This window comes from Lagopus muta, chromosome 10, assembly GCF_023343835.1.
Source record: "Lagopus muta isolate bLagMut1 chromosome 10, bLagMut1 primary, whole genome shotgun sequence".
Classification (NCBI taxonomy): domain Eukaryota; kingdom Metazoa; phylum Chordata; class Aves; order Galliformes; family Phasianidae; genus Lagopus; species Lagopus muta.
The window spans coordinates 4,280,276-4,347,406 of record NC_064442.1 but is presented as its reverse complement, the minus strand read 5'-3'; the positions used below and the strand labels follow the sequence as shown (position 1 = coordinate 4,347,406).

The 67,131-nt window shown below is 38.7% G+C and overlaps 1 long non-coding RNA gene across 1 annotated transcript; it reads left to right on the top strand.

Annotated features, from left to right (window-relative positions):
• The first annotated feature begins 6,685 nt into the window (after positions 1–6,685).
• Positions 6,686–49,835, top strand: LOC125698250 (uncharacterized). The gene is made up of 3 exons (XR_007379139.1): positions 6,686–6,899; positions 7,112–7,233; positions 48,974–49,835. It is a non-coding gene; the product is annotated as an uncharacterized LOC125698250 (long non-coding RNA).
• Positions 49,836–67,131: the final 17,296 nt, after the last annotated feature.

Below are 67,131 nucleotides of genomic sequence, written 5' to 3'. Positions count from 1 at the left end.
CATCTTTTACTTCTTTGGTAGTTTACGTGAGGATTGCCTAGAAGTAATAATTGAAAAGCTGTATCAATGGAGTTCTACCTGTCAAAGAAACAGAGCTCAGGCATGTGAAATGTTCACATTTTGTCTAACTTAAGCTGCCTGGGTTGGCTGTTACAAATTCCAATCACATTCAAATGTCAAACCCAGAGCAGAAATGCAAGTAGATGTGAAATAAAGATGGAAAACAGAAAGAGCCTACACTAAAACAGTGGACTGACTGAATGACTGACTGTCCTTCTACCAGTCAGCTCCTCCAGTGCCCTCAGAATCAGGGATGAATCAGTTCCTGAAACTATTTCTTCAAAAAAGGTTTTTGTTGCCAAGTGTTCCTGTGCAGCTCGGAAGAAAATTCCAAAGGCAAATGAACAGCCACTGAGGAAAGGGGCGTGTTGAGCTTAGCAGCACAGCTACAGCTGTCAATATTTGATTATCTTTTGCACCATCTAAGGTATTCGGATTTTAATTTTTTGACAAGTAAACTTAAAACATTTAGAATATTTTCTCTGTTTGCGAGTTGTTTTGCATGCAATTTATATCAGCTTTGATGTTATTTCACTAGGGAGATAGTTGTCAATCCCTGAATATTGTTTATTTCATAACTTTTTATCTGATTTTCTTTTATGATGCTCTCTCAGATATAAAGCTACTGTACTTTTGGCTACTTAATTAATCCTCATTATAATTATACTCAGCATATTATAAACTCTGTATCACACTCAAAATTACTCACCCTTGGGGAATGATGCTAATAAGAATACGAAGCAGATCTCAGGCAAAACTCGTCTCTCATGTTTCTCACAGATTTAATTTCTGGAGGTCTATCTTTGTCACTTACAAAATAGAAGATACTGCATTCTGAAAACTCCTTTCTCACTCTTTCATATTTGCCTGCGATAAGTTCTACTCATCAGCTAATCCTCCCATGTGCTACGATAATGTAAGCAATAATAATTTTAGTATCACTGCAAGATTCTTTGGCCTCTGCCAGCAAAACTTGACTGTTACATAAAAGCTATATTACATGGGGACTCACTACATGAATTAAAGCAGTGAAAATGCAGCTGATACTTGAGTTCTATTTTCATCAGCATCTCAGTAAGCTTTAGCTTATGGACTGGCAAACTAAAATGGTATAGGGGGAAATCCTCACTGAATTCCTGGGCAAAATACACTCAGTTACCTGCTTGCAAAGTTTCCTAACAGTTACCTCAATGAAAGTTACAGAAGTTGAGTGTTTTTACTGCTATGCCTTCCAGTACCCCATTTCCCTGTAACAGATGTGGTAACTCCTTTCAATTAACATTTGGCCTTATATTGGTGTAAGGATCGGTGCTTTGTGTTGTGTCCCAAAGAGGGACACTGTGAACCAGGGCTTGTTTCACGTCATAGTAGATCTCTAAACATGACAGTTTGGTTCTGTTACTGGGTGTAGAGCCACAAAGTCCAGCTTGGGCCTCGTTCTGCCAATTTTGTTTCACATCCAGAAAAACACAAGCATCTGCCAGGACTGGGTTCACAGGGAATGATTCAGTCTTGGAATGTACTGAGTTTACTGGTGGCTTAATGACATGGCAGTAAGATCAATGCTTGAGCTTAAGTCAGACTTGAGAACGAGAAGAACATTTCTAGTGGAGACATACATTGTTAATGAAACTAAAAATTCCATGAGGGTGTGTTGCTTATCTTCTTAGGTCTAATAGTTATACAGATTTCTCACAGTGATGAGAGGACTGCTGATTATTATTTTCCAGTGAAACAGACTCCAGCCTGATTTTAAATCTAATCCCAACTGGTTTGACATTTTTATGTGACATATAGTTTTGAAGGATAAGCCTGCAGTTGTTGAAAATCATTTGTCTTCTTCAGAAAGGGTGGGAACAATACTATTCAATTTGCTTGATTACCACTGAAACGTACAGGTGTTTTTCTCATGGAACTGCTGCTAGGATGGGACAGACAAAATCTAAGGACAAAGTTGGTGGCCTGCTCTTATCTCAGAGTGCTTGGTTTCCTATACTGTGTCCTGCTTTCTCCAGCTGTCATAGCAACCCAAATAAAAACACCATTAGGAAGACATATATTCTCTCCTTGAGAGCGTTAGGCGTGACCTCTCAGCCTGGGTTTCTTAAGAATTGGGTTCTTGGTCCATACAGGGTAAGAGAACATCCACCTGAAATGTCTATGATCCATTTATTGGGGGAGGGGCTGAATATACAATGAGCCCCCTATTAATGAGGGTTGGTTTTTTTACGCCTAAATCTGTTTCTGAGAAGCAAAAGATGCAGCTACTGCACCATTCACCTGTGCTGAAGTGGCACCCTGAAACTCAGTGCTCATAATGAGAAGTATCTCCAACTCATACAGCTGAATCTGAGTCCAGGTCAAGGAAAGCTTGGCTTAGTTTCCTATCTGCTCAGGCTGGGTTATTTTTTAAAGCTGTGTTTATAGTTTCCATCACTTAAAACTTTCAGATCTGCTTTTTAATGAACAAAGATTCCAGCATATCAAGACTTGTACTTAAAATACATACTTAAAATCCTTTAACGTTATTTTATTTAACATAGTCAAAGTAAACCAGGCAAAAGAAAGGTGGTGTGATCACCATGTTTCCCAGGATCCCACATAGGAATAGGGCACTAACTATGCTCAGGTGTAACTGCTCACACCTGGGTTGTGCCGGAGTAGTGTTAAGAGAACATCCAGGGAGCGGTGGTGTGTTGTTAGATTTTGTGCTTCATATGTGGATATGTTATGTCACTACTGCTGTGTGAAGGCACCTTTCTGGTAATAGTTGTATTTTCTTTTCTCAAAGTTTAAGTGTTTCCTTCAGTATCTGCTTTCTTTTTAAGGAATGCTTTTATTTTTATAACAGCCATGAAACTAGAAGTTTTCTAAGATATTCTTTTTATTTGTGCCAGTTTCTCTTTGTTTTCTTGTAAATGATTTTTTTGTTTTGTTTGTTTGCTTTTAATGTTCTGTGCTAAAGAAAGGCAAAAGAAATGACCTGCTGGCTCTCTTTGCATTGCTGCTGGTTGCAGTGGAGCCTTATGCACCTGTGTGTGCTGGCAGTGGCAGTGAAGTGTGTATCTGGTGCCAGGTAGTTCTGCTCTGTGGTCTAGGCAGTTAGTGAAGACTGTAATTACAGTAAGCTGTTGCATCTCAATAAATATTAAGTAAGTTGTGAACTAATTAGTCTTAGATGTTGCATAGAGGGAGAAAGGTCCTTCTGTGCACTGTGAGCAGTGGTACCGGAGTGGTGATGGCTCCAGTGCCGGCAAGAGGAGAGTGCTGAGCTTCAGAATCTGCTTCCTTACTGCTGTTCCCTGCCTTAGTGTTGGACAGGAACGAGAACACGTCTTAGTTCATCCAGCTCGGATGTGGCCTGTCTGACCTAAGTAATGCTGATGGCACTGCATGAATTTCCACCTCTGGATTCTCTGTGTAAGCAGCCAATTTACGGTTCCTTCTTCTGCCGATGGGAGAAGCAGAATTTCTGCCCTTCATGCCCCATGCATAGAAGTCCAGACTTAATTTGGCCCGTGTGAATTAGGCCTGTACAAACAAAAGGCAGGTGATGTTTGCAACACTAGGCTTACTGAATAAATCAGCTTTTTTTTTTTTTTTTTTTTTAAATGTTAATGTGATACAGAGAGCCTAAAATGAAATCCTCATTAATGAAGAAAAAATAAAGCGCTTCATGAACTGTATGCCACAGCCAGGCATGTGACTCTCCTCCACTTTATTAGCCTGCTGCTGTATCTCACCAGTGATCTCAGCCTGCTGAGCTGGGCTGCCCATTTGTTCCCTGGGATGGGAGGGTAATTAGTTCTCCATGCTGGCTGTGTCCTGGGCCTCTCCTGAGCAGAAGCTGACAGCCATGCGTAGCATTGTGATGTGGAATACTGGTCATTAGGGACAGAGCTGAGATTACCTATCTTATTTCCTTCCTGACCTAAGGTCAGAAGTGAAGCACAGTCTCTGAGGTGAAGGGCTTTTGCTTCTACCTGATGGTTCCATGCTAACTGGTTCCCTATGAGCTGGCACCTTAGGGAAATAGCAAATCCAAAATAAACATCACAACTAATGTGAGTAACGTAAATGAAATGGCCCTTTATGTACAGAAAGGCACTTTGCTGCCCTGGTAACACTGACCATAAATGACAGTGAGAGACTTCAGTCTGTGTATTTTGACATGTTCTTGCATTAGTGAAGGGCAGTTTTAGTCTCAAGTCTGTATGCCTCATGCTGGTTTCATGGTTTCATTCCAATGGAAGAAAAACATCACGTGCTGTTGTCAAAAACAACTGCTTTTTTTTTTTGCTGTAAGAAGACTACAACAGAGAGAGATACCTTCTCACTACAGGAAATCCCAGAATGTTACTGAATTCTATGAGTGCTGAAAAAAGGTGTTATGGGCTGGGTTTCCTGGTGATCATATCACTGTGCTGTGGTCAGAGGCACTGATTCCAGCATGGAGAAGCCTTCTTCTGCCATGCAATTTTTGATAGGAAAGCTGTGAAAAGAGGGATGCGACCAGCAGTGCAATGAGATGGCATCAGGGATATGAGGAGATAGGAAGGCAAAGAAAAAGGGCAGTCAGGTGTCTGGAAATAGTGGCCCAGAGTAACACTGAGCACACTGTAGAGAGCAGGGTGAGAATGTTTCTCTACAATGGTGCTCTCCTGGCTTTCCCTAGAACTTGCAGGGTCCAAGACTTACCTACACTGTAATAAGAGACATGCATCATCTGTGAGATCCTCTAAGCAATGTGAAAAAAGAATATATATTGAGATTTAAAGAACGAAATGTAGAGCAATCATTCCTTTTTTCTATTTTTTTACTTACTTTCATATTGCTGATTCTACACAAGCATCATATCCCATATGATAGAAAGATACAAACAATATTATGATTTATGAGGCCTCTTCCTAAGACTGCCACAACTAACATTTAAACCACGCTTGTTCTCCTGAAATTTGCATTCAGCAACTCTTTATATACTTCCTGATTCTTATCCCTGTATCTATATAATTTATGTAATACAGCACACTTGATTAGCAAACATTAGTTTAAATTCTTCACGGTATTCACTGATTTCATAGCAGTGGCTGTTTTGTCACGATCCGGTCTGTTATTTTACAGCTGGCTTCTACCGCTGCTGGTAGGTAACTATGTGATATATAACTTGCAAGCAGCCCTGCTGTTTGTTACTGGCAATTAATTTCTCTGGTGCCTTTCTTCCATTCAGACCAAGCCTTTATGTTTTAAATCCAGCTATTCTAATACTCCCCACTTCTGCTGTGTAGAAAAGACTCAGACTGACAGATTATCGCAGGGCAGTTAAGCATGTAATTGCTCAAATGAGTTAAAATCCCTTCAAATATCTGTCTTTGTACCTCATCACACCACTTCATGGACTCAAATATTTGACAATTGATGAAGATAAACTAAAAGGATCTTCATTAGCTACCAACCACCGTGACAAGCTTCTTTCAGCTAAAGGCTGGGGAAGTTTGGGACTTATTATCTACTTAAAAACTGCAGGAAAGCAGAAAAATACTTCAGTGTACTTTAGACTAGAGAAAACGGGAAGCTTTCATGGTTGCTGGGGTCAAAGAAAGCCATGGTTTGCTCCTCTAGAGCTGTACTTGTCAAAATCGTGCACTAAAAATACATGTGGAATTCAAAGGATGAAAACATAATGTTTCAAATTTCTGATAACAACAGCAGCAAATACCCAACAAAACACCCCACCCCGTCAATGGTAAATGCAGTGATCATTTTCATTGCCTCATAAACGTGCATCAGAAATCCAGCTGTCAAACGACGTCCCCTTTTTTATTGCACCGCAGTTTTGCTGGTGGGAATGAAGGCACATCCACCCCAAGGGCAGAGCAGGCAGTGCAGGCAATGTGCTCACACTGTATGGCCGGGGGAGGTCTCGAGTTGGCCGACATTTTAGTGCCCAAGTTTACAACACCTAATGATTCTACAGGCGTCGTGTTGAAGGGAAGCGCTGGAGCTGTGCATGGGGCCAGCTGCATGGAGTCAGAGGGAACCAGTGTGTCGCTCCTAGTGGGGAAACTGTTACACAGGCATGGTTTTAACCAGACAAGTGTTTGGCACACATATGCTTCACTTATTTCCCTGTTTGCTGCAGGAAAGTTGGACTAGATGGCCCTTAAAGGGCCCTTCCAACTCACATGAGTTCTATGATTTGCTCATTTTCTGCATAGGAAGGAACAGGTTGTATAAGTGATAAACGCATCTGTGCCACCTGTATGAAGGGACACAGATCCCTGATCCAATGTTAGCTGAACTGACATGAACAGTTAAGACAACATTTAGCATGAAGCGTGGAGATGCAGCGGCACATTACGTTCTGTGAATGCATTTTAACGCATAGATTGCATTTGCAGTAGCTCAGTGTTTTGCACTGAGTGCCGTGCTTTTAACTACGCGGCGGTTCGCCACAGCCATGCCTTTTCCTCGTCTTTTGCTTTCCTCAAAACGCACCTCTTCCTCCAAGCCTTCCTGCCTTCACCCCTCCAATCACTGCAGCTTTCCCGCCTTCCTGCCTCCAATCGCTGCAGCCTTCTCTCCTTCCCTCTCCGTGCCGCATCCTTGCAGCCGCCCCTCGCTGCAACCTTCCCTCCCTCTGCTCTGATTGGCTGTGCCCGTCCCGAGGCGGTTTGCACCGCGGTTCCTCACAGCACCTGCTCCCCAAACCGCGCTGTTTATCCGCGGTAAAACTGCTGAGCTCTGTGAGATCGGGATTTGCAACGTTGTTTGTAGTGAGAAGACGTTACCTAAAATGTCACAGGAGAAAAGAAAACCTTACTGATGTTGCGTTTATCTCGGTGAGGGCTCTGTTTGTGTTTTAAATCTTTTAAACCCACGTCTGCTTGGGGCAAAAGAGTGCGGTGGGCTGGAAGGCTCTTTAGCTATCGCTTAGTGGACTTGTTGCACGTTGTAGTGCAAACTTAAAACGCACTGCTCCTCCTCCTCTAACGCGTTCCCATAAGTACGGTGCAAACCAAAAAGAAACCCCCCAACTCTTTATTTTTGCTAGGTCCCCCCCAGCTGCAGAGGGGCACGAGCAGCACGCAGCCCTCCTGCTGTGCTCCTCAGGCTGCGAGGAGAGACCTGCAGCGCTCTGCAGACTACAACCCCGCCTCACCGCCTCGGCTCATAGTAAGTTGAACCTTAAGCTTCCTATTGAAGTTAATCACACTTCCTCTCGTGAGCAAAAATGTTTTTAACGTCAAACAATACTCCGCGGAGGCTTGACAAACTATATTTTAATTGTAATTGATTTATACCAAAAGATAAAATGAGTTAATGAGGGCACGCTCTCAGAATTAGTGGCAAGGGAAATAGTGTGTGCAGCTGGCAGGTAGTGGGAAGGAGACAAGAGGCTTTTAAAGGCAGGAGGACGTTGGTGTTTTTTAACCTCTGAGTAATGGAAATACTGTTCTATGGCTTCTGCACTGATTAAAAGTGTGGATTTTCTGTGGTGTGGAGGTTGAAACCGGTCCAGAGAGACTTAATTGAAGCTGCCTTTCCTTTGTGTCATGCGGATATGATGTCTTGTTTTCTTTTTTGATATGTTTTTAATTATTGTTATTATAAAATTATTATTAAAAAGATAAAAATGTTTCTTTGATTTCATGGATTCCAGGTGGTGTAAAGGTAGGTTCTGGTTCTGCAAGGCTGCAGACTGAGCAGGTACTATGCAAGAGGAGCAAGCTTCAGGAAAACAGTGTTGTTGTTATTGGTAATGTTGCTGGTCATGTTGACAAGTTCCATTTCAGGCTATCGTAAGCAGGTGTCACTTTGTGCTGCTTGGCAGCGGTGTGCAGCGTGTCATCATTACGGCTATAATTTGGTCATGGAAAGCTTAGCAAAAATCCAGTTATCATGGTGGAAGCATTACAAGGGGTTATCTCGTTGTCATCAGATATGTCTTGTGCAGGTTTGTTATTGTGGAGAAATAAGTTGTGGGATGTGTTAAAAATCAGGCATGTGTTTGGCTTATATGTGCTCTGCGGCTGGATATTTGGTGGGGGTTGGACTATGTCAGCAATCTAAAGTAAAGCCTTTTTCCAATTTGAAGATAACAATTATTGCTCTTGTGTGAAGGAATATATAAGTATTTTACAAAAATATACTGAAATGTACCTGAAAAAACCCTTTTTTACAGATGATTTGCACAGATCTTCCTGGTGTAGTTGTGTGCTTGATGGTTTTATTTGGTTTAATATTGCTAGGTGAAAACTTGACACAAAAGAGCTTTCAAAGTTGTGTGTATTATTTCAGGGATGGTGATTGGCCTTATTGTCTGTATGAAACTCTATCAGAAATGCTTCCGTGCCAACCTTATACACGTGTTATTGTAGCCATGCATGATTTTGTTATTTCAGGTCCTGGTTTGGTAATATCTTAAAAAGAAAGGTAATTCTTTCCAAAAATCAGAACTAGTCTATTCTTGAAAATGGTGTGGAAGTATTTCCATATGGGCAAAGTTGCATTTTTAGGAAATGCTCAAAACTTAGTCTTGTTCATTTTGCAAGTGAATCCAGGCCATCTGCATGTTGCTGTTTGTTGGTTTTAGTCATCCCAGTGCCCTGTATTGCTAGGAGTACAAGTTAATTTGGGAAATTATTTAGGAAATCTCTTTAGAAACTACTGACTCCTCCTGATCACACAAGGTGAATCCAAGAAAATATGCAACGTGGTGACAAAAAAATTTTGGCAAAATGAAGTGCATTTCAACTTCTTGTCCTTTCCATCATTTTGTGGAATTCTTTCCGCTCTTACTGGTCCTCTGTCTGGTAGGTAAGGATGTGAGATGGTCGATAAAGGTTTCTCATGTATATTTTAAAGAACAGCAGTCAATTAACCTTGAGAGAGTTGGACATTCTTTGGTTTGTAACAATAGGCCAATATGCAAAATGCAGCCGGGCTGTGGGTATGCATGGGAAGGTAGTAATTCAAGTAAGTCGTACTGAGGTCCTCTTCCCTCTTTTAAAAAATCCTCAAAAAAATGCAGCATCTTCATGCTCCAGTTTCTCACCGTGAGAGAAATTCTGTTACAGTGTGTTATTACTGCTTCGATCAAGCATCATCGTGAACTCATCTTTTATGCACACAAAGATGGACAGGGTCACTGATCTGAGGAGTGTCTGAACTAAAATGTGTTGAAGGTGCAGCAAGAGAAGTTGGAAGGTTGAGGAGGATTGGTAGGGAAATCATCACAGACGTTAATTCTTTGAGTTCTGCAGCCAAATTTTGAGTCCTCAGGCTTTGTAATTGTAGATACCTCTAAGGTAGGTGGCAGCTCTGGGAGGAGTGCAGCACTCCTGAATTACCCCTCGGCAGTTTGTCCTTTCTGAGTCATCCTTAAGGGGCAGCTGTATAATCTAAAGAAGGGAACAGGCCATGGCTGGAATTTGCTTTTGAGGTTTGCTTTCGAGATTGTTGCATTCCAAAAAATAAGCAGCTACAAAAAAGAAGGGTCTGGAGGTACTGCTGACTTTCAATAAGTGAGAGAAGCCTAACAGCAGTAAGAGATGATCTGGTAGGACTGACTGAAGCACAACTCAGTTGACTTCAGCTGATGGATTTGCAATCGTACTGCTTCCTGTACCTGAAGTTTACCTTGCTGAAGTGAATTAGGCTCCTCGGCCTAATTAAGTGGTACAAGGATTTGGCCAAAAACCAGAATTTCTGGAAATGTTTCTACTGGATTGGAGACTATGTGATATTAGAATGGCATTTTCAGAACTCTGAGCAGTTTCATTGGGATTGTCCTTTGGAATCAAGTCATTTCAGAAGCCTCTCAGGAAATCTTTCAGTCTATGGGTGCCTACCATGCTCAAGTCAGAACTGTATCCATTTATTTTTTCCTTTCGTTGTAACTGTAGCATTAAAGTTTAAAAAAAAAAAAAAAAAAAAAAAGATGTAGAAGCAATTAATTATGCTTTTAAAGGAAAACAGTGGATATTCCTATGTATTGCCACCTAATTTTCCATTATCCCCAAAATACAGAGGATTTTGGGTTGTCTTTTAGGAAATATTTTCTTCAGGTGAGAAGCTGTGTGTGTGAGAGAAAGGCATTTCCTATGCAGAAAGGATCAGACGAAAGTAGCAGAATGGAAATTACTTTTTCATATCTGTTAGAAAGAAACCCCTGTAGACATTTATATCCTTGCAAGGCCTCATCTTCACCTTCTGTAAGGACTGCACTCATCTACTTATTTTAAATTGCTTGCAAAATACAGTTATACATAAAGAAACTCAGTAAAGAGCTCTATCAGATGCGCTAGAGCAGTAAATGCTGTTTTCAATAAAACATTAATCTGAAAGGTATTATTCCACTATCCAAGACCTTTCCAGATTTTTTGTCAACAACAATGATGTAATGACAGAATTACCAGATTTCATTTACTCGCTCTAAAAGTTTGTCCTTTTAACGAGGAAGTTCTTTTAAAATTGTTCACTGTGGTTGACTTGAGGAGGCCTCATCCCTGCATGTCTTTAAGCACACAACAAGCCCTCTGAAGGGTTCTTCTTCAACATGATCACACCTAAAGTTGCTGTGGTACTAAAAAACAAGTGGGGGTCAGAGTCTGATACTGGGCAAATCAGTGGATCTCTGTTCAATTAAATGAAGTTATGTTCATTTACTTCAAATGAAGCCTTGGACCAAAATTTTCATGTCTGAATATGAATATGACTGAAATATGTTGAAAGTGAAATATGTGAAAATGTATTCTTTTAGTTTTTGATCCATTATTATTGAACCAAATATGGATGGATGTAACTGCCTCATAGTGTATCTGTATTATTGCAGTGCTAATTACGCTGTATGTTTTAGAGTTGATTAAACAGTTACTCAGTAATGAGATCCAACTGTAAACTATCACAGAGAAAAACCAAGCAATTAGAACTGTGTTCTCACCTCAATTCAACAACAGGAGCAAACACCCCTTTTCTACAGGTCACTTTGGGATAGCACTAAACAACAGACCGTTACTGGTATATGTAATTTATGTGATGACAGTGAGCTGAGTGGATTTGCCATCCAAAGTAGCAGCTGCTTTTAATTTCCAGGAGGCTGAAGTACAGGTGTGTAGGATGGAAACAGAACAAGATATGCTTTAGTTGGTCTGGGGCATTTTGAATTCACATGATTGGCATTTGTATGGCAGGTAATCTATATACACCATGATTCTGTCAGTACTAAAAGGTAATCGATAATCACTCAGTTCAATAGTAATAGATAGCCTATGGGTCTGTGTAGTGGCAGAATGCAGTGTGGATTCCCTAGGAGAAGCTTTTTGTGTTCTCTGTTTTTCCTGAGCAAGAGATATTGATCAGCAGACAAGAATTTCTTATTCATACTAAAGCAGAGATATTTTTCCTTGGGTTGGTCAGGAATCAGGGCTGTTCTAATGATCCATTGGATCAAGGATAAATTTCTAACTTGTGATCACTGGAAAAAAGCTTACATATTCCTGGACTTCCACATGGGCGTTTTTAGATGAGGAACCAACTGTCCAAATCCAAATAACTGTGCCAGCCTTGTTCATGAAAGTTTGGGGCTTAGGGTGAAAATCAGGTGGGAGAGGCATTAGCTTAGCAGCAAACCATTACTCATACACATGAATGCAATTGCTTTCTTCATTTCTGAAATGGAACTGTGTTTGTCCTTGAAGCAGTTTTATCTTCTTGTTTATGTTTATTCTCAGTAGTGCTGGGTTTTATGAACAGCCCTGCAATAGATATCCTAATTCCATTAGGGTCAATAGCCTAAACCTCTTCCAGTGCCCCGAAAATCCCACTTGTAGGACACAGCATTTATCAGTGGTTAAACAGTTCAGAGCCACTTTGTGCATTTGTTAGAAGGACCCTTCATGTTTCTTTGATCTCTTCCTGAGAAGAATTTCCCGTTGTTCCTGAAGCTGTAACTGCTTGTTTAGGAGCCAGACAGGTGTGGTTTGTCTGTCCTTCCTGCTGTTTCCTCTCCTCACGCACATACATGCAGTTTCAACTCAACCACAACAGCGTGTCACTGTTGTGAAGAGGCAGTGTCAAAACCTCTAAGTGATGGTTGGAGTTCAGGTGGCACCTTTACTGTAATCCAACAACGTCCGGCCACTTTGCTTCTGTAATGATTTCTGTCTCAGCTCGTTTCATCGTCCAGGATTATGACCTCAGGAACACTGCTGCTCCACATAAAAGACTACCAGGGTAAAATTAAAACATGTAAGAAACTTGTTAAGTGTTGTCAGGGTTTATAATTTAAAATTGCTGTGTTATTAGATATTGGAGCAGCACAAAAGGTAACTCGTGCAAAGGTTTTAACCTCTGGCTGCTCCTATACCAATTAAAGTATAACTTATAATGAAATTTTAATCTCATGTAATTAAACACAATATTAATTTGGTAAAACTAGAAAGCCTTTTTAACCTGTATTAATCTTCCTTTCTGGACAAAATAAGTGTGTTTCTTGCAAGTTGCATTGTTGCTTTTTAATTAAAGGAAAGAATCAAATTTCTTTGTTTGTACAAGTTCATAAAATATTTTTTCTCTCTTTTCTCTTAAGTTAATATCAAAGGCAATCTTTTTTCTGTGTTGGAAAAAAAAACCCTACAAAACATTGTTGAATACCATCATTTCCTCAGGGTAGGGTAATATACTTTGCAGATTTAATTAATCAAGAATATACTTATACTGCAAAATATCTAATATATCCTTAAATCCTTTCCTTCTTTGTTTTATGGCATTAAGGTCTTCGTGTCTTACTGAGTCTTATGTCATTGGTTAATCTTTTAAAACAAAAATCTTATATCTTACGTATGTGTGTATGTGCACGTGTGTGTATGTTTCTTTTGAACATTTTAATTTTGCAAGATTTCCAACAAGTGATACCAGAATATGCCCTTAAAGGACAGAAACAGTTTTGTAACGTGAGGTTGCTGATACAATGTCTGAGTGTAAGGAAATGTCATAAAGAAAGCAATGAATTGTTTTCCTTAGAAGTGAAATGAAAAGAAAACGCAGCTGGAAGATTCCAGGGATTTTGATAAAACTGCACGTGGTATCTAATATTCAAAATGTATTAAAAGCTCTGGCATACGCAGTTTGAGTATAATGGGTAATTTGGGCTCATTACTGATGACATCTTAGTGAATCATCTCTGTGGCCTCGGTAGCATCAGCCTTACAGCAAACGAAGCGCGGTTCTGTCTTGTGCAGGTAAGTGTTGCATTATGCACTTGAGTGACAGTGCTAATTCAGTGTAACAGGCTGTGGGTGGACGGACTGCAGAGCATCTCAGCTCGCCTGCAGCAAACTACTGCCCTGGGTTTCTGCTACCAGTGCCTCCGTGAGAGCATGCGATAATAAAGCAAGCAGTGGAATATTTGTATCTGTTGCATTCTGACCCTCCTTTGCGCACGCTTCTACCAAGATAGGTGGCTGAATTAATGGCACAGCAATGAGATAGACAGTGTAGATATTTCTTTGAGACTAGGCCAGACTTCACCTGACGATAACTGGTGTAGTCAAACGCTATTATATCTTTTCTGTAACTTGACTCCAGAACTTTGAATTATGTGTTTTTCCTCAGAAAATCTGTAGATACTGTGCAGAGACTTTAATGCATGCCAAAGGCTGTTCCTACAGATATTACCCAAATTTCAGAATATATGTCATACTTGAGGAGAAGTATGACTCTAGTGATATTCATGCCTTTCCATTTAAAATGAAAGATGAAGCATTTGTAAACTTAGCTGCCAAAAGAAGAAAATCTTTGTTTTTCGTAGATTCATCCTCTAGGTCTTCAAATAGATTATGATGGATAGCAGGCAACTAAAATAAATTACCATCCTGTCAGCCTCAAATAGCGGGGCAAACTAGCTTTCATCCAGGTCTGTATTACTCTCCAGTCTGTGTCTGGTACAGGTGAGTAATCTGTTTGGAGATACCAAGGCGTTTCTTCTGTGTGCCTAACTCACAACGTTCTCTGGTGTATTCAGGTGCAGACAACAGTGAATAAATCTTGTCGTAGGAGTCTACTTCTAAAAGTTCTAATTTGTGATGGAGCAGAAGCTTTGAGATGTGTGGTGGGGTTTGCTAACAGAACTGCTGTTATTAGTATAGAATGCCAGATGGAAGAGGTGGAAAAATATCCCCTGTTGCGAGGTATGAAGGTGCTGTGAAGCAGTTATGAATGGACACAGAAAACAGGTTTAGAATTGATACATTTGCAGATGAAAGATAAAGAAATTCATCTGTTCTTGTGTATGTTTGGTTGAAAAATTAGTATTTTTCAAAGGTCTTTGACAGAGCATTATTTTTGTCAACTCTAAGCTTGCTGGTATAGAAAAGTAACTGGAGAATTGTCTTAATTTGCCCAGGAGTCTGCTGTTCCATGACAGCTGAATGAATCCAAGGGATGAATTTGGCATTGGCTCTTGCGTGTAAAGTGAATAGCACTTATCACTCATCTGACAACCCATGGACCTAGTCATACTATCACAGGGGTTATTAAAATAATGATGAGGCACAGGCTGAATGAAATATGTAGTCTGCAAGCACTACAAAGCTCCCAACTCTCTTGTCAGCATGTTGCCTGGTGTGGCTTTGCCCCATTCAGAATCTGTTGTTTCTGAGCCTGAGAGGCTTTTAGATGGCAGGATATCTGCATATAATTCAGAAACAAAAAGTAAGATTTACAAAAAAGTCTTGCTTGTGAGAATGCCAAACCACACACAAGTTTATAGAAAGTGAGCAGTGGTAGTAGAAAACGTTGAAGCTGGAAGAAAACAAAACAGGGCAACGGAGGGAAGGCGGAATTCAGTAATACTAAAATAAAAAGATGCGCTGGGCAAGTTTTCCCCAGATTGCCTGCCTTTAATATTAAATTACTGTTTTCTGGCAGGATCATCTGCAAAACTCTGATTTTGTTTCTTCTTCTGTTCGTAGTCTGATAATTGAGGCTGAATTCCCTTGTCTTTAATATGCCATATATTCTCCACCTGGCAAAGGACTCAGACAGATACAGATAAATACCCTGTAGACATACAGACAGAGAAACTGCTGTAATTGCTTTCATAATGACTCTCAGACATCAAAGGAAGGCAAATAATGGTATTTAACACTGTTTCCATTCTTTAGCTGAAATGTAATTTTATAGAGTTATTGTCAGGCAGTACAGTGAATGTACAAGTGCAACTGTCATAGTCTACTCATATTAATTAGTTGCCCACAAGAGGTCCAGGATAGTAATGGCAAAGTTCTCCTCATTTCAGATGGTCTGATATTCAGACAGAACCGTAAGTACAATAGCTTGATTAACATAGTTGCTTAGATCAGGTTTTCCCTAGGAGTATGTCAATTGGCATTTTGAAGAATCAATTAATTAGCACTCCAAATAATCCATTCCTGGGTTAATGAAAGTATTTTGTACAGCTGCAAAAACTTACTTGAAATAAAATCCAAGCCTTTCCAAAGTGCTAAGGTGGAAGGTTTGTAATTTGGATGCTGTGCACTTCATGGAAATTTTCACAATAAAAAGTTACCATGAGAAATTCAGTTGAACGGAGCTTAACCAACAGTTGAACTTGTTTTGATTTGTTTGTTTGCGTTCAAGAGAAGGGTATTCCAGGGCACAGAACAGTGGAATAGAAATTAGAAGTTTACTTTACAGTAATATGATTAATGTGCAAGGTTCATTAGGAAACCAAATATCAACGTGTTGTCTGGTGTTCCTCACCACTTGCGGAAGTTAGAGCTCGACGATAATTTAGTTGATTTAGACTCCACAAAGCTTTGCTCTCATAAATGGTCAATCTAAACCCATGTGATTACTTTGACTGAGGTCAATGAATGTTTGTTGGTAAGAAGACTTGGAAATTAATGGAAGTGTTTACCCACGCCAAATTCCTCATGTGAGGGAGTTTTAGAAATAGGATTCTATTTCCAAGTCCTCTGGCACTGAGAAACTCAAGATTTGAATCCTGTACACATAGAAATTGCAAAAGCCAGTTTTTTTTGTTTGTTTGTTTGTTTGTTTTTTAATTGAATTGCATCTGTAAGAACAAAGCATTTCTTGAAAGTCGCTTGACCATTGCTGAATGCACTACCTGGGTTCTAAACTCTGAAAACTGAGAAGGTCGCAGTGATCTGGAAGAGGTAAAAAGGAGGGTGGCATCATGATAAAGGCAAAAGGCTGGGCCTCAGCGGAGCTGATTTGTTCTTGACTTGCAAGAGATCTGCATGGATCCCCATGACTCAGCTCGCCATCTTTAAAACAACAGTAGCGTTTTTTGAAGTCTTTGTTTAAAGCATGACATTTTCTACAAGGGCAATTTCTCAAGAAGGCAGCTGGAATACCCAGTAACATCAATCTGGTGATATTAATGAGTGTGTAAAAAAAATTTCAGGAATTAGCTTAATTCTACCCAGGAAAAGGTCTCTGGCATTCTGCAAAACATTCAGGTGTGTGCTAGTGTAATTTCCTTTACATTCACTTCCCTTTTCATGGAGGAAATACAGGAGACAGATAGTGCTGTAAAAGTAATTCATAGTAGAATTATAAACAGCAGATAAGTCTGAGTAAAGTTTATATAGACCTGTGTTGGCAGCATGTCACGTTTTCTACCTTTCCAGAAAGTCTGTTATGCTAGCAGTGTTCTAAGCCTTCCTTTTGCTGAAGCAGTGCTTTGGGTAATGGTTAAACATTATTTATTCCATGTTTGTCAGTCCCTTTTTTTTAAAAAAAACCCCACAATGTAAAGTTAGTTGTCAGAGCTTATTATGGACTTGCGCCAGAAGTGAGATCTTCCTTATTTTCCTAATCAGCTTCCTCCATATCTGCATGCTCATTTTCTGATATCTGATGAGGCGACAAGGTCATTGGACGTACAAGTACTTATTTAAAAACCGACATGAGAGTGAGATAGAGGTTAGTTGGGTCTATCAGAGCTGTCAATCAATTAATGAAAATTATTGAGCAAGGACACCGTGGGGGAAGTGAACAGAAGGAATGAAAATGACCATGGAGATGCAACATAGGGAAAACGACAGAACTGACTAAATGTGCTCACGTGAGTACTGAAACCAGACATGCTCACATAGCAAATTAAAGACAGCGCTGGGAGACACAAGGGCCAGAATATATGCCATTATATGGACCAAAAGACTGACAGATTACTTCAGCCTTTTGTCCAAAAGAGCACTGAATGCTGCATTTGCTAAGTGAAGAATAAAGTTGAGCAGTCCCCAGTGCATTCTGAATGGCTTTTGTTAAGGTTCTGCAGACTTACAGCAGATTTGTAGAGTGTAAAAATGAAATGTCTAGGGCCAGGCTAGAGTTTGCTGTTAAGGTCTGGAATTTGAAATTAGTCGAGGGGGTATAGAATAGATTCCTACCTGTAAATAAACTGTAGATATAAATAGCAAAATAGGGCAGCACTGACAGAGCCTCACAAAAGCTCACTTAAAAGCTGCACTATCACTACAGTACATGGTGTACTGGCACAAGACAAGAGTATACTGTTTATCAGTACAAAAAAGAAATAATTTATAACTTGATCCTTAGGGGGAAAATGGAGAAATAAAAAATAGACAAAAAAAAAAAAAAAAAAAAGAAACAAGAGAGGAGAAAAATTGCCAATATGTTTGTGTGAATGAAAGATAGTGAGGGGAAAAATGAAAAGAGTGAAGTCAGAAGCAGGGAGATACTGACACCAAATCTCTGCAAAGCGTTCAAAATTCTCCAGCTGCCACGCTTTTAATTTGCTACCATTCTAATTAAAATGCAAATTAAATTTATAATTAGCATCAGCGCTTTCTAAAGAAACCTCCTTGTGTGCAGCACAAACATATGGGATGATGGTATAGTGTAAAGTTTGTAAAAACAGAAGGAGAGGCATAAATGGAAGGACAGAAATGTTGCTACCGAAGAAGTTTCTGAGCAGGAAGGGGTGAGGAGAAAATGGGGAGACAGGGTAGGTTTTAGAGATGGGATTGGGTAAGTGTCCCAGTGTAACAAAGAGATTGCTGAATATGAAAGATCTGTCAGGGAGTTACTTTTTGTTGAATCAGGTGTCAGAGGTCATGCTGCATGTCATTGCTGTTGTATAGAGCATGCCAAAAAGGCATAAAGGGTCACAGCTTCTAATCAAGAAGTCCATGACCAAAAATGAACCGCTGCTTGCTTCCAGATAATTAATTTAAAAATTGATGGGAAACAAAGTACTAAAATCACATCATGATTTGAGCACATATACCATTTTAAAGCTTGCCACTTCCCATGTGAGATGTGAAACAAACAGCAGGAGTCAATGACATGGAACTTGAAAAATCTGTGTGCCTTAATTTATCTACACACCTCTGGTAAAATTTTATTGTATGCAAAGGTCTGATTTTCTTAAAATTAAGAAATTTTATAACTGATTGTGGTTTAAAAGTTAGAGACCATTTGCAGTACAAATACCTTTGCAGCACCAAATGAAAGAGAGGAAATGCTGTCATGTGATATACCAGGCATCGTCACTGAATGCTATCCCAAATTAAAACGTTAATTAGAACAAGTCATGGCATACATGCTCTTTCTCTTAAGACTAGCATTACTATTCCATTTGTAGAAAGCCCGTGGTTATTTCGTGATGTAGCAAAAGCAGCTGCATTAATCTGATAAAAGATTTTTGTGCAATTTTTTCCTTCATCTCTCCTGAGAATGCAATTGGGTGCTGGTGCTTTTCTGTTTCTACGTTCATTGTATACTAAGCAGCTAATATGTTATTAAAGGTTTGATAGAACTACTAAGGACAAAATTGGTTTCATTATAATAGTGTTTGGTTGTAGGGTGCCTTTGAGTTCTCAGGGGAAGGGATGGGGATGAAACAAGTCTGATCTCAAAAGCAGAAAATTATTTATTTATTTTTCTACTAAGGATGCTTGCAAAAGCTTGAGTGCTTTTAATATTCTGGGAACTCTGCTTTATCTATTAGCCAGGCTCTCCGTCAGCTATTGTAAAATCTGAATGTAACAGGAATGAATATTTCATAACTGTGTGTTAAGCTGTTTCTAAACTGATGTAAAGCAGGATTGTGGGAATACTTTTATAAGTCATGAAGTCAATTAAAAATGATAAGCTTGTAATTTTGTCATTGTGATAGTACAGGAATTCATTTTGCATATGCTGTCTTGGGCATGAAGACAAATTGTGGCAAACAAGTTTTGCTGTTGAAACTCACTAGTATTTCTTTAGTTTACTTCAAATCTGGGGATAAGAGGAAAGGCTGGTGCATGCTGTCAGCAAGAGGCCTAACAGCATTAGCAAAGTGTGTTGCATTGGTTGTGGTTTAGACTCTATCTTTTGATAAAGATTAGAAAACTACACCATCATCTCTCTTATTTTAATTAACATTGAAAAGTGTATCTAAGAGTGAGCATGTGATATCTATTCAAGTATCCCTTTGTTCTACCACATACCTTGTAAGGAGAGATACAGCAGTTCCAATTTTTTTATCCATCATTGGCTCAGTTTCTGGAAGTTCAAAATACTTGCAGCTCCTGCTAACTTCATTGAAAATCTTATCGATTACTTTAATCTGGCTGAAGATCCCATTGCCCCACATGGGTGATATTATATCCTCTTCTGTGTCAGTGTCTTTCTACAAAAAACAAAGGAATTGTCATCAACTGAAATAAGGGGGACACAGCATGTTAAATAGCAATGAGGCAGAACACATCGTAACAGTACGTGGTTTCTGGGAGTAGTTATTTTGTTCTTCATGAGCTGTGGGCAAGTCTGACTCTGTGCCTCTGTACATAACTTGTTTTGTGCCACTGTGTGCATCTGTCACCACTGCTTGTGTGTTTCTCCTGTGAGGAGCATGAATGACTGCACAACTGCTTGTGTTGAAAGGGTGAAGTTAGGTGTTTGGAAGGTATTCTAGATCTACCTAAACTAAATTTGTCTCAGCATAGGAGCCGATGCCAAGGTAGTGAGAACATGTTACACTTAAGTAATTGTTTGAGAGATTTAGCAACAAAACTTTGTTTTGCTCTATGATCATTAGAGATGGGTAAAAAGCTCTTTCTACCTAAGAAATGAATTGTGGAAATAAATATTTTGACTGGGGTCCAACTTAAGATAAGTGATGTCCAAGACGCAGTGCTTCAGCACTTCTGAAAATTCTACATTAACAGAAAGCCACACTTTGGAATGAACTTTGGCTAACAGTGTGCAAGTTTGCAAACATTCAAAATAGCTCATTCATTTTCTAGAAACTGACAGCATGCAGTTAATTGAGGATTTTTCTAGCAGCAGAATACCAGCACTGTGATTTAGGAAGTATTGTCTTCTGCACGGAATTTAAGTTCTGGGTATTTGAGAAGGGAGGCAATGAGCCTAAATAAAGTCTTCTGTTCAACAGACAAAGGGTGAAAACCAAAAAGGCATAAAAGGATGGCTTTGTGTAATTTTTAATTGTTGTCCTTTTCTTATTCAGTAAATGAAGTCACCTTTGTCGTGGTTTCATGAACCGCTGGGTAATCAAAATTATTATGCTGCCACCTGTTGTCCGTTAATTATTCTGAGAAGATACTCATAAATCATAACACTGGACAATAAATCAAACTGTCAGGACCCGGGTCAAAGGTTATGCATGAAAAGTTATAGGTCACCAACGGGGTGTGAAAGATCAGGGTTGCGGAGCATCACTCATTGTCAAGTAATGTTGGGAGAAGTGCCACTGGAACAAAAGAAAAACTAAAGTACAGAAGAATTCAGGCCCAAAGATAGGCTCCAAGCTCAGGCACAAAAGGAATCAAATTGACGTGTCATTACACTGCAGATCTGACAACCAGCAAGATTATCTAGCAGTGTGCTGACTTTTGAAACCTTGTCTTTTGAAACATTTCATGTATCTGGCCAAATTCTGCTCCCGCATAAGAAAATGAGTGTCTTACCTTCTGTGTACCTGGTAACTGAAAGCAACATGAACTTTTTTGCATGAAGAAGCTTGTGTTGCTTTGCACTCTCTAAAGCTAAAATTTCTCAATGTCTTAAGTCTGAGTGATTGGGAAAGCAGGGTTTATCTTATTTTGGAATAATTAAGTGTTACAGAAGAGTTCTTGCTCAAGCCTCTGCAATCAGGCCCCTGTATCGCTCTGAGAAGGCATCAGCAAATGGGCTACATCTAACTTTCTTTAAGCCAAGATAGCAGGCTTTCATGCTGCTTCAACGGTCACATTCTTGAAGGGAGAAGCAAAATGCCAGGGTCACCTTTCCTGCTGGATCTGTGCTGATGTCAAGAGATCAGCATTCTGAGAAAAGATAAAGGCATGCATGTCAGCAGTTTTCCGGAAGTGATTCTTTTTCTGCCTTTTCCTCCTGTTCTTTCAGCCCTGTGCATGGGGAAGGCTGCCCCATTCCATATTATTGGCAGTGTAGGTGCACCTTAGAGCAAACCCGCAGGCACTGAGCAATGAGTGTGGTTCATCTGGTTTGCATCTTCCCTTGTCATCTCAGCTTTATGCAGGCATTTGCAGCATCCAGATCCATCAGCCTAGACTGTGCTTATCGCAGCATTACCAGCAGTAGGGAAAAATGTATATCCTTCTCTTGAAGGAGAGGTGGAATAGCATTGTTGAAGTTCAGGTCTGTGCTTTCTTAGTTGGAGAAGTGGAAATGGGGTCTTGCTGGAGAGGAGTTATGATTGGAGGTCTGTGACTTGGATTCTGAAGCAATGGTGAGTTCAGTCCTTTTTTATATTATAAATGAAAGTTTTTAGGCTTTCATCAAAGGCACTTAGCATGCTGGCATGATCTTAAGACGTGTTATGGTCTGTGCTTACTCTTAAAACCTTGGGATTCATATCTTCAACTTATTTATACTCAATCAAATGTATTTAAAATAAAATAATTACTTGAAATCAAATGTTTATTGATAGGAAATCATTGATTTGAAACTTGGCTAGAAGTAAGCTCTTTCTGGTGTGCAAGACAAGACTTTAGGAAAGAATGTTAAGATAAATAAATGAAAATACCAAACAAAAATTAACCAGAAAACTGCCCAATAGCAAGAAGGCTGCTGGAAACAGCTGTGATGTGTTAGCAGGGTGATGGACTTTCTATTGCCTTCCCTTTGAGTTAATTTTCTCTTAGCATCATCTGTAGAACTTCCAGCTCATGAGCAAGCAGCTTCAAAATAAAACCACGAGTTACTGTGAGGAAGTACTATGTTGTGGGCTTTCTTTAATGAGTTGTTCTCTGTTCAGTTGATCAAGATTTTGCTTTCTTTAACACAGCAAAAAAGTACAAGCCCCCCAGTACCATAAAGCTTCAGAACTGACTGGGTCTTGATCTCTTTATGAGCTCAAAACCGGGCTAATATTTTCTTTGTCACTCTTGGGGTATCACTGAAGGAGTGAGACATAAATAGACAAAAATTGTGAATTTGAAGCAACTGAGGTTTTGATTGGACCTGCTCATTTCCCTTTAGTGCGAGTTCCTGAACGTTTACAGAAACAGAATTCTAAGAAATGACCATGAGCAGGGTTTTTTTTTTGAAGATTTTTTTAGAAGGATGCAGAATTTATTGATGATGTAAGGTTTACCAGTATTAAAAGCACCTGGGGCTTTGCCTTTGTGTTTCACTCTCAATTCTTATTTGTGGAAAAGAGTAAATTATTATATTTTTAAAGAGAGGAAGAAGCCAGGGCGGACTCTGGGCAACACGTCAGGCACACACATTCACTATTTCTCTGTGTTCAGTTTACAACCCAGTGGTGCCTCTTGGCCTGTGAACCTTTACATACTTAGATTTCCCAGGCTGCACAAGACCACAAAATAAACCTTGCAATTATTGTTCTGTATCTTTTGGGTTGGAGCAATTATCATATGAATGTGTGATCTCTGCATGCAGAATGAGAATGCTGAGTGAAGGTCCATGGTTATCAAAAAACTTAAGAGCTTTCCACTCCAAAAATGAGATTTCACTTTCTTGCATGTTTTTCTTTTCTTGCTATTCATATAAGTAATTTGTTTATTTATTTTTTCGTTGGTACTAATGAAGAATTTAGACACCTACTGTATTTTCAGTTCACGTTAAAGTGATTTCTAGCAATGCAGAAAAGTTCAGTGAAGAATACGCAATAGTTTGTTATGAATCCCAGGCCTCAGAACTTTTGATAGAATTGGTCCGCAGTGTTCTTATGACACTTTGCCTCTACCAGAAAAAAGACAACTGCAGTTTAGGATAGCTGCATCTTCTTTTCTGGTGAGATTTGTGATCAAAAGGGATTGAAATTAAAACTTTGCAAAAGTTGTTAGCAAAATGACATTTAATTTTGATAAAGAGGCAATGAGGCAGAACATTTTGCATGTTTGCAAAATAAGTTTCATTTTGATGTGTTTGGCATTACTGATTATATTAATTAACTTAACAGCAAGTGTGAAGATTATTTATGATGCATTAAAAATGATTGGATCTTAATTGCTTCCCTGTAAGAACAAGGAAGTTGAATTTCTGGTTGTAGACAAGTCCACTGTTAGTCATTGCAATGACTTTTTTTCCTTTAGAAGCAATGTAATTGACATAAAATCAACCCATACTGTGGTAGTCAGTGGTTGGATCAGAACTATCACCATAAATTCCTCAAGCACAACGTGATTTTTTTTTTTTCTGCTAAGCCTGTTACTTCTCCCAGACCCCATTTTTAAAGATCTACATCTGATAGAAAAAATTACTTGAGTAGGAAAGATCTTGCAATCAAACTTGAGAAATGGTTTCCTTCATGGAGATACTTCATAGAATCATAGAATTGTTTTTATTTGGAAGAGGCCTGTGAAGGTCATGTAGTCCAAGAGCCCTGCAATGAACTGGAACAGCTACAGCTCAGTCAGGTGCTCGGAGCCCCATCCAGCCTGACTTGGAATGGCTCCAGGGACGGAGCATCCATCACCTCTCTGGGCAGCCTGTGCCAGTGCTGCACTCAGTTACTGACAGTGAATTTCATTTTTGGAAATGTGATTCTAAACCAAAATGTTGATGACCTCAATTCCTTTAAGAGTGTGTTTATGCAATAAGATTTTGGTGTTCTCATGTTGCATCTGTTGTATTAAGGTGAAAGTACTCCCTTTTAACACATTTTAAAAGGACTGAAATTAGTTAATTTAGTTTTCAGCTCTTTTAATCAAAACTTATTTGTGCATCTTGCATGAGGCAGATGCTGCCTTAGACCTAAAGCGAGAAAGATTCATAACCTAAGCAATGGCTTGACAAACAGAGGTGCTTCAGATCATAATTATTATAACCACAAAAAGCAGGTTTGTTGATACCTTTTTATCCTTAATATATTTTAAATTGTTTAGTTGATAGCATACTTGCTATGAGAGCATGTGTAATGTCTGTTTGATAAGTGTCTTCTCACACCCTGAGGTCTTTTGTAGGCAATTTGCATTCTACAATGAAAGAAATCAGCTGGAGAGGGTTTATTGTTTTGAATAATAGAAAGGAGTGTGAAAATATTCCAGTCTTGCAGATGGTGTTGCTCGTTAGCCCTGAACACACACATAGAAATATTGTTTCCCCTTAAGAAATAAGGGCTCCCCATCTTTCCTTCACACAGGATATTTATAGAGGGGAAATCATAATTTGGTTGTAATCAGTAGTTATTGTTGAAAGAAAAACTAATGGATAAAGTCCTCCTTTGAACTTCAGTATGCTGGCTAGTTTAGAGGTGGCATAAAGAAAATGCCTCCTTTCATGGCTCTTGTTTGAATACAGTCCTAGATGTCTCTATCAAAACCCGCTGTTCTATGAAGAGAAAAACATAAATCTCTACTTTTTCACATAACAGCAAATAAAATCTGTTCTGATAAAATTTCGAACATAGAGAAAGAGGTAGGCTGTTGCAAATGTTGGTCTAAAATCTGGCATACATAAGTTTCATGTGTGTCAAAAAATTGAAGATGCTGAATGGTGAGTGTGGTGTGAGAATCAAAGTCCATTTGAAGTCTTTCTAGTGTATTCAAGGTTCCCTTTGACTTTCATGGCCTTTGGATTGCTTACATCAGGGACTGAAATATGACTTTAATTACTTCCCCAACAGCCATCAGTAAGAACATAGAAAGTACTTAGTTTTATTGATGGAGGACACCATGCTAAGGTGATTTTTAAGCACAGAGTAGTTCAAAGAGAACAAAGAAGAGTTTTCAAGATCATACAAATTCAAAATTAAGATTCTGTGATCTCGTGACCTTGAAAAACTCCATGTGAACCTAATGATATCTAACAAAGCAAAGTGCCAGGCTTTGCACTTGGGTTGGGGTAACCCCAGAGATGCATACAGACTGGAAGAAGAAATCCTTGAGAGTAGTCCTGCGGGAAAGGACTTGGGGGTTCTGGTAGATGAAAAGCTTCACATGAGCCAGCAGTGTGCACTTGTAGCCCAGTATCCTGGGCTGCATCAGAAGAGGGGTGGCCAGCATGGAGAAGGAGGTGATATTCGCTCTCAATTCTGCTGTTATGAAGCCCCATCTGGAGTACTGCAGCCAGGTCTGGGGCCTCCAACAGTGGAAAAGTGGTCGAGCTTTTGGAGAGGATCCAGAGGAGGGCCACGAAGGTGATCAGAGGGCTGGAACACCTCTCCTGTGAAGACAGGCTGAAAGAGCTGGGCTTGTTCAGTCTGGAGAAGAGAAGGCCGTGGGAAGACCTCGTTATGACTCTCCAGTATTTAAAGAGAAATCATAAATGGGAGAGGAAGTCAACTTTGTGCGTGGGTAGATAGTGAAAGGACAAGGGCAAATGTAAAAAAACAACAACAACAACAACAAAAAACAAAAACAAACAAAAAAACAAGCCAAAGATTTTAAGCTAGAGGGAGGGTTTAGGTTAGATGTTGAGGGAAGTTTTTCACTGAGAGAGTGGTGAGGTGCTGCCCAGACAGGTTGTGGACGCCCATCCCTGGAGTGTTCAAGGCTGGGTGGGATGCGGCTGGAGGCAGCCTGATCTAGAACTTGATCTAGTTGTTGGGAACCCTGCCTGTGGCAGGGGTGTTGGAAGTTGATGATCTTTCAGGTCCCTTCCAACCCAAGCCGGTCGATGATCCATGATTCTGTACCTGATCTGTAGAAAAAAAAAGAACCTCCTAACTGTTAATGCTGTTGCTAGATGCTGCAGCTGATAACAGGTTTTTCACTTTGAACTTTTGATTGATTCCAAACACTTTGGTTCTGTAGGAGGCTGTAGCCAGTGGTGACTTTTGCCCAAGGTAGTCATTATTCCTAGAAGTTGAGCATGGCAAAACAATAAGTTGCATAAAATGATTGAAATTAGGGATGTTTGATTAAATTACTTCCAGTTAAGCAGTCGTTTTCATATTGTTATGATAATTTATAGTATTCTGTACCTAACCTTGGTTCACAGCAAATCTAGTCCCAAGTTTGCACTCACTAAAAGTGTTCTGGGAAATCTCACTGGAACTGAGAATGGCCATAATCTCTTTACACTGCTGTATCTCTGACCCTTTCTCCTTATTCAGTGAAAAGGAGTCTTTGCAGATACGGATGCATGTATCTAAAAATTCCACAGTGAGTAATTGGAGGTGGACAGATATGGTAGGAATAAGCATAATAAAAGAATTGAGAGAAAGAATCTTTCTTTCTTCATGGCCTTCTAGGTCTTCTGTGTGCTCTGTTGAATATCACCTACTTGTCAAAACCTGTCACAACACAAGGAATTAAAAGAAGTCAGTCTTGCAATACATGCAAATTGGAATGAGCTACAGATTTCTAGAAGAGGTAAAAAAAAAACCAAAAAACCCAACAATAAAAACCAAAAAAACTTGAAATGACAGTGCTCTTATTAAATTTAGGCATTGAAAACCTGTTGTGGAATTACAACTACTCAATACCAATTGCATTATAACCTTGCATGATTTATAGACTTACTTTGAAAATAGTAAGAGGAAGTACAATACCTGACTTCCTGATACTTCACAGAATTGTGCATAATGGAGTTATCTAATGTGTCTCTTTTATTAAACTGCATTTCATGGGTGGTGCTGAATTGTTTAGGTCAATTAAGTACTATTACTAAGAGACTGGAGTGTAGAAGGCATTAAGCATTTGCAGTGTAGAAAAAAATAAAATACTGCTTGTGTGAGAGGCTTTTGGCCTTTGATTATAACTATCAAATTATGTGTTTTTTATTTTCTGTGCTGTATTTGATGCCGATAGATTTATGGAGGACAGTTCCACCTCCCTTTCTAATGCCCAGCTTTTTGTATTTTGGAATGGCTTACTATTGTATGTAATGTCCATTCCCTTTCCCCCAGCTTACCCATATTTTTAGTTTAATCTATGGGCAAATGTCTTTGGGATTGCTCCCACTGGCTATTGAAGTTACTTTTAGTCACTGAGGTTTTTACATGTATCTAATGCTGGTTCAGAAATAGTTGCAACAGACTCTTTCAGTTCAATTTCTGCCTCATCACTTGGCATTCTGAATGAAAGCACTGTAAGCAAGGCTGGCGAAGTGAACGCTTGTAGAACATATAATTCTAAAGCCTCAAAGTCTTCCTAGTTTAGGGCTGAGATACGACAAGGACAATACGGTATGGAAGAAACTGTACTGTGTGCATGGCATGGTGTTTTTTTCTACAGATATCTGGCTTAACTTCAATGGTGGAAGCAGGAGATTGAGCTAGATAGGCTTAAATCTGTTCTCAAATAGCTGCATCAATTGCATATTCCTGTGGAACAGTCACTCTGCTTAATAACCTCCAATGCTGGTGGTTCATCAAGATATTGATTTTAAAGCTTTATTGATTGTTTATAAAACACTGCACAGCCACTTTCCAAGCTATTTAAGTGATTTGTTTGTCCCATATATTTTACAATGACGAGACTATTGAAAATCCCTGTGCAGATTCACTCAGACCATTACACATTATTAGTTTGCTCTTGCAGAATTTCCCCTCCTCCAGGGATTCAGAATGTGAAGCACCTTGCTATCGCAAGGTCTTCTATGGGGTGTTTGCTTTATATATTCTCGTAACAGGATAATTATATTGCTACCTGAAACACTTTGGCATGCATGCAGGGAGCAGGCTCTGTGTAATAGTGATTGATAGTTTGGGTTTAAAAATAGTTACGGTGCATTAAAAATATACTGACATTTATTAATTTCTACAAGGTTACGAGCATTGAGATTACAGTGGAGGCTTCAGGAGCTAGCACAAGTCTTCAGATTGAATCAAGCACAGTTGGTGCTCTTCCCATCATATTTCTCTTTGCACCTGTTTATTTCTGGGTAGACTGCCACCTTTTGAGCCAACTTATTCTTTATTTTTAGTAGCAACCATCTAATTAAAAACAAAAATCAAGGAAGAAAGCCTCTAAAGTTCCAGATCTGAAAATATATGTATAAGGATTTTAAAACTTCCTAGATCTCAATGTACAAAATCATTAGGCAGCTTTGAAAGCGCACGAGTCAGGGTTGTCTTCCACTCCATGACGCTGGCATGAAAACCAGAACAGACTTCAGTTTTCTGCACTTGGCTTTGGCATATTGTTTTTGGGATGTTCTTTAGCTGTTTGTTACACTCAGGTCACACTTCTTTATTTTATGATACTGAATGAAACTGATAGGCTACCGTGTCCAGATAATGAAAAGTTTCAGAAGTGGCCGTACTGAGTGAATGCATGCCTGTGTGTCAGAACTGAAGACCTCCCTATGTATCCTGGCATAATGAGTTAAGCTGATGGAATCAGTTATGTTTGATTGTGTCAAAAATGGCATCTGATATTGAAGTAAATGAGAGATGCTCCTTGCAGTAAATATTTGATTTCTCCTCCACACTAAAATGATCCTCATCTTCCACTCTTATGCTTAGATGACAAACTATTGTATTCATTATAATAGGGCCCGTAGGAAGGGTTTAAAAAAAACCCAAAAACTGATTTTCTGTGCTGTTTCAAAGTCCATTTACAGTATAAACCAATGCTGCACCTACAGTTCTGGTGGTAAATATATTGTCCAGTGAAAAAAGAATAATTTGCTCCCAAACTTTCAGTGACTAATGTGATGTGTGTAGCACTTCATAATACTTACACATTCCACAGTCCTAGCTATCTGCAGGTTAGACCTAAGGGATACACTTCAGAAAAGTTACATAAATAACTCTGAACCTTCGGCTGAGAAAATGTATACTTTGAACATGTTGAAACTATCCATATTAAGTCAGTTTAGCACTTTGATTAAAGAGTTTAATCAATCACCATCCTAAGCTGTTTATTAATCACTTTATCAAGCAGTTGATGCATTGCTGGTTTTAATAGAATCCATTTATTTTGATTTCTACCTACTTCATCTTTCCAAAGGGCTTTCTGAATCAGCTGTGATAAAAAAGCAAAAAAAAAAAAAAAAAAAAAAAAAAAAAAGCAAAAAAAAAAAAAGCTTGGTTGCATCTAAACACGGAAAGGTAAGAGCTCAGACCCCCTTTGCACATACTTCATTATCAACATTCTACACTGACTTAGACAATTTATTAAGGGTAAAAAAAAAATCAACAAAAAAACCTGCTTAGAGTGAGTCTTCTGGTGAACCACACGGTTTAGCTCAGATAAACAGAGGCCATTCGTTTGCTTTCACACCTGACAACCTCATGATATACGATCCTAATAAGATTAATCTCCTACCTCCACCTCCCCCCATACCAACACTTTTGTTTTGTTTAGTGGCCTGACTTCGTGATCTTCTCTTATTCCCCTCATTGGGTGCTTTTAATGCTTTTGGTTTCGGTTGATGGTTAGAAGTAAAACAAACAAACAATCCCCCACCCCACTTGCAAGGACTCTCACATTCCAAGGGAACGACATTAATATAATAAAGAATACAAAGTAAGCAAGGAAATATTCATCACAAAGCAGAATGTACATTGAGCAAATTCCTCCTTCATGCAGTTACCTTGAAAAGCATTGAGTATGTGGATGATCCATATCATCAAATACGTAGTTGGTAAATTATGCAGAGAGGAAACAAACAAAAGCACCGAAGGAGAATCCACAACTTAGGCCGCAGTTTACTTCTATTCTGTTGCCTTTCAGGAGGTATCACTTTCCTCTTGTTGTCTGATCTCTGAACTTCAGAAACCTGGGGAGAGGTAATCTGAACAGTTTTGCCTGACTTGCTTTCAGTAACAAGCATTAATGCATGGCTTTGAAATATGACATGCCTTAGTATCTACACAAACTTTATTTTGAGCTTCATGCCATGTTAACAGTAATATAAGCTTTTTTTTTCTTTTTTCCAGTAAATGTTTTGGAAGTCTTTAGAAATATGAATTCTTTGGTGGGAATATAAAAGTACACATGTAGTTTGAAATTCCACTGTGTTGTTTACATCCCATGCTTAATAAGATGGTACAGCAGGAAGACTCAAGAGTCAAAACTCCTATAATGTATTTTCCCATTTTAAACTCCCATGAGAATTGCCAGGCATGCATTATTAATATGGACCTGACTGTGTCAGTTGAAGAGTCTCTATTCTTTCCAAGGGGGACCAATCACCCTTTTCTAAATGAGCTGAATATACATATTTTACATATGTACAGATATGTTTATGCAGCGGGCTGGTAGTGTCCTAGTAGGTTTTACTGACTTCAGTAGTTACAGGAACTTTTCAAACCTCTTGTACAAGCAGATTTGCTGAGGCACAGAGGGCATGTTGCAGAGAAGAGAGACCTGGTCCATCAAGTCGACAGGGGTGTTGCAATCCCCAGACAGAGGGACTGGGAACCTGTTGCTGCCTTGCAGAGGAGTAGATGCTGGTGAGATTGTTCGACAGATCTTTATTTCATGGATAAGGCTTTGCTAATAACATCTGATTTTACAGGCTTGCTGTTAATTATAAGACAACAGTGGAAGTGACCTGGAGGGATATCAAAATAGTGTCTTGTGGCAGCACTGAATCTCTGTGCTGATGCAAGCACCAGGTTAGAGCTCAGTACAAGCACAGGATCCAGCTGGCTATCGAGTGAGACAGCACGGTCACTGAGCTGCATAGCGGTAGTTCCAGAAATATTAATTACGGTTGTAAACAGCACTGCAAAATTAGGGATATTGTGGCCTCCCTGGGCAATGGATCGGCAGCCCAGCTGTGAAAACCACTTCCAGTCAGCTATCAATTGAGATGGAATGGCCATACAGCTGAATTGCAGCGTTTCCAAAAATGTTAATTAAGAATGGGCTGCTGCTGCGAAGCGGCAGCTTTGTAGCCCTTTTGAAGCCGTACTGCAGTTGTTAAATGCACTAAGCATGGTGCTGGTGAAACTTGTAAGTCTCCTCCTTGCATCATCCGCCAAAGTAAACCGCTAATGGTTTGAAATCAGAAGATCCTTCTCAGAAATTCAGAGGTTAATCCTGGTGCTATCAGTTCCTTCTTATATTTTTATTTCTTTACAGCACCGTCCAACTTCTTGCAGTTTGTCCTTTGAGAAAATGAGGTGTTGCTTAGGAGCTGAGTTGGAGCATCGAGACTTTATCCTGGCTTTACTTTCCATTTCCATTTTGAATCCCCAGTTCTTCAGACTACTGATAAGAATTCCTTCCCTGGGCAGCTTGATGTAGTGTGCAGCAACCCTTCCCATAGCAGAGTGGTTGGAAATAGATGATCTTTAAGGCCCCTTCAAACCCAAGCCGTTCTATGATTCTGTAGGTAACTGTACAGCACCACGTTGCTGACATTGGGGTGCACAAGTGTATCATGCTGTAGTTCAAACCTTTTCTTTGAGAGAAAATAACAGAGCTGTCGGCATGTGCTGGTATTCAGTTCTTGAGCAAAAGAGAGCTTTTTATTTTGAAATGGAGTCAACCTAATAAGCTTGAACATGTTTTTATTATTCAAAATGGTTAACATGGAAAACATGTATTTGTAAACAAAATATGTTTAACATGGACTTAAATATCTTTGGATAATTTATTAATGAATTTGTTGAAGTATAGATAGGACTTTACTATCTGAAATATGACCAGCCAAGCACAGTAACCACCCTCTGAAAACACTTCAGCAAGTCATGAATTAAACCTAATACATGTGAAGATGCGTTTCCTATTAATGGAAAGACAGATGATCTAATAATAATAATGAAAAAATAAAAATCAGAAATAAGAGTTTAAGTTCTGTTCATGGCTTTCACTGCTCACTGCCCTGAGTGAAGTCATTTCACATCTTTTTGCCCTTTCTCCTGCCAGCTGTTACAACCTAGACATACATAGCTTGCTCCAGAAGTAATGCCTCCTATTTATTTCCAAGGAAACTACAAGAGATACAAAGAATACAAAAACAATTATTTATGTAGCAAATTCTCAGCTACAAAAGAGTGTTTTTGCAACATTGTCACCACCATTAGCTGTGTGTTTTCACCAGCAATGAACAGGAATCTCCAAACTGAACTCATCAATATCTACAGCAGCAGAGGTGACGCAGTGTCACTACTGCTGAAGTGCAGTGCCCACTGCCTCACCGTGCCAGCATCCACTCTTTGGTCTCCCTAAACATTTGGTGAACACTGATGAATGTCAGTGGGTGCAGTTTTTTCTGGGTGGAGAGATTCAGAGGCACACCTTTTTGCTTCATATATGCTTCCATATTAGATGCCATTTTGTCAGACTGCCTCTCTGCTACCATCTGTAGCACAGAAACAAAATCTAATCGAATATTGGTGGGAAGATTCAACCTCTATTGCCATACCACCAACATCCACCTCTGATGTCAACATAATAAAATAGAAGGCATTACTTTTGGAGCAGCATCCGTTTTTATATTTTCTATTTGTATTTTACAGGCTGAATGCTTATATTGTGCTCTGTATTGGCTCATCACTTAAACTTCTTAGTGTTTGAGTTTAGCGTAGTGATAAAATAGGTTGTTATTACTTCTAGCTTTATCAGTTTGGTTCCAAAAAAAACGTAGTTTAAACATTCGATTTTCAGTAAGAATCAAAACAAAAAAGAGGCTAAATAGTCACAGAAATCACCGCAAAGAAGTACTTTTTTCCCTCACCAGTTGTTCTAACTGGAAAAAAAAAGAGCATGTCGATGAACCTTTGGGGAATGTCATGAGATGAGATTTTCTTGAAAAATTGCCAATAGTTCCAGTTGAATGCAGCCAGAACGAGCCAGTTGTAAGATCTCTGGGGTGGTATGAGAGCACGGTTTTTTCTTGTTTTGTTTTGTTTTGCCCTTTTCACTTTTGGACAGGCTGTATGTAATTCTTTGCACAAGTCTAACAGCTTATATGCAACAGATGGTAAGAACAGAAATAACTGCTCAATATTAGGTTTTAAACTGGTACTTAGGTGGGTTTACAGAAGACGGTGGTGAAACAGTAGGATAATTTTACTTAATGAGATCATTTTTAGAAGGGATGAATGAGGTATTTGGAGGTTAATTGTAGAAAAAGCTACCATCATCAGCTGATCTGTGGTAACTAATCATGTGGCATACTGGTAGTTTTAGGGAAGCAAATTCTTAAATTAATATGTGCCAAACTTCTCGAATCAAGCCAACTGTAATTTATGTGTATTTTACTGAACCTTGAAGAGTGTAGGGACAATTATCACGGGTCAGCATGCTGGAACTTGCTGATGTGGGTTCTTTCTGGTGTGGGGTTTATTATACACTTTCCCCTCAGTGAAAATTTGGAGATGTGCTTTGGAAAACAAAGCTGTTAACAAAATAGCACTGCTCTCAGAAAATAAACAATTCCTGGAGGAAAAAAAAAACAAACCTAAAGGATCAGAGAAGGAAAAATACGCAAACAAGGAAATCCCTCTTATCTTTCTTTTATTTTCTTTAAATGACAAATTAAAAAGGCAGCTCCAGGAACTCGTTTGAAAGTTGAGCAGCAGAACTGGGATCCGCTGGTTCTGCATGTCCTGGAATTTAACTTCATAACTGCTTGGTAGTATCATATTTTCAACGCTTCCAATGATTTTCACATTAATGTATTAAAATTTATGAGCACGTGGTTATCTGGAGCTTTCTGGAGAGTATCAGTGAGGTAACAGCAAGGTCTAAACTTTGGTAGATAACTGGATCTCTACAAGAGGTTTATATAGAAGAACTGTAAGTTCAGGGGAGGGCAATACAAGTTTTCAGATGAAGTTTCAGTGAACACTGTTCACAAATACGTCATTAACAGATAAGTGTTTATTCTCTCTGTGTTCAAAATCTTTCAATATAGGGCAAAGCGTTTAGCATCGATTGTCCAGTGACTGAGGCTGTTGTTTTAGTCGAGGAGAAGTGAATTCTAGAGCTGCTGGTGATGATGGTTCCTTGACAATTCATTGAAACAGCTATTCATTCTTTGGAAAGATTGTCTTAAAGGATAGTTGATGCTTTACGTAGCAATACAGAACCTCAAATGTGAGTTATTTATCTGTATGTGTGCCTTTGTACATTCCAATTCAGTGTTGCATTTTGCTCCAAATGTATGGTGTTACACAAATCACAGCTGCGTGCCTTCTCTTCCAAGGAGAAACGACGGCTTGTAGGTATAATGCTACAGAAAATGAATACCAGCATATTTTGAAAGGCACTCATCTTACAAAGAAGTTTCAGTATGGAAAATATTTTTCAGTACTAGCTATTGTTCATAATTCTTCAATTAATTGCTAATTATTGGCTGCATTTTTCTGAGAGATTGCATGCAGTTACTGCGTTAGACAGCATCAGTGAAAAAATAATGTATATCGGAAAATTTGCCATCCTCAAGAAGTAAATTGTTTGGCCTAAAATGGGCTGAGTTCTGCTGAGGTTCTTTGGATTAATAACTGTAAGAGTTGGTGGGAGCAAAACATGGATGTATGGCCATGGTCTGAAAAGGTCTATAAGTCTAAAAAGACAAATTCAGTGTAGAATTAGTAGAAAAATATTTTTTAGTAATATTATTATTTCTTTTCAGGATGTAAAATATTTGATATACATATTCAGAACACTGACATAACTAAAAAAGAAAATGATCATGAAAATTCAAAACTTAAAGGAAGAAAAAGCACCAATTTCATAGAATCTCCACTCACATCCCTTTCTCAGCAGGGCACTACTACAGTCTTAACAAGTAAAGTGCAAGATGGAAACATGACATCATTAAAACACTCTAATTAGCTTCTAATTTGTTCCAGAAAGGTATCTGGTTACCAACTAATTGATGTAAACTGATTAACCCTTTCTCCAACATCCCATTCGCCACTTTTTCTTTTTTACTTCCATAGAACGTAGTAAGGGTCAAGACTTTGTTGTGCTACGCACTGTGCAAACACAAATCAAAAAGATAATTCTTACTTCAAAGAGCTTACAACGTAATGTGTTGCAGGGGAGGTGATACCTGCACACAAAAAGGATTTGGAATGAGTGGCTTAACACCAGCTAGCACATTTGGCAGTGGTCTTATCCTAGCAGCAGCTAGGATAGCTGTCCTAGACAGTTCTGAGGTCTTTTAGAGACCTCAGAGGAAAATGCATATGCATATACATATTTTTAATGATTTGAAGGCATGTAATGAAGCATCTGTAGATTTTTCATACTAAGTGTGAAGGGAAAATGTGTGATAGGAGAAAGGTGATTGAAAAAATGTAAGAAGTGTGCACTGGAAGCTGGTGCTAATGGCTCTGAGGAGATGGAGCTCTTCATATTGACAAAGAGTTGGTTGGTGGCATGGACACGATCTCTGAAGGCCTTGGAAGTGTAGACAAATAGCTTATGTTTGATGCAGTTTGACAGGGGAGAGAGCAGAGGGTTGTAAAGAAAAGAGGGGATGTGCTCAAAGCTATGGACTAAAAAAAGTGATTTGTATGGAAATATTCTGAATGTATATGAGTGGAGCAAGGTTGTATTCCTCAAAGGTAAGGAGAAAGGTTTCTTTAATCACAATGCAAGGTGTTAATGCTTTTAGCCAGATTAGACAAAGCTTTATTTATTTATTTGTTTTAAGAAGCAATTAGAACACAGTTGTCTTCAGAGGTAAAGGCTAGGTTATGTGTCTGAGATGTAGGCAAGGTAGTAATTATTTCTGTGGTAAAAAGGAGCAGAGGGGACACTTGGTGCTCTGTTTGTTACGCTGCGCTTCAGGTGGCTCCTAGATCTGTGAGGACGTAATGAAAATAGATTTTATGTGAACAGTAGGGACATCTGGAGTAAAGACAGGTCTAGGAGTCACTGGCATGAAGGTGACAGTTGAATTTCTCAGCTGAGTTGGCTCGGAAGTGAGAGTAGGAGAAAAATGGGTCCTGTTGAGATAGCTCAACAAAAAGTTGAGTGGTGTCAAGATGTAGAAGATGAGAGGAGAACGTGAAAGCTGAATGTCATGAGAGTCAGTGGCAAAATATCACTAAGGACACCATATAAAACTGTGTCAGAAGGACTTTGATATATGGCATGGTTGGAGCTTTGGCTAAGGAGAAACCAGAGACCGGTGAAAACTGTCAATTGACTGTACTGGGCAGAAATTAGATTAGAAACATTTTAGGACAAAATGGAAGGAGAAACGATGGAGATACAAACAGCTTGTACAGTGAAAATGAGGGAACGCAGCGATTGGAAAGACAGGAGTGGGCTAGAGTGTTTATGTTTTCATTTTTAGATGAAAGACACTACAGCATGCCCATACTGTGATGGGAAGAAATCAGGACAGTGAGAGCAGCAGAGAAAGTCTGACAAGTTTGGAGTTTCTCTGAGTGAAGTCTGGTAGGGGAAACTCAGTGCAGTTCCAACATCTCTGGCCCTCACATCAAAATGTGCACATGGCAGCACATGATTTTCTGTGTGATTTAGAATGTACGTAATGTTGTATAAAGCAGTAATTGCAATATTTGTGTGCCCTTCTATTTTTCTCCTGGTTATGCTGTAAGCAAGTAAGGCCTATGTGTGCCACAATTTGATAGTAAAGGAGCAAATTTAATCATAATTAACCCTGAATTTGTTACATGAGTGTGGTCATTAGATAGTGTATGTATATCAGTTTTGCATTTTCTTCAACAAGCACTTCAAAGAAAATTGCATTTGGAGATTTTCCTGTCTTTTTCATGGAGAAATTGCTCTGATATGTCAAAATAAAACGTTGCATTTTTATGGTAACTGAAGGTTTTTATTGAAAAATATCAGTTCAACTGCTACCATGGTAGAAGTAGCTGAAACATTTTCTCTCATTTTTCTGCTTTTCATCATATTTTACTTGATGTTAAAGGTTTTATTTGATTTCACTCTTATTATTTTTACTGAGCACAAGATTTTAAATGAAATCTGTTGATTCATATTGACTTTTCTTTCCTTATGCTTTTTTTTTTTTCCTTTCACTATTTTCCATGTTACCTGTACAAATTTTAGCTTTATAAAACTTGAATGGTGATGCAAGAGGATCTGGATTCATCTCCATGAGCCAGAGGTCGCATGCTTAAATTCATGTCCATCACGCTGTGAATAAATTCTTTTGTTTATGCAACATTCTGTGCAACCACAACACACTTGCAGCTGAGCACCAGTTGGTTTACAGCTTTCTGTACCACTCTCACTTCTGGGTGGGGGGTTGAATGCATTGAACCCCACAGCTGGTAAAACCGGTCCAGTGCGAGGTTATTTGCATCTGAAAAACCTTGGTTCCAAGTGTGCTGTGGCTTGGCTTGCACATGCAAGCAGTGTAGGTTACAAAGCACAGCCTGAGTGTGCGTGCTTTTTGAGCACTAGTGCTTGGTGATGCAGGTGACAAAATGTGAAGAAACTTACTGAGCTTCTGCTGAAACCAGTGCAAAGACTTCCATTGGCATCTCTTAGTGATGGCGTCATTCCTAAACTTCAGAACATTTGTGCACATGTATTCGATGTGGGGGTTCATAATGGTTTCTCCATTTTTCTTTTTGAATTGGCTATGTTTTATTGCAAGCAAAAAAATGGCGTTTCACTCATGACCAAATAAAGGAAAGAATGGCAAGAAGCGTGAGCTTCTTTGTGCTGGTTTCACAAGGGCTCGCTCAATGAGTGAGTGAGTTTTGCTTTTGACTCACCGAAATACAAGGGAGAAAGGCAATGCTTTTTGAAGGGAGAATGTAGATAGAGTAAACACTGTTTTGGCAGAACTGTTTTTAATCCAGTACTTTGGCTACTTTAAATAGATGGTGGTTCTACTTTTATGGTATCTTAGCATGCAGAGTTTTGTGAGTTGAGAATGAATTCTTCAGCTCAATCAGGTGCAGATTGTGGGTGTTGAGAATGCAGCCCTGTTTGGCTACCTAGGGAGGTTTGCAAACAGAGAAACAAAAAGTGGTTCCTTGTTGGCATCCAGGACATGTTTCTGGTTTCCTCTGCAGTCTTGCCTTCCTTGCCAAGCAGCCATAACTGAGCAGATCTCTTGGTGCTGCATTGACAAAATATTTGTGAATCTGCACAATTTCATGTCCCTCTCCTCACTCCAAACTGATGCTTGTGGCTCACTATGCTTAAAATGTAAAGTCCTCAGACAATCCTAATCATATTGTCAGTCAGATAGTCATCTTCTGAAAGGGGATCCTTCACCTTTAAGAATGCATGTACAATAGTGATATGTAAGCAGCTCAAAGACTCAATACCCCTTTTTTCTGCAAAGCAAGGCTGGGTTAGGAAAAAATCAATATGTTAGAAGTAAAGGTCATACAAGGAAAAGTGACATGAAACAGTCTTCATGAAGGATATTGTTCCCTTAGTTCTGTTTGAAGTTTTCTTTACCCTTGTGCTAGCCTTCGAACAAATATATTTTGTCCTAGAATAGAAACATATTTTTATTCACCTTTAAAAATCTGTATTTTAAATATTTGTCTATTGGGGCATGTTCACGTTTTAGCTTGTTTTGTTTTTTTTTGTCCTATAGGTGAAGTAATCCTTGGAGAAAAGAATATTGTATGTGTGCCACCCCAGTGCATTTGCTGGTCAGGGTTCCTTTAGAAATGGAAGTATATAATGCACACAAATGTATTTGCCTATCTTTTTAACAGTTCTCAATTTACTTTTCAAGTGGGCCAGATGCACTACTATAGCTCTTAAAAGGGTCAGGAACATCTCCTTATTTCCCCACACTCTGTACTTATTGCTTGGGTATAGTTTTAAAGTAGTCCATGAACCCTTTTCACTCTTGCAACACATTTACCCACAATTAACAATCAAACCATCCTTACTTCATTCAGGCTCCCATTCTCTCTCTGCCTCATTTTCTCTGCCTCTCTCTTGATCTGCCATTGTGCCGAAAGCTGTTTGTGCCATCGCAATCTGCCCTCCTTACCAGCCACGCAACGATGGGGAGGGGGGAGAGAAAAAGCACACAGCATTCAGGCACTGAATAGCAAATTGCTCTTGAGTGTCCTTGCTTCCCCCATCTCTCCCCCTTCGCTCAGAAGGACAAGGGGGCCCCTGAAAGCAACTATACATTTTGCTTAGTGCTCTTGAAAACAAGCGTTTCACACCTGAAGCCTTTCACGGCAGCCCAGAAGCACCCCTTCAAACCACTTAATTGCCAATTGCTTCTGAGCTTGTTGTAAAAGTCCATTATGTCAGCCAGCTCTATGGCAAGTGACAAAGTATGGGAAATGAAAGAGTCCTCCTTGCGGGGCCAATGCAGTCTTAAAAATCCCCAGTTCATTGGTTTGCTTGCTGTTAACAGACAGTTACTGGCCACAGCCAAAGGTATGCCGAAACCTCTATCTCGTGTCGTTATTATTTGTTAAATGAAAGATGCTGTTTTCCTTATGTTCTTTCACATGTCTGTATGCAGACGTATAAGTAAATTTTGAATATGGCTGAGGAAAATATGTTCGTGCTGACCTCATCTGTACTCGTGCACCTCAGACTGTAGCCTTGCCACTATTGTTCTCTTCAGGCATTATTTTTACTTTTTTTGCGTTAGGTGAAATGACCACGATAATAAAAGTGATGATATTTTCAAGGTTGAAGTTGTGTTCCTTCAACATTAACAAACATGCAAGTAAGTAGTGAAAGGAAGAAGGGAGATGATCTGGAGGAGAAATGAAATAGATTATTAGAAACAAAATCTTACCCAGACTGAATCTTAGCTGTGAAGAATCATTTTGAGACTGTAAGCTTTCCCTGTGACTGAGCAGCTGGGTTGGGGGGCGTTTGGAACGAGCCAAAGTTTGTATGTAGAACTGTGTAAGGCAAGGTACGTGTGGCAAACATTTCTCGTTCCTATTTGCATATTTAACGTTTGTTGTTTTTATGATCCAGTCTGACTTTTGTGGATCTCCCTCTCATTTTCAGGAGTTCATGATTTTGTATTCATAGCAGGGGGAAATTCCAGTGGGCCAGTTTGCTTAATTGTGAAAGAATTTCAAGCGAATGCTTGAGAGTATTTTCAGGGGGAAAAAAAAAGAGACAGAGAGAAAGCTTGTGTACACAGTATGAAATGTGATTGTGGAAGCATTTCTCTGACCTATGATGAAATAACGTCATATGACATGGTGTCAGATCATGAATATCCAGTGCTACTCTCACTCAGACTATTAAGTATGGTGAACTGATTACTGAGGAGTTGTGAATCAGAAGAAATAATTTTAATATTTTTTCAGTAACAAGTTTAAGAAGATTTGCTCTTTGCATAAAGACAATTCATGGGTCAGAAAAGGGGTAGCATTAATTGCTTAAACTGTTCATTATGGGCTAATCACCCAGTTTTAATTAACACCTTTTAGTGGGTTTTAAAGAAAAACATTACATAAACAGATGCTAAGTAACTTGACAAAACAGAGTACTTTTGAAGACAAGTACGGTCTTAGAAATGTGTTTTATAGCATAGCTAAACATATTTATAAATTTGTATTCAGTTTAGGATCAAGTAAATGAAATGTGGGAAGACAGACCTCTCCAGTTTGTTAAGCCATGAAGTATGTTCCACACCACTGTAGATTCAGATTATTGCACACGCTCCCCCCAGCCCAGGTAGGATTTACTTCAGGAAAAGTGTAGGCAGTCTTGCTTTTCGGCTGGATTTGGAGATTATTTTCACTTGTGGTGTTCTAACTGATGCTTTAGTGGACTTATTAGATATGTTAGCAAATGCTTAAAGACAGTCTGATTTTCGTACATCAGAAGCTAATGGAAGTAATTCCCCTCACTGAGTATTGCAGTCCAAAGGCAGTAAGCCAACTTAGCAAACTTCACTAATAAAAATCTTTCACTAAAGCAAAGTTCTTAGATATTCATTCAATAAGTTCTATTGAAACTGGTTAGCTAGTGAATAATAATCATTTTTTCATCCTAGCAAAGTATGTAACTACAAAGTTGACTTATCTGTGAAACTTGGAAGCTGCTTTCACTGGAGCAGTGTAGGACTCCAGGAAGTTCTGTTGTCCAGCATTTGAGACAGGCTTTCAAAGGCCCCTGTACAATGGCGTAACAGAACAACTTTTAACAGTGTAGTTTTCTCTTGAGTCTGTAAGAAAAACACTCAGTTTAGTGAAGATATCATTGAGAAACTCCTCCAGAATCCTTCTTGCAAACCTCCTCCCTCCCACTATTTCTCAAGGTGCAAATCAGAGGACATACAATGTGATTTTTCTGAGCAGAGATGGCTTCTCAGACAGAATTGTCTTCCTTTGCTGCAAGAACATATATTCATCACTTCTTTTTATCGTGCTCTTTACAGCAATTAGACATTTTCCTATATATTTCACACTGCTATGTAATTTTTCCTGACAGCTCATCAGCCTCTTTGACTCATGACCTGTAATGCCATCCTTGTTTTTTGAGATGTTTGTTTGTTTTTTTCCCACCAGAAGATATGAGCACAGATTATCAGAGATGCATAAGGCCTATCAGTCATTTTTTTCAGAAGGTATCCAGTAATAGAGCAATACTGTTCCCTCTCCACCCACTTGTGATTTTTTCTTACTGATTTCCCTCAACTCCCTGAAAATAGCAGGTGCTTCTCTTCATTCACCTCCGCTTCATCCAGCCCATCTGTCTGATTCTTCTATGAGAAAGATTAATGGGACATAACTCACTTCATCTCATGGTTTTTAACAGATCAGGGTGGAGGGGTAGGTGGACATTCTATCCAATTTTAGATAGATGTTTCATGATGAGGACCTGATGATGATATCGCAGCAGTAAATTTGGGATCTTTCATACTGTTGGTCTGTTTCCAAAGTATTTCACAGGCTTATATTTTGAATGTCACCATAAGTAAGTTTCTTTCAACCTGTTTATCTCAAAAGCCATCACTACTGTATGAATTAGGTGTCTTAAGTGTAGTTTTGATAACGTTACTTTGGCTTTGTAAGGCTAAGTACGCATCCATCCCCTAGTTGGGCTGCATCCTCATGCTGGATCCATCTTGGCAGGAGTGTTTGTGGCAGCTGCTGGGATTGTTTGCTTTGAAACATGGTGGCCTGCTAAAAGTCCTTTTCCCGCTTTCTAACATACTTCTATTTTCCTTCTTATTGTAAACTTCACAATGTGAGGCTTTATTTGTAGTATTGTGCATCTAGTTTTTTTTTGTTGTTTTTTTGTTTTTTTAATAGTTAGATTTTGTGACTCTGAGTACTGTTTTTTCTGATTGTGGTCCTTTTGAAATAACTGAAAGCATGTCAGTAGGAAGATGCTTCTGTATGCACAACACCATGAAGTGCCCTGGCATCTGCTTCTTTCCAGATCTGTACCCAGTTTCTCTTCGAGGACTTCAGTAGCATTTTAGAGTTACGCGATGCAGCTTTTTTCTGTCCCACTCTAGTGGATACTCAGCAATGTTAGAAGCAGTGCACCTTGCCCTGAAGATTCTACTTTTTGTTTGAGTCTGCTGCACGCCTATGTATCAAACCCAAGTCAAACAGTTTATTCTGAAGGTGATACTTTGCCTTCTCTTGATGCATGTGTCAGCTACTGAAGCTGGCAGCTTTGCATATAAATGGCAATTCTGAAGAGCTTAGGTTTGCCTAGAAAATGAGTATGGTCATGTGTAAACACACTGCATTTGCAAGTGCAGAATGAGTACAAGCACCTGCTTTGGAAACTGTGATGATCATACCTGCGTTTTAAAGACATTGCTACTTAGAGACTCTCTTGAGAATTTAGCCCTAAAATTCTCACTGCATGACAGTTTCACAATGACAAAGTCTAATTTTCCATTCTGTACTTCCATCAGTTTTATTTACAAGAAAGAAAATAGTCTGCATATATAGCATAAAATATATTGAAATCTTTACTCTTTCAGAGTGTTGCCCACGAGTGTAAATCAATGCAAACTTTGGCTTTCATGTTTTGATGCCTACATCCACTAGGCTCATCGTTTTTGTGTCATGTGAATAAAGCTGCTGTAAAAGATGGTTACACAGTGTTCTAACCAAAGGGAATCCTCTGGGTACTTTGCTGTCTGCACAGAGTTCTTGAGTGGTTGGCTGTAGTCTGGCAAACCAGTGTCTCAAATAAACTTTGAACGTAAGGTGAGGTCTTAAGAAGAAGGGAATAAGCAGCTGTCTGAGGGCTACTCTTCCTCTCACGTTGTTCTAATAAGTTGAGTAGTTTTTCCTTCGTATTCCTGATTCCCAACCCACAGCTCTTATGCTTCTTCTGAGATCTTCCAGTGTTGTTCTTAGTCTTGTGTCTTTCTGTCTGAGGATATGTTTCACTTCAGATTGATAATGAAAGCATAGCAATATGCTGATTTATTTATTCATTTATTTATTTTCCAGCATGATGCTGTGTGATAGTAAAGGTCTGAGACCTTTACTCTGCGTGGGAAGAGAAAATCTTTAGTGTACAGATATACTGTTTGTGGCACCTCCTTGCTTTGAATCTTCATGCACAGTTTTCTCAAGAGTTAAGATGCTAAACATTTTTCGGTTCTCTGCTTCTAAAAAGTAAACAATAGGAAATAAGGCACTCTTGCAAATAAGTAGGTGTTAGAGAAAAACAAGATCCGCTTTATTAAGAAGCAATGCAAGCAGAGATGACAGCGTGCTGTGTCTATCTTTGTTTCTCAAATTCTCTTCTACTTTCAAGTTGGCTTTTGAAACAAAACATGTGCTGCATATGTTGTATAGAGCGCTGCCTACTTTTTGTGTTATTTTTTTGTTAAGAAAGTATACAGGCACCAAATCTTTTCAGTAAAGAAACTTTGAAATTCCATCAATTCCCTCATGTCATTCCAAGATGCAATGAATTTTGGTATTCACTGATCTTATCTAAGAGGCCAAACAGGCCAAAGCTCTAAAATAATGTATGCAGGAAAAGAAGAATTATGGCCTTCAGAATCTCAGTGGTCCCATGTAACCGTGGGACAGCGCTGCAAATTGCCTGACCTTCCAAGACCTTGGTGCCCACAACGTAAATGGAGCATACCAATCTATTGACATAAATGTGCATTTGGTGTGCTGGCAAGAACATGCAACTTCGATAAATAAACCTTCTGATTTGTGCCAAGGCTAGGAAATGGCATGCTTTCTATCAGTGCATCATGTTATTAGGGGACATCATGATGGGCTGCACTGCTGTAGGGATCTGGACCAAAGATAGCTGGCTTGAAATACAGAATTAAGTTAGAGTGTCAATTCAGAAATTATTCTTCTGATTAAAAATGTGTGTTCTGGGATAACTGCTTTGCCAGTAAAGCTATAAAATATATATTTATATATTTATCTTTTATCTGGAATCAAATCATTTAATTATGTAGACAAATAAAAAAGAAATAGGATGTATATCTGCATCCCAGAGTTAAGTAGATTTTTACAGTGTGCTCCAAATGCAAATACCCGCTGTAACAGGCTTTGTTGGAGAAGTTTGTATTTTTAAATTTAAAACTATAGAGGAAAAGCAAACATTTAAGATCCTGAATTTGTAGTGGTTGTTTTACTGCAGTGGATACCAGGTATGCCTCTGCCATAACTTGTGTTACAATTCAAGTTGTGTAACTATCTGTGCTCATTTCAATATATGTAATGCGGTACAAAAAGCAATCCTCCAGTTCTTGTGGGGAGAAAAAGGTCTTCTCCAGTGGAAATCTTTGCTCTGGATACTCTCTAGCACCAGGTGATACTTAATTATGAACATAGGGCTTCAAAAACTATCATGTAGCAAAACTACTCTTCCAGAGATACAGTAATGCTGTAAAATGAATCCAGTATTTGTTCCACTGGGAAATGAGTACAGAGATTAACAGGTAAAGAGCTGTGCAAAAGAACGAATTCAAGTCATACAGACGTGACCTAATGCTGTGAGATCTTCTCATTTTAAATAAAGGAGGTATTCTGCACATCAGCAAGTCCTTGAAAGTGCTTTAAGCTTTGTTTTAAGCTCATAGCCCAGCATATCATGTTCCTTCATAGCAATGGTCAACTTCTACCTGAATGTAAATCAAGTCCTTAGCTGTTAACTCCTGCAACTGATAGAAACAATTGCAAGGGCTCTGCTCCAAGCCACAGTAACTGTGTACATCAATAAAGCTTGACTGAAGTGTTCCTAGAAGTTCCTATGAGTCTGTTGAAATGTGTGTTTGAAAAATGTCATGACTGTCTTAAAAAAAGGCTGATCAGGACAGGGCTTTTACTTCATTGCATCCACCTCAAATGTACTTTGTGGAGAATTTTCGATACCAAAAATGTTGGTTGAAGAGTTTATTTTCTGAGTTCCTTGCTGAAAATATTTGGTATCATATTTAAAACCCCGTTTACCTACTAACATTTTATAAATTTGAACATGAAAGAAAATTTTTGTGAGGAAGTTTCGTAGCTGTAGTTAGACTTAAGATTAAACTTTGTCTGGGATTTTGCTCTGTTTTGGCATCTAATAGATATCTTCTTTTAAAATCTTGGTCATTTCTTCAACTCAGCAATATGACTTTGGTTTTCCAGTCAGTGAACCACAGGTCTGTAATTTTAACTTGCTCTTATATCATTTGCATATGTGTTGAGGAATATGGATTTGTTGCCTATAGAATAGTGGAACTTGTCAGATGTTTCAGACTGCTACTCCATTGGCAATTAAAATGTTTGGAGGAATAAGAGCTAGAATCATAAATCAGTTTAAGGCATGGAAAACAGTTGTCAAAGAATAGAGCATATTTTCTTTGAAATATTTGCTTTCAGCACAGAATATTTGTCAAAGGTACACAATTTATCTTTTCCTTCATTCTCCACCCATCAATTTTTCTTCCTTTATTTCTCAATCTGAGCTTAACTGCTGCTATCTATACTGTACAGTCTTTCTGACCTGTGCAGCAGCTCAGTAAGTATAGCACAAGTTCTTCATGCTTTATAGGGGAAAATGAAGTTAGAAAAATAATCAACTTTCTTATAATGGAGGGAAAAAAAAAAAAAGGGTTGGGGGACTTAACATGCATGATAGAACAGGCATGGACCACCAGAAGAGCGTGGTGAGGTAGGAAGGTGGTGGAGCTCTATTAGAACAATCTGATCAGAAGGCAAATGTCTAAAAGGAAAAGGAATCCAAAAGAGTGTTGAAGTGCCAGAATGCACCAGCTAATAACTTTAAATAGTTCATTGAGTCTTCCGGAATTTTTTTTGTTCTTCTTCAGAAATAATCTGCTTACATCGTTAAGACCTCAGCTAAGCTCAGTAACACAAATTACCAGATGTTGTATCCCCCAGTTTTTTCCATCAAAAGACCAACCACCAAGCTTGTTGAAAGAGAGAGGTCATTGTCCTTCCATGGCAATAAAACTATTTTTGCAACTCCTGACAAATGAAATGAGAATACCTTTCAGCTGTAGAGGGGATCCTATCTCCTGCTTCTTCCAAGTTTCCCTGTTTGGCTTTGTTATTTTCTAATAATGCACTCATGTGTAAGCTAATAATGTGAACAGAGGGAAAATGAAGAGTTTAAAAAAAAAAAAAAAAGAAAGAAAGAAAGAAAAAAAGCAGAATGAATTAGGGCAATTGAGGTCGCTCTCTTTCATTTTTGCTGGGAGGATTTTAGCCCTAGTTTTTACCTTATCGCTTATTACACAATTTATGATAAAATGAGATGTGATTCCATTCTTATTGTTGTGCTGTAGCCTATTGAACATGCATATATAGAATTCATTTCAAATTTAAACACTATCTTAATTATAAATTGAATAAAATGGACAACCTATCAGATTCCCTAAATTGCATTCTAACAAATAATTTCATTTCCCATTACTTTTCCACCAATGATATGTGGACATAACAATATTGAGCTTACACCCTGTTCCTTTACTTTAATTGTGCCAGAGATTTTGCTGAATGACAACTGTTCCTCTGTGGGCACGTGCATTGCTTGCCATTTGTTCCCTAAACTGTTTTTCAGTTGTTTAGCAAGGCTGTATAAAACCCTGGAAAAAACTTGTATGGGTTTTATTCTGCTTTGTCTTTTAAGCCTTAATCTACCACGTGCTCTGCAATTCATCGCTTGTAGTTTTAAATGCTCAACTTGGTGATGTTATTCAGTTTAACGGTGTGTGTGCAGCTCGGATTTTCAATTTCTGTGGGATCTGAGATCAGAATGGAGTCCATAATTTTAACCAGAATTTGGAATAGCAGCAAAGCAGATCTAAGAAAATAACTGATGTGTATTCATCACCATAATCTGGAATTTAGGTAGTATTTTCTTTAGATTAAGCTGGCATAATTAAAAAAAAAAAAAAAAAAAAGAAGAAGAAAAAATGTAAAACAGGCTTTAAACATTTTAATGAAGATTGCTACTGACTTTCTAGAAACATTAAAGAATTTGTTTGTGGAGTAAAGTATGATAAGGAGCAAATGCACACACTGAAACCAACACAGCACCAGTGGTGGAAAGGGTAGGAATATGAGGAACAAATGTAAGTCCTGACTGTTTGGTGAGAGCTGTGAATTATTAATTCTATATGAAACGTCTGTTCAGATTTGAACTCAAGTTCCCTGTTAGTTTGATTCATAAAATCTCTCAAATTGCAGTAATGAAATCATGAAAGTTTCACCTATTTTCATTACATAGCCTTTACTTTCTAAAAAAAAAAAACTTGCGTGCATTTTAAGGCTTCACAAAGAAGTCAGCAAATTTAGATTATTTTTACATGTAGCCAATGATTGGTTTTATTGAAAAATAGCCAAATACATTTAAAAATATATAATGTTTATTTTTAAGTGCAGTTTACAATCCTGATTTTAGTGTTTCTTTTGGCTTCAAAGAGCAAATTTGCCGCTGAATCCTTTTTCACAAAGAATTCTTAAATGCTGACATTCTTTTCATTTATTTTTATATAATATTAAATGTGCTTGAAGTGATAAATTCAGAAGCAGCAAGGCTGATTTGTTTGTTTGTCTCTTTTTGCATCTGAATAAAGGTAAGGCTCTTAGGCTGAGACTTCTGTTGGGAGAAACAGAAGTGCACAAAACGAACCTTTGTTATTAATTTAACGTTTTCCTCATGCCACAAATATTGCATAAATAACATTATATCCAATTCCTCTTCCTTTCAACTTTCTTTTAAAAGCATCTTTTATTTTTATTTGAATTCCTTCAGATTTCTTGTAGCATAAATTACTTACAGATCTGAGAAGAGTTACACTGGCAAAAATAAATAAATTAAATACTTGTTGCATCCCAAAGGAAAATCGCTGCCTTCTGAAGTTTTTGGGTAGGGCATAAAATCCAAGGGTGTCTGAAAAACTCTGGGAACAAGTTGAAGTATCCCAGAGCTGTAGCGGGGAAATGCGCCTGAGCACACAGCCGTTGCCTTTCGTTCCATGTTTTGTACTTTAAGAGTTCATTCAACACAAAACCTACATTTTTTTTTAGCCGTTTTCCCCAGTTGAAATGATTTGCTATCGCAGTAACTCGATCTTTTATCTCCCAAATAGTTTCAACTGTGTTAATGTGTGCGTGTACTTTTTTTTTTTTTTTTCTTATCAGGCTCTCGGCAGCATTTGTGATTCATAGCAGTCATCAAAGTGATAATAAACTCATTCACAATACTAACAAACATGGGGCTCCCAGTTATTTACGAGGCAAATTCACTGCAATGCTGGGCAGTGGAACAGGGGAGAATCAAGATGGTGTTGATTGATAAATTGACAGGTTAATTTACAAGTGGATAATAGGAGTTAGACCCAGAGGGAGCGGCTGCCGGCCCGTGCTCTAGCTTGGTTGCACTGCCATCTGTCTCGTGCCTGGGAATCTGCAGGAGCAGCGCCGGTTGGGCTGAGATGCGATGAGATGCGATGAGATGCGCGCCCGCTCTTCCGAAATTGAAGACAAAGATCCCGATTTACAGCAATTTGAATTTGCTTGCTGTTTCGGCACAGCGCAGCGGACACCCCCTCGTTGCTCCCTTTCACCTCCCTGCCACCCAAATGCTGCAGCCTTAAAGAAATGCCAGCAATATTTCCTGGCTTTAAAACGTGGAGTGTTTCTAGGCTCCTGCAGTAGTTTTGCTTTGATTTTTACAGAGGAGAAGAAAAATATTTTTGTAGGATATAGTGGTGTGTAGGGGGCTGTGCTGTTTTTTCTTTGCTTCAACTTTGCTTTAAAAGGGATTGTGTTGTAATTTTTCTATTTAAAATCCACATGAATTATATTTTAAAAGAATTTTGAAAGAAATAAGACGTTTTTCTCACTTTTTAATGTATTTTCCTTCCTGAAAATATATACATTTCACTGATCCCTGTCTGGCTGACAGTAAATCTAGCTTTGCAGCCAAGTATTTCTTGTGTTTAATTGGCAACATTGAATAACTTCTGTGAGTCTTCTCATTTTTGTAATCCCTGAGAGCCATTTTTATAGCAATCAATCACTGTTTTTATGTCATTAAGCATTTAACTAAACTGGTTGTTGCCTTTCCCACAGTGACCTGAAATTTCATGGAATTTGAGATCAAGGAACAGTTGCCCTTTTGTATATTGAAGTTAATGTGTTCCAGTCTTGCATTTTAACGTTAAGAAAGTTTTATTGGGAAAATAAAAGAAGTGATCAGAAATACAGTTTTATTTTTATAGTAAGTGTTAAACACTGGAAGAAAGTGGTGTGCTTTAAATACCTAACATGTCTGAGCTCTGGTTGCCAAATACGCATCAGCTGCCCCATGCCTCCAGCATGGGATGTGCCGAGCTGAGGCAGTGCCTGCTTACGTCTCCTATCATTAGCCTGCAGAAGCAAGTGTGGCATGCTGATTGAGTGCCAAGCTTCTGAGAGTGCAACTTCTGCAGTGCCTGGTGATACCATGAGCCCAGGCTTCTATTCTGTAGTTCCAGGTCTAAGCAGGTAAAAAGCATCAGTACGTGAACGTTTGTGTATTTTGTTTGCTCTTAAACTTTTGCTAAATTAGCACACCTTCCAGACTTGGGTTTGTCTCCCTTGTTGTTCCTGGAGACACAGCAGAGAGGAGTAGAAGCTGCTGGGCACAGAATGTAAACCATCGCCGCTTGTCTCTGGTGAACTGGCTATTTGTAGTGCTCTAAATGAGGTTATGAAGACATTCGGGGCAAATCCTTTCCTGCTCGCCTAGCCCAAATGTAGAGGCTTGATATGGGGAAAGTATAAAGAGCAGGGGAGGGAATAAAACCCTACTTCACACAGGCCATGAAGCAGCTTGGCAATGGAGTCTCTGAGTTACAGGGACCCTCCTCTGGGTGCTGCCTGTCTGTCAGAGGGAGTCACTGGTGGATCTGCACAGGAGCAGAGATCCAGGCTCTGCCACTGCTCACTCCAGCTCCCGTGTCAGCAAAGAGGACCCTGCACACACTGACAGAGAAAATTATGTCCTGATATTATGCTGAAACTGTGAGACAGTATCACTTTTTGATGCTGCATCTATAGTCAACACTAATGTTTGCCTCTAAAACAAGCCCTGTATCAGTCAAAACCTGCAAGAATCTGAGTAATGGCAGAACTGATGTAGTGTGGGGAGGAGAACAGATTCAAACGCAGCAGGTGATGTGAAGGTTCCCATCATAGAAGTTTGTACAAGTTAGTGCCAATCATCCTGATCCTCTGCTTTACCTGATGGGATTTGCTGATCTTCCAGCATGGATTTAGTGCCCTCCTCACCTGCTTTGTACTGATGTTGGTCTGGTTCTTCTGTGGTAGCTTGCTAACTTGTAGTTCTCTTTTTTTGCTTTATGATGATTTCATTTTATGTATTTTTTAATTTTTTCCATGTCTTTGATTTCTGTTGAGCCATATGGACACAGCCAGGTTCGTAGGGTCATAAATTACAGTGACAATTAACCTTATAAATTAAGTGTAAAGCATTATTATAAAATTCTTTTTGCAAACATGGACAGCAGCAGGATCCTGTGTTTTATAACAGCGTGTGAGAACTGGGGGCATTTTAGAAGTTTCTGTGAGTGCACAAGGAACACCCGGGTGTGCCTAGTTTTCAAATGAGTTCAGTGGACGTTTTAGACTTCAGCACAGGACTACAAACCGAATGAAATGAAAAAGGTGCGGATGCATTTAATTCCTTCTCTTGGACTCGCACATAACCATAGGGAATGACAGGTGAGTTACAAGTAGAGAATATTTAGACTCATTGATTTTCATTATTACTTTCTTCTCATTCTGTATGTCACATCAAAGCATGGTGGTATTCTACTTGGAAAAGAGATCAATGTGAGGGGACAGGACTGATCTTTGCTATTCAAGAGCAGTTTCCAAATTCAGTTGGTGACAGAGAATAAAAGTGACCCTGGATTTGCTCTGACTGTTTTCTTAAGTTTAGCCTGGCAGACTGCACAAAAAGGAAGAAATGCATAGATTCTGGCTCTGTGCAAAACTATTCTCTTAATTGAAGCTTATTTAAAAACTTAGGTATTCTTTTCAATGGCAGTGCTAGGAGATTGTCTGGAGTTCTCTTGATGATTCAGAACCATTTCAAGTAAAAGTGCACGTCTCTATTCAGTAAACATATTTTATGAATCAATCCATGCAAATCATGCTTTCTTCAATTGTGCACTTCCTAAAATAACATGTTGACATAAAATCATCCTTTTTTGAAGAGTTTGTAATAATAAATAATAATCAATGCTGCGGACTGAAGGATCAGTCTGCATCAATTATATTTATTTTACCCACAGTCGAGACTCTCTCGAGTTGTATATTTTTCCCCCAATAATTTTGCACATTTCATTGTAAAGTGTACTTCAGTCTAATTGGCAATGTGGCTACTGACTGCTGATTGAGACAAAATTACACTTTGCCTGAAACAAAACCTGAGTTCCATTATGTGAAATCTCAAATATTGCCATGGTCTCGCAGGATTATTCTAGGATGGTGTTTATCACAGACAAAAGAGCAGGTAGCGGCAGGAAATACAACTTGATGCAACAATTGGAAAATGTTGCTTGAAATGAAATTGAAATCACCTGTGAAGTATTTTGGATATCATCAACATTATGAAGTAAAACTCAGGTTTTGAAACTATTTTCAATTTAGCAGTTTTTGGAAACAGCCCACAGATTTAGTGGCTAGAACATTATTTTAACCTTGAGCATGAATGTGTGAGGGAGGCTGAAAATTTTAGGCTATTTAGGATCAGTGTATTCTCCATGAAAGATTGTTTTACAGAGTTTTTGGTTCTTTTCAAAGCTGTAGAGCATACTTAACGTGGTATTTCAGAAAAGGGGACTGCAGATTTAATAGGTGTATCCTCAATTAAAAATATTTCTGGGGACCTTTTGAGGAAAGATGGGATGTCATCAGAAATGAACAAAAGAAATTCCTTTTCAGAGGGTATAATATTTCCCTCCGGTCTGTGTCCTATATTGAGCCTTTTGGAGGTAGCGTTTGAGCCCATGGGGAGAGACTGCTTGCTAACTTGTAATTTCATGTGATTTGAAATGTGGCACCTGCCGGCCTCCTGTGCGGGATCACTTAAGAGAAACTGTGACTATCTGTAGGACTGGGCTGTCTAGCTGGTTTTCTTCAGCTACAATCCCTTTTCACATCTGTCTTACATACGTGGTGTAGATAGGGGGTTATTTGAGTATTGGCTGCTGATATGTAGATGTTATTTTGGTAAATCTGTTCTTTACCTTAGGGAAGTCAAAATTCCTGTAGTAGCTTATTCAACCGAAGCAAATATTAGAAATAAGTACCAGATCATAATATTATCTGCTTAGCCTCACGGAGCAGTTGGCTAAGGTAAGAAAGATGCAAAACAAGTTATCAAATCAGACAAAGGGACCTAATTAAAGCATGATTGCTGAGGTCTACGAAAAATACAATTAAGTTGTAAGCTAAAGAAAATGAGGTGGTAAAGTTAATGTATTTGCCATTTATCTCTTGAGATCTCAGTTCAAAGACTCGCTTTCAAATCCTACAGGATCAGCTCTTTCAGATCCTACAGCAGTCAAATAGATTTAAAATTAGATTGGACTCATCCAAAGAGATCACGTGTGAATGTAACAAAGCCACTCTGAAAATAAAAGTAGTACGCTGGCAGTCTTTGCTTGACATCTTTCCTGCTGTCAGTGTTGCCTCAACTGAGTAAAACTGAGGCAAGTAAAGCTGAGTACAATTTGCAATTCTACTTACAAAGATGAAGTCCTTTTTTTAGACATCCTGTCTTCTAAAGGAAGCCACTCTTGGTATTTTCTCCCCCCCCCTTCTTACTATAGTTGACTTGATTATACTTGACACTTTGCTGCAGACCAGTTGTATTATTTTCTCAGTATCTTGAAGATTATTTTGTATCTGTCCTTTAGGGTTCTTGCTTTATTTTGTTTTGTTTTTTAATTGGTGAATTGCAGCCTTTCTGTTTCACATGTTCCCAATGGATTAAAACTGGGATGTATTTGAGCCACTTTATCCTGAATGTTTTGAGTTGAGGGAGAAGTGTCTGACTCTGCTTTCATTCGCCTACCCTTACAGCAAAGTGCTATTAGAGCCGTCACCTGGCGTGTTTCTCTAGTCATGCTGGTTTCTTCAAGGCTTGTGACTTGTCCCATGAAGATGTGGGGTAGCACTTGTTATCTGCTGAATCACTGGGTTCAGCAGCTCACTGCCCTGTGGTGCTGGGCACACAGTGCAGCACCTCTCCCAGGGGCAGCTATTTCACAACTGATGTGTATTTCTTTGTCAGTGTTTTATGGTCCTGGTGTGAAATTGGTCAAAACATAAATCACAGTAGAAAATGTTTCTTTCAAGCAAAGATGACAACCTCACAGAATCACGGAATCACAGAAACCTCCTTCCTCCCAAAAATCAAAGAAAGTCCGATTCCCGGTTTTATATTCTTCTTCCTATTAATGTATGGAAATATTTCTTCTCAAGATGAAAGTTACCATTTCATCACCTGCAGTGCTCTGTTAGTTCCATTCTAAGGAATTAAATGCACCGTGGATTGGAAGGAACAACCAACCTCACACTTTCTATTAGCTGTTCACAAAAACTTTTTTTAATTCTTGTTTTGTGAAAGAATATGAGATGATTTTAGCTACCTTTAATGACTTTTTGGTACCCTGGTTATTATGATATTTGAAGCAGTAAGTCATGAATATGTGAAACTGAACAAATCTCTCTGTTTACATGAGCCTTCTTACTGTAGAAGCAGATTTGATTTTAGAGGGAAAAAAGCTAAACCTCATAGGACAGAAGTGAGAGAACCACAGAGTGTGCTGTTTTTTTCCCAGTCTTCCAGTTTACTTTTTCAGTGGAAAGTAAAATTTGCATTCTGCCAGGCACCATGCAGCCCTGCAGCTCTGAAGACTGATTTATTTCCTATCGCTATACACCTCCATTCCTATGAATTCAAACTTAAAAGAGAAATTTTCCTTGTGAGTAACCTTGCACTTTTCCTCCTGTTGCCTAGAGGAGAGCAAGATCAGTGAGCAATGCTTGATGGCACTCGCCGCACCCCTGTTCCTTGCTGCCTCTCCACCCCCACCACTACAGATTGTAAAATCACACATCCGTAATCAGTGATTAAAAAATAAATTCTGTACTAGGAGGTAAGTACTTTCCCTCTGCTGCATTTTGAAAGGCCACTTTGAAATGTTGGACATGCAGATGAAAGTGTGGCATCTGTGGAGTATGCTGAAGTTGAGAGATTGATGTTTGCTTAGGTTCTTGTCTTCGAACTCCAGTGGCTTTTCGTAGTTCTTGCAATTTTCTATGTATGTATTGCATAAAATAGTTAAAAATGAGGCACGGTTTTATTACAGAGAGAAAAGCTGTGTGTTGAGCAAGAATGAATGCTGCACTAGAGCAAGGGCAGGAGGCAGAAGCATAGGTATGTTCTGTTGTTTCCTTTGAGAAGAGGTGAAGGCAAAGGGGAGATTTAGCAGCTGTTTCTTGTGGCAGAAAATCATCCTTGATTGTTTGTAGAACAGAGGCATATGAGTGTCAAACAGATACCATAGATCCACAAAGATGTATGCTGACCTGCATGCCTGCTGGATGCGCATGCCATGACTGTAATTTTGTCATGGTAAAGATGTCAGAAGTCATGAAAACCTAGTAAAAATGTAAAAGCAAAGTCACTGACAAGTTTTGAAGTAATCAGGTGACCCCTGTAGACCTAGATCTCTCTAATCTAATTCTCTTAAGGTCTGAAGGGTGGCTCATACACCTTCTGTTAGGCAGTATCTAACCCTTTGAGTTCTCGTGTACATTGAGTCCATTGGGAATAGCTGTGCTTAGAATATTGTGCTGTACAACCTCTGCAAAAGTAACATTTGAGTAGGAAATTCTCTTTCTGTGCTTGGGCCAACTGTCTTGTCACTGTTAAGCTGCTATTGTCACAATGTGCTGATGTTCTGATCCATTAGTCTACATAAATAGACTCCAGTGTTTGTGTATTTGGTGTACTGCTGTATTATATGTGTCCTCTGTTTAAAGAAGGTCTTGTGGCTTCTGGATTTTTTCTTTCTTTAAACAAGTTTTGGAGTCCTTTTTCACACTGATTCTTAGCATTTAATTCCTGCTTTTTATCCTGAGGTCGTGAATCAGATCAAATGCACAATATGCAGTAATGTAGCAAAGAGGAAAGAACACCCACTGTTGACTCTCTGTATTGAAAATAGTTCTCCTTCTAACAAGAAAGCTGTCTCGTGTGGTGTATCCTGGATGTTCAAATACATCCCTAAAGCTATTAACTGTCCTGCATTACTTCATAGCTTGTAGTATATGTTATCTAAATAGGCCGTTTTCAGGCTAGTATGCATTAAAGCCTTCATTCACCCTTCTTGTCTGAACGAAACTGGCCGTTTTTCAGGTTCAGATCAGATCACATCAATCTCCCCTCCAAACATGCCCCCAGCTTCCTCTTTCTCATGCCCTACAGCTTCTCCCATATTAGGAGATCAGGTGGCAAGTTGTCAGCAAAGCCCAGCTGCTGCTCATCTTGAAATTCACGCTTGCTCTGAGCTCCCCCATTAGTTTTGCCCTAGAGAGCATTGTTGTTTGCTGCTAACAGGGAAGCCCAGAGCCCTCCACATTTTTGCCAGCTCTCCAACTTCAGAGAGCTGGAGGCTCTAGTGTAACTAATAGGGAAGTCTGGAAGCAATGGGAGATTTGAATGTAATGACAGCCTGGGGCCCAAGCCAGTGGTCTGTCACTACCATTCCTTCTCATGCTGCTTTTAGAAATAGAAAGTGGACCCCATAACCTCCAACAAACAAACTGCTTGTATAGAAGCTGTGGCTTCAGTAAAGACAGGCAAACAGATTGCTAATGATAAAATGTATCCTGAAAGTAAAGGGTAGACAAAGAAGAGCTGGAAAAAGAGTAGAGTCACCTCAAAAATTTTAGGTAGTGTGTTGTAGAGGGGGGGTTACCGAATCAAGAGACTGCAAGCATGTTTCTCCTTCACAAAGCTACCCAGAAATGTTTAAGGTGCCCCTTTTGTGGGCATGGAAACCTGAAACAGAACTCAAGTGTTCCCACACCATAATGTGGTGGAAAAAGAGCAACATCTCCGTAATTTTCCCCAAGAAGGTTTGTCTTTCCATGCACTGAGAAAGGCAAAACTGAGTGGATTGTTTTTCCACAGGACTACTTTTGCACTACTGGGCAGAACAACATTTGCCTAGCTTTGGATAGCCTTTGTAATAAACATCTGTGTGAATGTGTATGGCTGTGAACAGTGCCAAACCAAGAAGCTGCTCTGTTTTGATGTCCTCTATTTTAATGTTTTTCCTTTAGCTGTTTGTAAAACTGATCGCATTATCTGTTCCAAATTACTGCTGTGAAACAATAACTTGTACAGAAATGATCAAAACCCAGATAAATGAAAACTTGGGGTTCAAAGACTGTTTTCACATGAATGTTCTCTTATCTTGCAAGTGTTCTCTGGAGCCTGTTTACCAACTGACTGTATTGGTGCTCTGCAGTTAACCAAAAGGTGTCATCTTTTGGCTAGTGATATTCGTGTGCTGAATGTGAATATTAAATTTCTTCTTAATATGTCAAAATGGGAAAGAAGAGTAAAAGTAACCTTTCACCACAGTAATAAAATTTTCTGCAACAATATAAGTAGGTAAGATGATTGTAGGTTAGTTATCTACACATACAGCGCTGCAGTGTACTTACATATAGGGTTTACTTTTATCCTCATGCCAGTTATGGACTGGTTTAAAACTACTGCGTAGTGGAGTTAGTGTTGATTAACACTGAGGTAACAGAATAGAATTTTGTAATTGATTCAGTTGAGAAAATTAACTTAATTTTGAAAATACTGTATTTTTCTGTAGAAGTCAAGAAGATGATCATAAATGCATGCTGTTGTATTTTTTGTCCTCCTTGTGGCATTTAATAGACTGTAATTTGGGGAAATAATTGTATTTTGTGCATTTAGAGAAGATTTTAAAGTTTAAGTATTGAATCAAATGTTACTTAGATGACAAAGCAATGATTGAAAGAAAACGTAGTTATTTTCTGAGTTTTCTCAGTATCAGATTTTCTCCCTCCACTCTTTCACTCTGCTATCCTCCTCCTCCTCTCTTAAACCTGCAAAAACTGTACTTTGCAAGGTCTCTGCACTTGTAGGTACACAACAATCCATGAGTGCTATATTCCTGAGGAAGTCCAATCACGAGAGGGGGAAGGAATGAGGTCAGTGATTGATTAATATGAGTCTTGAGGCTGCTACGTACAGCTGTTTCCATCTGTGACATGTCGATCCTTCTGTCGTAAGAAGCTATACTACTCTTGCTGTATGGTGCTTCTCTGAGTGTCTGCTCCCCAAATTTCCTTTAGTAACTTCCTTCTCCTGCTGAAAGTTGAATTTCTTTGTTGTGGAGAAACCTTCTGTTCAAACAGAAGGATGTCAGCTCTGCATTTTTACACTTCTTCCTAATCATTAATCTGAGTTACAGATGTGAGTGGTTTGTGTGCCAAGGAAAATTGATTGGTTCAGTCCCTTTCACATTCGTATTTTATGTTCTCCCTCTTCTGCACCGCTGTGTCTCTTATATTTCTGTGATAATCCCTACAAATTAGAAAACCTTACCAGATGTGTCTAGATAAATCCCAGTCACGAGAAGGCAATGAAGGACCTTTATAGAGGTGATGCTATTAGAGTGATAGAATGAGAAGTCAGACAGAGTGAAAGTACTCTACCCAGCATTGCAAGCATTATCTAGATATCGAAGTTAAAATGGACTTCCTATTCCTCTGTTCAAACTGGAAAAGGCTTTTATGATCATATTCTATGGTTAGTGTATGTGAAAAATAGTAAATGTATATGGCTGCAAGAACAGATATATTCTAAAATATCAATTTCATGCTGTAGATAGTTGTAATATGCATTCTTGACTGATGAGATGATAATGTATTTCTCAAAGCATTTGGTGGCAAGGCATTCTTTCCAGTCCCTGATTAATGAGTAATGAGCAGAGGAAGAAGGTTTTGCACTAGTGAAGGCAAACACTTGTTTAGATGATTTTTGTGTGCTGTAAAACTGTCCGTCTGTATATTGAAGACAAATGCCACTTAACTTCTTTGATGTGCCTGTGGGTGAGCTGCTTGCAGACTGGTCTAATGGGTTACTACTTCCAACTGTATGTTTTATTTTCTTTAAATTTTCCTTTTGAGGATAGGTTTCAGCACTCAAATAGCGGGCCTGTGGTGTATCTTTTACAGTGAGGGTGGTGAGGCATTGGAGCAGGTTACCTTGTGCTGTAGTTGATGGCCTGTTGATGCTGGGGGGCTTTCAAGGCAAGGCTGGATCAGGCCCTGGGCAACCTAGCTGTGGTGTTCCTGTTCATTGCAGGGGAGTTGGACTGGATGGCCCTCAGAGGTCCCTTCCAACTCTAAGAGTTCCATGATTATATGATTCCATTCTATGTGTTTACACTTGTAATGATGCTTTGTCTTGGTGGGAAGGTTATCAAAATAAGATTGGCAGATATTCACCACATGATTGTCCAGGGTTCTGTTTGTCTCACATTCAGATTTGAACCAGAGATGACCAGAGAGCCTCAGCTGTCAAGTATCAACTTATTAGTGATCTTTTGAGCTCAAGACTTTGTAGAATTAGCCGACACTGCAAAGAGCAAAGATCCTGGAGTCTGTGGCTTGTGGTCTCAGGGACCACTGAAATGCATGTTTATAACAGCAGTAGTTTAGTGAAAGTACTAGAAGGTTATTATAGTTTTCTCTCTCTTTCTTTGCTTTTCTTTCTTCCCTTCTCTTTTTTTTTTTTTTTTTTTTGGTCTGACCAAAGCTCCTCAATTAGGAGACAAACCATTTCTGCTGAAATAAATGCTAAATGACTTGACTTCACATTTGTATGTGTTGAAGTCTGGAGGAGATCTATTTCTGTGCTGAATATAATGTCAGTTTCCCAATAATGATCCCCTGAATGTCTCCATTTATCCAGGAAAATTATTTTACTGCTTTTAAAGGAAGCTGTTGTATTTATGGATTCTGGCAACTTAAATCCACCATTAATGGGAGTAAAGAAGCAATAGTCAGATTAATATACTTTTTCCTTTATGCATTATGCTGTTTACCTAATCACGAATTCATCAAGAAATATAATTCAGAAAAAAAGTATATCACATGAATTTTGGATGACAGCCTGAATTCCCATAGCTGGCTAACTAACATTAACGCTGAAATTGTGTTTCTTGATGGGAAAAATCTAAAAAAAGCTATGCACAATAGAGGCATTGCTTGTTATGGTCTAACTGACACCTTTCTCAGGATCCTGGAGGGGTAATCACAGGCACTTGGCAGTAATGGTGTAAGCCTGACTGGGCAATGTGCTGCATCTCTGTGACTGCTAATGAGTCACACAGCCAGTTCTTATTTCTGCCTTTGTGCTAAAGGTGTGAGCAGATCATTGCCATCCTATGTAATATAGTGATAGGGCCCGATCCTGCAAATCTCACTTGTGGGAAGAGCTCCAATAACTTGTCAAACTTGACTTCGTCTGTGATCATATAAATAATAGCTTCAGAGCTGGCGTGGTGTTTGCAAGAGACATTACTTCCCAGCTGTCTAGGTCTCTTCTAGCCATTTTACAATTTAAAGGAAAAGCAGCCTTCTTCTTTTCCTTCCTGCAATAATACCTTCATGTAACAGGCTTCTGATGAGTTAGAATTGTAGAATTGTAAAACAATTATGAAGTTGAGTCATGCTGTACAACAGGGAATAATTTCAACATGTTTTGATATACCTCATCTTCATTTTCTATTTCCTCATAAACTTGTGACACTGTGGCTAAAGGGAAAACTTCCAGAGGACTCTAAAAGTAAGGAAGGGGCCTTTTAGACAAACTGAAGTGAGAATACATAGCACCTGACACAGTAGTTCTCAAAATAAATGCTTGAATAGAAACAATTTCTGTGTACAGGTGAAATCTCCATGACATCAGCCTTGTCTACGGTTTTGTGCACGTGTGTGTAGTGTTGTTTAATCATCATCTAAAATATGATAAACAGTGAATAAATTAAGAATCTGTTAAACTGTGTATATATTTAAACACAAAATTAAGTTGTGTATATTTTATTGAGATAAAATATGGAAATGTTTTTATCAAGTAAGCATGGCTCTTCCATTCCCTTCCAATCCCTTTCAAAGCAATCTTTCTAATGTAGATTTTTTTTTGCCCTTCACTGACATTTGTTTCAGAAGAAGCATGGATACTTGTCCATGTCTATACTCCTTGTCATGCACCTTCATTTCTAGGATCTGTTCAGCTTCTTACCTATAGCCCCAGGCATTGCTGTCTGCTCAATAGTTTCCAAGCCCTGTAAAGAAGAAACAAGATGACGTACTACTTTTTAAACATAAACCACACATGACTAAGACCCAATAATTCACTCGCTCCCGCTAGGATGCTGAATGATTAAGTCTGACATCAGTCAGTGCCAGTAGTGTATTTTTGATAAACCACAGTTGTCTTCTGCATGCTCCAACATCTGTATTTTTCACACCAGAGGCATCTGTCTTGCTCAAGAAAATGAGAGACATGTAGCACACTGCTTGTGCAAGTAGTAAAACTGATAGAAACCGTACCAGTTATCATTCTACATAGAGCTCCTTTCTTCCGTGATAGCAAATGACATATTTGGACCAGTTTTTATAGAAATCATTTCAGGGAATGTACTTCTGTGACCTACTATGAAACTTGAGAAGATTCATCCTCAGATCCGATAGCATCTACAAGTGGCAGAAAAAAAGAACGCAAGGCTGAATTAAGTTTGACATTAATATTTATTTTATGATAAAGATGTAACTTTTCACACGCCATTGTATTTCTATGTCTTTCAAAATTTATTCTATTGAAAGATGTCTCAGATGCAACTTTCTTTGGGGACCACAGAACTGAATTTATTGACATATGTCATAAAATACCTATACTATAAATCCTAAAAAGATAGGTTGGACCTTAACTGTTTGCCAGTGGTGTAGGAGAAGTGACACTTTATCAGAAGTGAATTTGTGCAGGTATTCTTTGAGAAAGTAGTCATTCCAATCCTGCTCATCTTTTTGTTTTGTTTTTTGTCTATATGTCATAGGCCATGGATCACAGATCATTGAAGTTTTGTAGATTTCATGCCTATGATTGCAAAATTACCACAGACAGGTGCCAGTCTCTCAATGTCCTTGTGCACAGTAGCAATTTTTTTTTCACTAGACAACTTCATTGCAATTTCATATTTACTTTTCACCTATTGTCAGCATTTAGGATACTTAATTCAGGTTAATTTGAAATAAACTTCCAAAAATGACTTTCTGGATCTAAGGTGATAAAGAAGAGATGCTAATATCATGTTAACAAGAACAGAATGGGGGTAAGAGACGAGATTTTTATATTAAAAATAATATATGTTAGAAAGCAAAATAAGTCAATGCTGTGACTTAGCACTGTTACCTCCAGCACTGCATTTGCAGCTGGTATTTAGTGGTGTCAGCACACACCCTGTCTCTACAAGAGATTGTGTAAAGCAGTCTTTTTCGGGTTTTGCAGTAAAGGAATGTTTGACTTTGATCACAGCTGAAATGATGGCGTTCTCGGTAGACAAAATACTGCAGATGGTTCGAAAAGGCAAGTGCTTCAGAGTATGTCCTTTAAACTCTAATGGATCAGTTAATTCTCCAGAATATTTACTGGGGGAAGTCCTAAAAGGGTTAAGAAGCTGCTATAAGAAAGGCTAAAAATGATGGACTGGAAGAAAAAGAGGTAGTAAAAATTGAGGGATATAAAAAAGCAGAGGAATGTGGCTGGGGAATAATAAAATAAGAGAGAGAAGTTAAACCAGTGACCCTTGTCGGCAGTGAAAAGCGGGAGATTAGAAAATGTTTCATGCTAATTTCCATGGAGATTTCTTTAATTTATCGAAAATTACTTTCTTCTGCTTTGATTTGTCCAACTGCCTGCCCCCTCGCAGCTTTTTCGGGGTGGTCCTACCCGTCACGCCATGCTGAATATGGGCCTCATTTGCCCGCACACTGGGCCAAAGCGTCGTGAGATTACTGAAGCGTCTCTGACGTCTCTATCAGCTTGTGCCACCACAATGCCTTATTCCATTTTTTTTCTTTTTCTCTCGCTCACTCGCTCGCCTCTCCCCTTCGTAACAGAGTCTTAGGATTTCTGTCACATGATGGCTTCATCGGGGGCCCCTTGCTGAAGCATTTTCACTCTTCTCTTGATCCGTTCAGCTTGGTTCTTTCTCCTGCCTGGCATATCAAAGGAGATTTGTGGGTCATTGAGCCATGGACACAGAATATAAAGTCATCAGCCTGCTTGGCAGCATCAAAACAACAACAAAAAAATCCAGCCATCATTTGCCATCTTCGCTCTTCAAGTGGCAGGAGATTGTTAGTCTCTCTTACAAATGTATATTGAAAGCATTTAATTTCTAAAGGATAATCAGGATGTAGAGGTACTAGCTAAAAGACCTTAAATATTACAGCTCCTTATATGGTACATCGGATTACAGCGTGATGTAGTTAGAAAGATGAAGAAGCTGCTTATATCTCTGAATTTAAAGACAGAGGCTAATATTAATGACAAGCTGGTATTTTTGCAGAATAATAAAGTAATTTGTCTAACATCTCCAACCTTGTCACAGATAATAAATGGATGTATTTGACTACAAGCATTTCTGGACCAATGGAAATTGATATCACTTCCTCCGCGTAGCTTAGATGAGGATTTGTTCCCTGTTACTTTATTTGGGGAAGCAAAGAAAGATTCATTACAGTAATGTTTCCAAATGTAGCTTGTTTGATCTTTGCCAAAGTTTCCTTCTGAGTGGTAAGGCTGTTCAGCCCTGAAGTGAGTGACTGTGGATGGGAATGACAGGACTGAGTCTGTATCCTAGACAGTCCCCAGAGTGGGGGGATTCTATGCAAAAAGTACTATGCAAAAAGTGAGGAGTACAATACAGCAGTAATGTTAAGAATATGTGTCTTGAAATGTCTGTTGCACCTCAATTAGAAGGATGTTCATTTGAAGTGATTTGGAACTGTTGAGGGGGGGTGGGGTTCTCAGCACCTTTCAAATGAGTTCTCATTAGTCTCTTCATAACCAGTCTTTAAACTGTAGTCTCAAATGTCTCCCTCAGATCCCTCTGGACAGTGAACTTGCATATTAAAGACCTTCTTTATCTCGTAACTAAGCCTACTAAGTATTCTGCTAAGCTTAAGGCTATCGCTGCAAGGTGACTCACCTACATCAATTGATTTACTAGGAGGTATTTTGGTCTGGGGCGATGGATATTTGGCTGTGTCTACCCAAGGTACACTCTGAATTAAGACCTCAGGTCAGGTTCTGGGAAAATAATCCTGAGGGAAGACAGCTAATGGATAATGCCACAAATGCTGGAGGGGAAAGTAAGAGTGATATCAGAAATTCATTGTGGCTGGCCAACAAATTCTGACAAACTACAGCGACTGTGGTTGCTCTAACCATTGCCTTGTATGTACTAGAGAGAAGGGGAAGAATACAAATATTTCTTCCCAAAATTCAGAGCAGGGAGCTGTAGGTAGAGACGCAGTGCAAACCCTGTGCTGGATTCAGTACTATGCTCTGTCACTTTTTATTTAATATACCTATCACGTCCTAAATTTGTTTACTTCTTGTGTCTGACACAACTGATGGACTAGTAAAGTCTCCTAATATACAACAATATCTCTACATATTTCCTGTATAAATAAAAATTTCCCAATTTATTTATGCAACTATACCTTTCCATGGACAAATTTTCTTGTGAAGTCTGTATTGGCTTTTTGATATTCACTCAGCTTGGTTTGTCACTTTACATATTCATGCTTCTCTTTCTAGTCATCACCATCTCTGCTTCCTCATGTATTTAAACCTTGGCTACATAAATGATTTTAAATTCCCTCATGATCAAATATGATCATGCAGAGCTTGAAGTTAGAGAGAATGTTAAGTGTTCTCTAATTAATTGCATAAATGTGGAATGCAAAAGTTGGATGTTAACTGGTAATTTCTCGCAGTAGGCTTCCTCAGTATGTGCTAGGTTATAACTCACATGTGCTGCACTAACAGTTCATATGGCACTCGTTTTCCAAGAGTGACCATCATGTTTCTTCAGTGATTATAAAAGTTGCTAAATTATTGATAGAAGAGTATCCAGATTTTCATTTTGCTGTGTCTATTGTCTATATACTTGCCTTTTTCCTTTAGGCATATGTACAAGCGTGCACATAAATGTGTCATATGTGCACTAAATCGTGTTGCGTATCACCGAGAGAGAAGTAGCATTTACAGTCATGGTTCATTACTTAGTTCATTTGGAATATAAACAGTGTACTTTTAAAAACAGTTCACAACTGTGTGCACGCTTCTCTTTCTAAACTGATGGACTACAGAGATTGCTATACTTGATTTTAAAAGGCACACCTTTGTAGCATGTGCCATTTTGTTACTTGTGCTAGGGAGGAACGCTTTAATTCCCTTAGAAGTTAACCTGAAAGGGGAAACATCTACCTTATTGTGGTATTGACCTTGTTCTGGTAAATTGCCATGTTTTCCTTTACCTACATTGCAATATCAGAGTGAGATGTTTACATCAGGGATAAGGTTAAATGTTTCTTTTGTGAGGTTACTCACTCTAGTCATTCCTATGTATATCTGAAAAAAAAAGAGAGCAATCAGACTGACTAACAAAGCAAACGAATGAGCTGTATCAAATGTATCAATTTGTTTGTGTAAATGTTTGACATTCGTGTCTGAACAACACTCAGATGAAAAGCAACTTGTACTGAAATCTGGTGTGTTTTTCCACATGAGCTGATGAAAACTTACATTCTATATGGGCTGTGTATTTAAAGTACCTGTTTCACCTTAAATCTCTTTAAAATGTTAGGCGTCCATTCAGGTTTGAATAAAAGGCTCCAAAAGATGAAGACTTGAAAACTGATTTATGTTGGCTGTTGAAAACAAGAATTAAGAATTAATAATAATAAAATATTTAATAAGAAATAAGAATTAGCAGGCAAACTGAGAAATTATTGGTGAAAATGTTAGGTGTCTGAAAGTAGTTAGTGAAGTGTATGAAGTTGCTTCAAGTTCTCTAGAATAGCCCCAACTCTGCGCATGTGAGCTACGTCAGGCTCGTAGCAGGAAACAGAAAAGAAAAACAAGGTAAGTTTGTGGAGCAGCTTATTATCACTTTGTTGTTCTTTAGATGGAATTTTATACTTGGAGAGGAAATCACGCTGAAGGTCTGTACCGGACTTCAGATTTCCATAACAGTGCTGAATGCTCATAACAGAATTTCAATTTCCAAATAGCAAATGGATATAAATAGAGCAAATTCTATTTCTTTAGTTGTCTTTAATTACAGAAATCTTATTGAGATGTGTCTGAATAATTCAGGGTAAATCCTATGGGAGCACAGAGTTGAAAAGACACAGAGAGGAATCAAAAAGCATATTTACTTCAGCGGATCTGGATTTCTTCCAGCAGAGATGTGTACCATGATACAATGTTCTCTATAAAATTGTAGTCTCTATTTTATTCCCAGAGCATGAAAACAAACTGGAGGACAAAGTTTTCTGAATTTAATTTAACATAGTGAAATGTAGTACTGTATTACCCCTATAAATAAGTTGAAATCTCATCGGACAGTGTTTGTAACTGATTTCATTCTCTGAAATATGATATTAAAAACAATATGTTGAAGTTTGTAGATAAAGAGTCTTGCAACATACCTATGCCAGCAGCTTTCTGTGCATCTATTTTGATCTAACATAAACACAGTTAAATTGAGTCCTTACTTCCTCTGGGGTCTTAGCATAGCAGCACCTAATAATAGAGTCCTGTGTTTCATCACAATTTTGGATGTGAGGTTGCAGAACTTACATGCAGAGAGCATCAAGTCAACAGCTAGGAGAAAGTCAGCAGAGCTTATTACCTACAGCAGTGCCTCTGTGTGTTTTATGAGTATGTACTTGACCAATTATTCCTAATTTAGTCAATGAGCTGAGTTAATTTATAATTTTTTTATTCTAAAAATATCACTTTTTTTTTTTTTTTTTTTTTTTTTTTCTTTCATCAGCTCCATTTCACAATTGAGAGCTTTGATATGGAGAAGCATACTGTCTCTCCCTGTCCCTTATGCTCTAGGATTTGTGTGAGAAACATGGCA